This window comes from Centrocercus urophasianus, unplaced genomic scaffold, assembly GCF_019232065.1.
Source record: "Centrocercus urophasianus isolate 14NV4802_14NV808 unplaced genomic scaffold, USGS_Curo_1.0 seq_11, whole genome shotgun sequence".
NCBI classification, from domain to species: Eukaryota; Metazoa; Chordata; class Aves; order Galliformes; family Phasianidae; genus Centrocercus; species Centrocercus urophasianus.
The window spans coordinates 32,183,038-32,255,126 of record NW_024884253.1 but is presented as its reverse complement, the minus strand read 5'-3'; the positions used below and the strand labels follow the sequence as shown (position 1 = coordinate 32,255,126).

At 39.7% G+C, this 72,089-nt stretch overlaps 1 protein-coding gene across 1 annotated transcript; it reads right to left on the bottom strand.

The window, feature by feature from the left end:
* Nucleotides 1-12,033: 12,033 nt before the first annotated feature.
* CPA6 (carboxypeptidase A6) lies at nucleotides 12,034-61,852 on the bottom strand. Its single transcript, XM_042835436.1, is given in 11 exon segments — nucleotides 12,034-12,244; nucleotides 13,824-13,906; nucleotides 18,636-18,838; nucleotides 23,277-23,367; nucleotides 23,628-23,738; nucleotides 36,482-36,586; nucleotides 37,352-37,453; nucleotides 38,540-38,654; nucleotides 42,310-42,434; nucleotides 54,862-54,937; nucleotides 61,671-61,852. Coding segments are annotated over 11 exon segments (1,404 nt in total).
* Nucleotides 61,853-72,089: the final 10,237 nt, after the last annotated feature.

Below are 72,089 nucleotides of genomic sequence, written 5' to 3'. Positions count from 1 at the left end.
AGATCTTTAAAGTAGATGAGGATAGAATTCCTCATGACAGAGAGAGGCCTGGTGATGCTGCCATTTTAGTAAACTATGGAGAAAAGCCTCTCAGTTCTCCAGTTGGATCTTGTGAGGTCTCCTCAGAGAAGATAACATTGCCAACAGCCTGACTTAAACCTTCTTGCACCGTTCTAGAGATACCTGCACCTTTGGCTTTCCTCAAGTGCCTGTATGGGAAACAAACAGGAAGAACTAGAGATCTGTATGTGGTCAAAGGGCCACAATCTCATTGCAATCACAGACACATGTTGGGACAGCTCACGTGACTGGAATTCTGTCATGAATAGCTGTGTCCTCTTTAGGAAAGACAGGTTGGTGAGGCAAGGTGGTGGAGTTGCTCGTTATGCGAGAGAGCAACTAGAATGTATTACTGAGCTCCATTTGAGAGGGAATGATGAACAAGTGGAGAGCTTGAGGGTAAGAGTTAAGGGATGACCTGCTGGCAAAGGAGCTCTGTGGAGAAGGACCTGGGGGTCCTGGTGGACAACAGGTTGGCCATGAGCCAGCAACGTGCCCTTGTGGCCAAGAAGGCCAATGGTATTCTAGGGTGCCTTAAAAAGAGCATGGCAAGCAGGTCAGGGGAGGTGATGTGATCCTACCTCTCTACTCTGCACTGATGAGGCCACATTTAGACTACTGTGTCCAGTTCTGGACACAAAAAGACAGGTATCACCTAGAAGGAGTCCAGTGGAGGGCCACAAAGGTGATTAAGGGCCTGGAGCACCTCCCATATGGGGAAAGGCTGAATAAGCTGGGTCTGTTCCGCTTAGGGGAAAGAAGACTGAGAGGGGATCTGATAAATGTTTATAAATATCTAAAGGGAGGTGGGAGGCAAATGGATGAGACCAGGCTCTTCTCGGTGGTGTGTAGCAGTAGGACAAGGAGTAATGGCCTAAAACTTGAACATAGGAAGTTCTGTACTAACATCAAGGGTCTTTTGAGGTCGTTTCCAACCCCTGCAATTCAGTGAAAGATTTTGAATATGAATAATCAGAAAGATAAAATTGACTGGGAGTTAATGGCATTTCTTGCTTAGAAGAAAGATATTAAAGAAGACAGATATTAAAGAAGAGCCATTGTACTGATTCATTCTGGGATCGTAATTAGCTTGCTAAATATTTTCTAGGTGTGTATTCAATCAAATATCTATACAAAATGTTTTAATTTAAATATGGTATGTTTTTTCAGAACTGCTCTGGCAATACTCCCTCTGACATGGTTAAGGTCAAACTGAATGTAGATGCTCTGCTCTACTTAAAAGCCAAAACACTAAGCATAGGCAACCAGAATTTTTGCTTTTTTTGAGCAACTTACAAGAATGCTTCCTTAATCTTAAGGCATACTAGTCCACAGAGAAATAGGAAAAGCAAGGCAGACAATTGTGCATAATTTTAAAATGGTAATTCAAAACATTCTATCACAAAATGCATGATCCCATCAGAATTTTCCCCAAGTTTGTGGACATTTAATTTCATGGTTTCGTTTCTTTTCATCATAGTGCTGGATCAAAGGTAGAAGATTAAAATCCAAATTGACTTTAAGTTCACAGGTTCTATATAAGAATGAGGCTGTGCCATTTGAAATTGGTGTGAGCTCTGTATGGAAACTGACTGTGCACTGATGTAAAAATCAGACAGGTGACAACAGACTGGTCTTATAACCAGGCTTTGTGTATTTGTGCGCATTTGGAAAATGTGATCAGTGTGTGCAATATAATATTAAAACATTTGAGTATATTTGCAAATCTAAACATTACTGCAATAATGTGGCAAGCATTCATTTGTTTAAAAAATACCACAGAATGCAGGAATCTGTAGTCACTATTTCTGTATGTAATGCCTAATTTTGAGGTTATTTTTAGTGTGTCATTTATTAGAAAGTATTTTGTTCACTCAGACAACTCTAATAAATGTTTTACCATGAAACTATGACTGCCTTTTGTTTTTCTTGCTCACAGTAAGCTCCAAGAGCTTATGAAGGTATTGGCTTTTGTAAGAACAAGACTGGATTCTGCAGGGGAAGGCTGAACAGGCTATGGCTGACTTGGATCAGTTGTTTACTAGTCTTGATTACTGATCATTTTCATCTCTTATAAGGCATCTTTCTCACTGTAAGTTCAGTGATCACCTTAAACTCAGTAGCCTTTAAATATCGTGTAATGCCTGCTAGAGGCAGGGAAAAGATAAAATTAGCAGAGGAGAGTGCTTAAAGGCGCGTCTCTCATAGATTTGGCAGGCAGCTGGCGGCCAGCCACTGGGTAAAATCTGCATGGCCTCACCAGCCCTGGAATCTGCTGCTTTCAGTGACAGATTTGGAACTGCCTCGTGATGGATTTGAAATACTCTACTTTGCTTGATTATTTATATATTGGCATGTTGTATATCTTTGGTACTGTTTGTATGTTGCATAGTAGTGTTTGTCTAACTGGTAAAAAAAGTCTGTCCAGGAAAAAAGAAGAAAAAGTATGCATCAAGCATGCATCAAGCTAGATGTAGAGAACTGTTATTAATAGAGGGTGCCAAAGCTATTTGCTTTTACAATTCTGGCACCAGCAATCTGCTAGGAAGGAAATGTATAGAGTGACCAACATTACTGGCAGGAGTAAGAAAAACCTGAGAAAGAGGGACAGAAAGGAAGATGCTTTCATGGTCCACAGCACTAGCCTTCACTTGTGGCAGCTGAAGAAATTAGCTCTGCTTGAATTACAGTTGAAGTTAAAAGTCAGAAATATATGTAGACAGTTTGCCAAGTATGTGTGCATCAGTTCCTCTAAGACAGTTTCTTGCAGCTGAAATACATTTAGGAAAGCAGTTTGTTCCTTACGTGTCCCACAAGCCATGGGCAACCTTGAAAGGAAAAACATCAGGCATCTGAATTCAGCCAGAGCTGGATTTACTAGAAAATTAAGATTAAATCTCAATAAAGGTCGAATTTGTCTCAACTAATTTTAACATTTACAAAATTTCACCTAGCCCCCAGTCATCTGGGCTCTTGCTATGTGAAAGGAGTAACATCTAACAAGGAACTTAGATAGAAGCAATAGCACTGAGCTGAAGATACGTACGCCCTTTACTTTTCCCTGCCAGCTATAGAAGGTAACAAGTCAGTTTAGTTTAGATGAATAGCTTTCATATAACTGAAGTCAGATGATTTAAATCCTACCTTCAGAGCAAGAGAACTGTGAATTTCTCTTCCCAGCCAGGTGAAACTTGAGGCCTACCTCCTCAAGGGACAAATTCAGGAAAAACAGAACGTGCATAGCAACAGCAGTAAGCCTGTAACTGTAACACCTCCAGCATCCACAATACAATGCTTTATCATCCCCCAGGAACAGGCATAAGGACTGCCTGTTTCATCCAGCCACAAAAGAATGGGAGGCTTTGGTGGGATATCTCAGAAATCTCAAGTAGGCTTTTGGCAGAAGGATTATTGCCCGTTGTCAAAATGCTGAATAAAAGTGAATGGGCTGCTAAAGGTTTCAATCCTTTTCATGGCAGCCTATATAATTGTCAGGGAACACCTAAGGCAAAGCATGGATATATTTGCAACTGATGTGTGTGAGCCTTCGTAAGTGATACTCTTTTGTGTGACAAAGCGTTTTGCAGAATTTGAAGACATTTATTTATTGTTCCTTGGTTAAAGATGTGTACCAGGGAAGTAAACTGGCTCTTGCTGTGTTAAAATAATTTCCCACGCTGAATGTCAAATAAACTGATATGTAACCAATAGTTTTCCCTTTCATGGCTGCTTTGGCTTCTATACTCTAGTGAATTTGTGCATAAAGTGTGGTTTAAATAGATATACATTGTCAAGATTTAGTGAAGCCTAGGAGAGCCTTCCTTGGAAACATTCCCATGTAAGTCTCATCTTCTGGGTTCCAGTGATCCTTTTTGCTTGGAATTTATTGCTTGTATTTAAATTCATGCTGTGTATTGGTAGTGCTGCAACTTTATCCTTTTCAGCTGTGGTATCAATCTATTCTTGAAAAGCTGTGCACTTAACGAAAGTACACTGCAGTGTAAAGGAATAGAGAAAAATCATCATAATGGATTTCTTATAAGAAGTGTAGAAGATATGCAGTTCTACCATGCAGTTGGATCAATATTTTGATGAATTTTATGTTGAGTTATGTTTTCTATAAAGAAAGCTAATCCTAAATCTCTTACGTTTAGGTCTCCAGTATCTTGCAGTGGCTGTGTGGTGCTTTTTACACTTATTCGTTCCCTTGTTGAAATACATCCCAAATGTAATTCAGATGGCTTCTGCTGCCTCTGTTTCTTCACATGTGAGATATGCATCCATTTCTGCTGTGTTAGGTTTTATCCACATGTACAACTAGAAAGGTGAAGGTAAGGGATAGACCTGTTCAGAGTGAGAAATCCTCGGACTGACAGGGAAGGCATTACTGTATACCTTCAACTCTTTGCTAAATATCCATAACATTAAAAATTAATGATGTCAGAGGATTTCTGAATATTAATATTTTCCACATGAGAGTACTCCAATGGCAATTTTTGCACTTAAGAGAAGCTTGAGTGAGGGCTCTTACACCATCAGATGAATGCACAAGTGATTTTCTAGATTTGTGTCCTTTCAAATCCTCTGCTTGTTACTTTAGAAATACTCAGCAGTATCCATTTGCTTACATTTCTTTGGGATGAAGACATTTTTATGCTTCTCACAGAGAGTCATTCAAGCTAAAATGATTAGTCTTTGATTTTTTTCCAATTTTTGTTCAATTTTTCTTTCAACAGTTTGTTTAGTCACAGAGAGCCATTTGCTCTCACAGTAAGCCATCTGACCCAGCAGTCCTCTAATTACCCAATGTTGTTGGTTTCCTTTCATCTTTCTTAAGTATCAGTGCTTCAGTGTTTTTATTCCCGGTCTAAAATAAAAATGCATATTTATACTCATTTAGGCAACCTCTGTTGCTCTTGGGGCCTAGAGTCTTGCTGTTTGTTTTGTACTTTTCCCCCTACTCCATGTTAGACTTCTGTCTTTGCCTTTGTTATTAGTCTATCTGATCCTGAATGAAAATGGAAAAACATGCTCCAACCAGTCTTCCTTCAGTCTGCGCATTCAGAATTGGAGTAGGAAGATGATACATACTGTACTTAGTATGTTTTTTGATAACTTGCCTTTCAAGATTTATTTTTCTGTACCTACAGACTTAGTTTTCTACAAAATGGAAATCATAGAATCCAAAAAGGAATTTTTAAGAAACTAGCTTTTTCTGTGCCCTTCAACAGATGCCTAAACGGGATAGTTATTTTTGTGCATAGTCAGGCTTTGGCACTGATGGATTGTTAAGACTCTCACAGGGGCCAAAGAAAAACAAGGCAGTAATTCTGGCACTTTTCAATACTGCTGTTTCTGATGGGCTGGGTGTCAGTGGAAGTGCAGCCAGGCGCACCACCCAAGGAGCCCTTCGTTTCTGATGAAGTGCAGAGTAGTGTGAAATGAATGGGGACCTTCCTTGCTCTGTTAAAATTCTGAGATAGATTTTAACACTCTTTTGAAAACTACAGTCCTGACAGCTGTGGAAACATGATGCTCCTACTCTCTACTCAGGAGGGGAGATTTATAGAAGAGCTCCCTGCATTCGTCAGCATCACCTCTGAAGGGTAGCTCATTCCTCAGACAGTGTTTGCTGAGAGGTCCCTGCTGAGACATCTCCTCAGTGTTGCCATTCCTGTTCGTAGTGCTGGGAGGTGTACATTTGACAGGAAGTGGACTGGATCCACTGACTCCCTAACCAGCCTTCAGGATGACAGCAACTTTGTGTTAGTTCTATCTTGTTAAAATCAGTGCAGTAGCTTTAGTAGAAAATCTTTCAAATGTATAAGAAACTTTTTTTTTTTTTTTTTTTTGGTCTAAACTTATTGTTTTGAAAATTTATATCCTCAACTGATACAATGATACATGGCCTTCGTCATAACCAGTGGGATAGCAAAGACTTTCTGGGATGCAGCCAGCAATGAGGCTTGAAGACATAACACCTCATAGTAAAACCCACTGTGGAGCAGACATTCATGACAGCAAAACCTGACCCCTTGGCTCTGTGCTGTGCGGTGGACAAAGGGTACAGACAATACTTGGAGCTTCTGTGTGATACACAACAGAAATACACTGTAGGAATCCCAGAAGAAGAGCTTGGGGTCTGACACGGTTGTAATAGTGGTGGTGAATGAACTGGGGTGCCTGCAGAGGGGAGATGCTCACACCCACAGCCTGCTGCCTGCACCCCTGCAGCTCCCAAGGAGAGCAGCGCCACCATTATGTAAGGCCTCATGCACTAAGTACGTACTGTGCAGACAGGCACCTTGTTTGTGTGTGAATGGGGCTGCGTAGGTATGTGGGGAAGCTGGCACATTTTAACAGGTTCACCGCTTAAATTTAGCACCGAAAATTAGAATCTGTTAGAGCCCAAAGTTGTCGCTGACAGACAGAACTTGCTTTGGTTTGGGAATGAAAGGAGAAAAAAGGAGCCATGTGCAGCGTGGTGTAGCAAATTTACCCTGTGAGATAAGGCTCGGTACATTTTGCCTTTTTGACAGATTCTGTGCTAACAAGGCCAAACAGCAGCCCAGCTTCTCCTGCCACAGAGGCAAGCACTGCTTGCTTAACCCTTGGAAAGCTGACCGACTCCCAGGAAAATAACAGTGCTGCTTTCCAAATTGCATTCAGCTTTGTGAACGTGATAATTTAATTCAGAGCAAAGCAATTAATCTGTGCAAAGAGCTTAAAATATGCCATATTGCTTTTTTTTTTCTTTTTTTTTTTTTTTTCTCTGAAAAAACACAACCAAGAGCTATTTCTGGCTAATTACGTGCAGAAGAATGTTTCACACTGCCCAGTCAACCCAAATTTTTTGCAATCTGGAAACAAAGTAAAACAAAACAGTAAGTAGATCAGTCATTTTGGCTAAGATTTCAGACTGCTGTACTGTTTTTGTTCCTGCAACTCCAACATATTTATTATTTTCAAGAAAACGGAAAATTATGTGATAAAGTAAAACTTTCTCAGACCTAACTTGATATTCTGCTCAGAATAGGTTAATTAAAAAGATTCATTATTTGGTTAAAAAATGAGACACTCTCCCCACCAACAGCAAGCTGTACTGGTAGGCGGAGCAACAGCCTGGCAGTTAGTAGTCAACACAAAAGACTAAAACACCTGCTCACAGTTCTACCACAATATTTATTTCAGAACTGTTATCTATTATTTCAGTAAAAGTGTGCACTTCTACAGACCTGAGGATAGATTGAAATATTTCCCTGTTATGACTATTCAGCCCACTTGTATTCCAATAATGCCAAATAGTGGTAGGGTAGCAGGAACCTTGGAGCAGGCAGGACAGATAACAACATTATCCCATGTTTTGTTGCAAAGGATAGATTTTCTTGGTCACAGACAGTGCATTTTCTGCATGACTGGGGACAGTGGCAACATTTCTTAATTAACATTTGAATCTATTATTTATGAGTGTATTCCCTGATGAACAAGTTCAAGGGCAAGCCCTGCCATGCTTGACTCAGTCTCTCTGGAGACCATTTGAAAGGATCTGCACATGCAAAGAACTGTGACTTTCTGGTTGAGCATTTCTAATTGTCAGACAGAGACAAACATTTAGGGGCTTCTGGGTTTAATGGCACACCACAGTGTTCTTTAAATGCCCCAAACATCTCTTTCCTTGTTAAGTAGAACCATGTATGAGCTCATTGCTCTGAGGTGACCCTGGTTATCTCAAATTTGCAGATATGCACGAAAGACCTTGTTGTTAAGGTAGGCCCCTCTGACATGGTATGAATCTTAAGGATGTGAGTTTCTGAGCACCTGCTTCTCAAGTATGGAGATGGGCACATTCAGGAGTGTGAAAAGCTACCCTGGACTTTAGTTCACCTTCATCCAAGTCAGACCAGCCACCAGCACCAATGGATGTGACTTGAGGGTCTGTTGATACAATCTGCCCGAACACAAATGAGCCCCCACACAGATTTTTTTCTTACACTGATAGGAGGAAACAATTAGATCTGTTTGGATCTTAAACTTTTATCCTGAAGTTATATGATGAAATATAATTAATGCCACAGGGTTCATATTTAAAAACTCTTTCTGTAATTTTTTTGAATTTCTGTTCTCATTTCTGTTTCTGCAGTGGGTGGAAAGTTGATCTCTATATAGTTGAGGCATTATTCTGGTGTTTTACCATCACCTAAGAACTGAATGAAATTGATAACATTCTGGCTTTTAGTCTCAAAAGTCCAAACCATTAAATCGTTATGTGTGAGACTAGCATTTTTAGCAATGAATGTGAATTTCATAGCATTGGATTATGGAAATTATTGGATTTATTGAAATTATGGAAACAGTAGTTTCTCACAGCCAAAGGGAAGGTCAAAATGGTGGTGGTGATTTTGTGAAAAGGCTTTCAAAAGTGTTGCTCAGCTCATGGTTCTGAATATTTTACTCTTTGAGCAGTGCCATTAAATTGAATGCAAACATAAAAAGGGAGGGTGTTGTTTAACACAAATAAACTAGAATTGTTAAATATTAACCTTGTTTTGTTAGGAAGTGTGATACTTTCTTCTCAACTTTAGGAGTTAGGTGTAGAGTTTTCACTAAGCAGTAACTTTGTACAGTCCTCCAGCAGACAGTGCAATCAGCATGCTGCAGTTTGTTTTTGTAGACAAACTGACTGGTACTGGTTGTTTCCAAGAAATGAATGTTGGCATTCAAGGTCATTTGGAATCTTTCTGCTCAAATTTCAGACATTTCAAAAAAAGAATTGCATTTTTCTGTAGGCTTTATGTGTTGCATGGGTGACCAAGTATAGTGGTATTTTTGAAGCAACTTCTGGAAAAGATGGTGAAGCTTCAGCCTTCAGCTTTGTTCTTTCTTCAAGATTTGCAGCTAAACTCAGTACCTTATTCAACCTATAAAGGTCATTTTTGAAAATCAATTTATGAATGACAGTTCAAAGTCCTTTGAAATCTTTCTAAGTTCTCATTTGGGATAATTTTTGTGCTTGAGCGTGGTGACTTGCAGAGCTGTGGGCTTGTTTCTTTCACACAAATTAACCTCACAGTTCTTAAAACATAGAAGCTATCAAAGGAAAGATATTTACAAAACCTTGTCTGAACACTTTTTTCAATTTACAGAAGCAGTTGTATTTAATCTATCAATAATCAATGGAAGTGTAACTCCCGAATTCACACAATGATTATATATATCTGATTTTGTCTGCTAGATTGATTAACCACTGTTTTGCTGTTCGTTCTGTTCCTTTTGCTGTGCTTTCTATTGTGTTGAAAAACAAACTATACCTATCATCTTAAGATAAACTCACATTTCTCAAAAGCAGTTACCAATTCTGCTGAAGGGAAGTACACTGGGAAGAGATGTAAGTAATTATGGAGACAAGTAAGAAATGTTCAAAGTAACATCTTTAAGTCAAAAAGGCTGTTGTTCTGTATCCAAATAGCTGATATAGAGCTCTTTCCTTAGCTTCAATTGCTCTACTTAGAATCACTCTTGCTGATATTTGTCTTACTGATTCTTAATTCAGGAAATAGGGTTTATTCTTTGCCAGTTGCCAGAGTCTTTCAGATCAGCTTCAGTGACCCTGAACTTAAAGGAGTCAAAGACTGTTTACATTTGCATTCAGTTATGAATCACTGAATTATCCGGTATGGGAAGATCTTCAAAATTCAACTCAGCTCAGTTCTGAGGTTTCAGCTGCATACAAAATGTAGTATTCAGGCTTAGTCTGAAAGCCAGAAGCCAGGATGCAGATTTATTCATCCATTGTTTTTGAAATCAAATATATCTAAATGTCAGAGCTTCTTAAATGTGTGTGAATACTTGTCATTATTCCTGTACAGGGTTACCTGTATCTAAAATGTTAGGATCTTTTTAAACTAAAATGCTTGTTTTGTTTTTATTGTCTTTTCTTTTAATATCAAGTACTTTTCAGTACCAATGGAGATATGACGGTATGGAGATAAAGCTGAAATGTTTCTTGTGATGAACCATTAAACTATGAACAGGAATCAGTTCTTCACATCTGTTTTTTCCTGGCTCAAATGTGGAAAAGTTTGTAGTGTAGCACTGCAGTGGTAAACTGCCTTATGCTGGTTAGGCATCTTTCACACCTTCTGTCCTTCACTTCAGTCCCACATGTTCTGGTAACAGTTTGATCTTATTACCTAAATCCAGAATAACTCTTGACAATTAGTACTACCTACACTCAATCAAGACTGCTTGTCAAGAATTTGTACACAGCAAAAGGTTGCTCTTGCTGCCTTCAAAATATTTATAAATTATGGTCATAAGCAAAGAGGAGATGACCAGTGGGTAGATATTTTCAGTGTTTCTAAGTATTAATTAAACCAGATTAGAAACTCACATTACTCAGGCAAGTCTGAATTAGTTAAATCTGGACTAGCTTTCAGAAAACTTGTTTAAAATACATACACTTTAATAGGAAAATGTTACATTTACAGAGAATGAGATTCTGTCATCTTTGCTCAACTGGTTGCCTTTTGCAGTCCTGAAGACAGTGGTATTCTTATTAAAATATAGTGCTCCCCAGTCTCACACATGTTGTCCGTTGTCTGTCTACACTGAAGCATGTATCTACAGAGGATGTAGATTTTTTCAAGTGTTGCATCTTTATGTTAGAAGTGTTTTACAAATAAGGAAAATTGTTAAATCCGTGAACTAAGACCATAACAGTGAAATAAAATACGAAGAATACTTCAAAAGCCTCTGATGATTTTATTAACAAATACATCTTATTTAAATTGTTATGGCATAAGATTAAACTCAAAAATAATAAAGATTAAACTCAAAAATAATAAAGTAAAATATATGCTTTTGCAGATATAATATGATGAAAAAATACTATTTTAAAAGCACCCAAAAAAACCCAACAAGTTGTTACATTTTTTCACATAATTATTCTTTCCAACATGGTGCTTATTCTCTTTCAGCTGTAAAGCTTCTGATTTCACCTCTGTCCCACTTAAGAATCTATTAATTCCTTTAAAGCATGCAAAAAATATGACTTCCAAGAACAGCCACATAGTCACAGAACTCACTGCAAGGTTACCAATGAATAAAATATCACTTAGCACCATAACTGCAGTTTAAGTCTATATCCTCTGCTGATGGAAGTGGACACAGGTTGACTACAGCAAAATCCAAAAGAGCCTGTTGCCTGCCTGGTTCCAAGCTCCATGTTGTGGCAAGTTGCTTTGTCACCTACTGTCCTTCCATATAGCACTACTGTATAGTTCAATAATATTTCATTATAATTCGTACGTGTCTCTAGGGAAGTTACATTTTCAAAGGTAATGTGTCCATTCCAATGTATACGTTGGAAAGTAGATATTTCTTAACGGCTAAAGTGAACACTGGGTCAAATCTCACATTATATGAAAAGAAATCACAGAAGTGCAAATACATATGAATGTATACATGCAGAAGAAAGCTGCTTTGCTACCTGTAGCACAGCCAGCTGGAACTCTATACCACACTGCCATTTACTGCTGTAGACATATAGCAGTAAAGTAGACCCATGCTGGGGCACAGAGTGCGTATACATGAATGTAAACTTTATCCCCTGGTTTGAGAAACTCTGCTAAGGGAAGTCTTTATGTTCAGGAAAGCAGTAAGGCCAGGAACAGTCTGGAAACTGAGTTTTCTCTCAGGCATCTGTATGTGGCCCTGGGCCTGCCCCACTGAAGTCCCTGTCAGAGATCTATCACGAGAAAGAACTAAGCATGTTACATCAAATGGATAGCTAAGATAGTATATCAACTTCATGGACTTTTTTTTCCATTTCTAGCCATGTGAACCTAGTAGAAACAATACCATATTTCCCATTATCTTCCATGGCTTCTATAAGCCAAGCTTAGCATGATAAATTCACTGAAAGGCATTAATTCTGGAAATAAAATTCTCAGTTCCAGAGCCTAGAAATAGCTCTCAGTGACATTTCTTCAGCAGATGAAAAGTGATGTTTTTAACTGCAAGCATGGTCTCTGTGCAGGTTGGTCTGATCAGTGTCTCAGGGAGTAAAAATCCAAAGTGCCCGGTGTCGCGCAGCTCAAACGCAAACGCATATGGGATGCCGTTTTTGTAGGCCCAGTCCATAGAGCTGCCAGAACTCACATCTGAAATAGAGAATCAGCAACTACTGAAAAAAAAACAATTTCAATGCAGGTCATGTTGAAAGCGCGAGATAGATAAGTTTTTGTGGCATTTTATCTACAGCACACTGTGAGTACACCTGCAACTCAAGCTGCTGCTCCCTGACCCTGAACACTCTTCAGAGATGGCCAGAACCTTGTGAAAGGTGGTCAGCCCAATACAGGATTAGACCTTTGATTTTCACAGGAAAAAAAGTTAATAACTGACTTCTCTGAGTAAAGCGAAAATTCAATAAAGTGAACTTTTAGTGTAAAGCCCCAAACGGTTCTTGTCTCCAAGTGAGTGCAGTAAAGCTTTGCTTCCACAAAGATCTCCCAGCTGGACGCTTGATTGCATGCTCCTCAGTTTAGCTTTTTTTCAGTCAGTTCATTAGCAGAGAGAAGGAAGAAAGATGATAAAATAAACTATATTCTCCTTTTAAAAGTTCTTCTAAGATTTCTTTTCATTTCTGTCTCATTGTCTCATGACTTCCTTACAGCATGAGAGCATTTGCATAGGTGGTGTCTAATATTAACAAACCTTCCAGAGGAAGTGTGTTTCTTATGCTTTTCGTTATCTCCATATGCTGATTACCCAAGACACTTACATTTATATAAAGATCCATCTCCCATGCGGCCTGATTTCCTCTGTGCAGTTCTAGCATTAACTCACAGTGCTATTCCTTCAACACAGCAAACAACTGCACTGTAATGAGCACAAGATGATGACTGTGCTGTGAGATGGGGGCCCATGATAAAGTGTGACACGTAAAGCCTCAACCAAAACACAGCAACAGCAAGGGAGATGCAGGAGATCACTTGTGAAAGATCTTGCTATTTACTTAAGTTCCTCACTTTTTCAGTCTCTTATCTTTGCCAAGTGAATACAAGCCTCATAGTTTAAGTAAAGAGAATGATAGGTTTCTCTGAAACCTATTTAATATCATTTCCTCTTTCTTGTCTGTGTGGAGAGCTTGTCTGACAAATATCATTATACATTTCAAGGGCATATTTTAAAGACATTTTGTTTATAGGATAAAGTGCATTTGAAATCAATCTCTGAAAAATGAAAGATATTTACATACAGATACCATTGCTGTCAGTTATCATCATTTAAACACTGAGAAATTTGAAACCTGGGTTTTAAAGAGATCATCTTAGATTTTAGAATGAGCTCTCTGAATGGCTGTATCTGTCACAAGGGCACAGAGAGCAAGAGAAAGCATTGGTGAAAAATGAAAACTACTTTGAGTTATTTTCTCCCAAATGCTTCACAACTTTGCAGTGCATTTGCAATATCTGATAAAGATCTTTTATAAAAGAAAAATCTGTTTTTATATTTTCTGAACACACTACTTGGCGGATTTCTTCTCTCAAAAGCATTGCATTTTAATCTCTTTTATTGCATCAGTTGGCTTAATCATATCGCAGTCAACTGAATGAGTCAGTTACAAAACTTCTTCCGCCTTTCTCACCATGCACAACAGGAGCAAAGTTCATTTAAACAGTATTTGCTTCCTTTGTTATAACAGAGATGGTCTTCTTGTTATAGGCAGTCATACACCTGCATCAGAGGGAAACTCACACAAAGTGCTGGATGCAGGACCATATCTGTATCTTACACCATAGGCAGACTGAAGAGCATTAACAGCATTATAGGCCGCAGATTCCTGTGTGGAGGAGAAAAAACAAATGCATAAATTAGATTCTGAATTAAATACTGCACTGGGGCTGAAAACTGAGCTATGTGTCACTGACTACTGGTGCAGTGCCCTGTTCTGTAAGCCCATGGCAGCTAATCTAAAGTGATTTTAAGTGAGAAATACATTATTTATTTTTACTAACATGCTTAGGACTTGATTCAGTATTTTCAGGACATATATAAACTCACTGTACTGTAAGTGATCAGCCATTAAATATCTGTAGTTATAGGTGTATGTTTACCAATTCAGTGACACAATGAATGCTGGAAACATGTGAGATGTGGGATAAAAGAATCTCATTTTTAGGCAAAATAAAAGCTGTGCAAACATTTTTCTGCCAACAGCTGCACTTATATTTCCCTGTCTGCTAAACCTTATTTCTACTGTGTGAGTGAAGACTACACTGTAGAGTGGTTAAGTGAGCAGAGTGGGAAGAGGGAAAGAGGCAAACTTTTCTCCTGAATCTCTGATGGACTGGAGAATATTCACGACTGGTCTAACTTCCTTTAGGACCAGATGACATAGGCTTGGAGATTTATTTCCACTGTTGGAGAAATGCAAATTCAGAACTGTGCAAGGAAAATCAGTGTCTATATTTCAAGATCCATAAGGAGGCACTGTATTTGGGAGGTTTATGGCATTCTGTAAAACTGGATGCAGAAGGCCTGGTCCAAGGCAAATTCTGATGGTCATAATGAACACTGCTTGCAAGCATGAAGAAAAGGTGCAAATGTTGGAAAGGAAAATGAATATTGTATTCTCAGAAGAAAGATCGTGTAGAATGTAGAGTGAAGGCGGGACACCTAGAAAATGCACAGTGATCTCTCTATACAGAACATCATTGGAGCTAGAAACTGCTGGAATTTGAACCTCTGTGGGCTGCAGTATTTAAGTATTTTTATTTACTAAAGAGCTGTAGTCTTCAGTTTATGCAAGTCCTGATGAATTTGGTCCTTACACTGCTATTCAGCAAACATGGATGAGTGCATTGGAAAGGATTACTTTGTACCTGCCTTGAGTTTATTCACTTTCTCTGAACTTCAAGTCCTTTGCTATTGTCAGGAGTCAGAATTCTGGCTTAGTATCTGATTTGACCAGTACAGACATTCCTGTTTTGGATCTTTATCCACTCCAACAGACAAGCTAGAGAAAATTGCTTTAAAATGACATTCCGGAACATAAAACAACCCACATTTATTTTTACTCACTGGTGGCACTCGTGAGCAAGCAGGGCTTTAGGCAGTTAGTTTTACAATGAGAATTGCTCTTAACAAAGAAAAGAGCAATTTTTTAACCCCATTATGAAACTCCGCTAGGCAAAACTGGATTTGTTCAGTTCATTTCTTAGTGCAGGACTTCTGTTCTGGAGACTGTGGCCTGGTGTTTTCAGCTCACCCCTCATTTCCATCCTACCTCCATGAGTTGCCCTGCTGAGGTCAGTGCAGGGCTGGGATGTGGCAGCCAAATACTGCTGAAGGGTAACTTCTGATTCACCCATACATAGCAAGCATGAGAAGGTGATGGGAGGCCTGAGGCAGAGAGAAGTGCTGTCCTTGGGACTGCTCCCCATTTACACGTGCAGATGCCTTGACTTTCGTGAGTCATGGCACACACATAACCCTGATGAGCCAGGGGGTGTCAGATCCTGTTAGGCTGCAGCCATGGCAGATGTCCCGGTAAATATGCCTTGGAAAGGAGAACAGAGCCACAAAGGAGAGTGCTCCTTGCATGGCTTACAGAGCAATGAAAGAAAAGGGGTGAGCCATGTTGAAATCACTGTGAAGAAATACTTGGGTAGTTCCCACTCAAGTATGTAGGGCATGCAGGCGGGTGTTCCCCCATGGCTCTTAGTCCTGAGGGCTGCTGCTCACAGCCACTGCTGGGTAACGCAGCCGAAACTGGGGACTGTGCTGCTGATCTGCATTGTGCCAAGCAGATCATACCATGAATATACCTAACCAACTAGCCTTTGAGCGCTGTAAAGGAGAAAGTTCCGTTCAGAACTGTCAGGTATTTATGAAGAGATACACAAGCTCAGCTGTGTCATTTAATCTCACTGTAAACAGTACAGCAAATGACGGCACGGGAAAAAAGGGAACAAACAGTAGGTGAAATTCAAAACCCTCTAGGTGAATAAATGTTCCTGCTGGTTTTTTTGTTGTTGTTGTTGTTTTGTTTTCTTCAGTCCTGAAGTATGATTTACATTTTAAGCTTCTTAAAAGAACAGATTTCAGGAGAGTGTTAATAAGAGACTTATGCCTAAATTAGAACAGAATATGCATGTTGTGATCGGTACACAGCTCTCCTCTTTCAAAGCAACTCTAAATAATTGAACACTTTAATCTAAACAGTAACTGACAGCTCTCCAGAATGATATAACCCAGACAGAAACAACCTTTCTTTTGCTTGGGATTAATTGCACCCCTCTGTTAACACCAAATACTCTATCTGTTGTACATGTGGAGTCCTCTGTACAGAGTCCATGTTGACCAGCAAAGCTTGTTCCATCAGCAGCAGGAAACAGGGACTGCCACTTTCCAACACACTGTAATTCTGCAAGAGAACTGGAGAACCTGAAACCTCAGCCTAAGTCATCATTTGAGACACTTCAAATATTAAAGATTGTTCAAAGGAGCCACCAGCTGATGGAGCCTTTGGCTGTTGGCAAATATTAAAACTTAAAATTAGTAAGTAACAGTATTCCATTCATTTTCACTCTAACATCCTCACTGAATTTTCTAAATAACAGGAAATTACTTCAGTTCCTTATTCCAACCTCCATGTTCTTTTTGCCTCATTGTAGTAAAAATAACGATGGATTCAAAATACTGGCAGAATATTTAGAATTGGTATGGAAATGTACTTCCATTTGTCCAGAACTGTTTCTTTGTTGCTTTAGGTCTGCACACCACTCCTGCTGATGCAAAGCTTGAAAGATCCAAGGTCTCATAAACTTAGGGGACACTTGGCACTCATCAGAAATGAGCTCCCTCAGTCTAACAGCTGTGGATGTAAACTCAGAGTGTGTGCACTGAGGGACAGTCACCCTGCTCAGAATGGAAATAGCTACCAAGCAATAAGAACGTGCATTAAAGACTTGGCGATGTGTGTGAAAACCCTTACAGGTTCCTTTTCCTTGGGATGAATTTCATGGCACTGTCTGCTGCTTTCTTACTTTAGTCTGAGTGTTGTTGATAGCCAGCAATCATCTTGCAGAAGAAATGCTGATTGTTTCTAACACCACGTCTTTGTGCTTTTCTGTCTTGGCTGTTCTAAAAAAAAACAGAATGCCTGCACCTGCTGGTTTTCAAGTAAATGAGATCCTGGGGTTTAAAATTTCAAGTGTACATTTTTTTTTTTGGTAAGTAATAGTTAGCAGGCTCTTCTTTCCCTTTGCTACTCCCCAAAAAAGGGTGGAGAAGGAAGAATAAAAACAAGGTTCACGGATTTATTCACAGTCAGTCCCCAAGGATCTTGTATTTTTAGCTTCACTGACTGCATAGCTAACTTCTGATTTTCTCTGTTTCCCAAGAATGATATCACAAAGTAGAAATTTTGGTAACTCATGCAATTAAGTGTCGTTACAGAAATAAACCAACAAAAAACTCTGTGCAGTGCTTGCTGCTCAGTCTCCTCAGAGGGCAGCAGAGTGAAACTTCAGTGAGTCTCCAGGGACTAACACATCATTTATTCTGCACAGGATAAATCTAAGATGCAGTTAAGCTCTTTTTGAAGTAAACAAGCTTAAACTGGTAAGCTAAATGTCACCGTAACTTTCAAGACCAAAATGAGAGATGTATGGACAGTGTAATTTTACCAAGAATTGAAGGGCAAAAGAAGGGGGCTTGCTACTGATTGCTGCAATGGGTGCCTGTTAGCAGGAGCAAACAGCAAGTGAAGGATAAGCAATGCTTTCCTAGGAGAATGGGCTAAAGGGAGGGTTTTGTGCAGAGGAGGCTGGCTAACTGCAGTCAGGGTGAATAGCTTTCCTGCATTTGGATGAGCATGGAATACATGAATTGTATGTATTCATAGATCAATGGGCTTGCATCAAAATCCACACTATTAATTTATTCTCCTAATAGACAAAAGCTCCAAAGCACTTGATGTTAATTAACTGCTTGTTGTAAAGTGCTGAAAACACTATACCTGATACACAAAGCAACAGGAGCTTTATTTTTAGTGAAATCTACCAGATTTCTCTTCTAATGGATCAATGTAAACCACTTTAATTTTATTTTTTGGTCATAAAATTGAAGACAATCTTCTTTGTGCCTCAGATTTGTCGCTCTGTTCTGAGTGACAAATCACACTCAGATTTGCGTTTCTGTTCTAAGCATGGACAGAATTCCAGATAGATGCCCGAGTACTTAACTACATAATTCTTCTTACTGTTAATTAAATAAAATTAAATAAAATGATAATACCTATGATTAAAACCCAGGGATTTATGCTATCAGGTAATTTGCAGGAACTGATGGATGGAAGGCACTATACCATTTTAATCAAATTACTGCTGACTCATTCAAGTGAAGGTTATATAATCAGAAACGAGATTGCTAGCAGATCCAGAATTCATACTGCTATGTATTAAATAAGTGAAGAGCATGGATGGAACAACTCTGCTCCCAGAACAAAACTGTATCAAAAAATGCTATATGCTGAATTGTGTTCTCCCCAGTGCTAACGTACTTACCACACAGCTGAAGTTTGGAATAGTTGCATATTTGTAAGAATAAGGGTACAGCAACATCTGTGCGTATGCATGGAAGGACAAGTAGGCTTTTATTTGTTTACGATGTTTGCGAAGAAAATGAGCAACAGCCTTTACTTCAGGCTCAGACTCAGGGAAGGGACCACAGTAGGTGTCATCGCAAGGGTGAAGTGAGGCCCCTTCATCTAGAATGGAATGAGAAAGCTGATGGTGAACAATCACAGTGAATTTCTGAGGGTCAGCCCGAGTGACCTGTGTGCAAAAGCATGAAAAGCAATAAACAAATTGCTTTCATGTGACTGATGGGCATGAGCCAGTGGGACCTCAGTACAGCAATCTGCTCATCTAGTAGACACACCAAGTGGCCAAGTGGCCAGCTCCATACAATGCTTCCCAGAGGTCATGTTTTTAATCCATCAGAAAAAGGGGAGTCTGACCTCACCTTTCTTCAGTATTTTCTTCAGTAACTTTCCATACGAGGGGCACTCTACATAGCATTCCAGCATGAAGTTCGTGTTAAAACCATTTCAAGGTTTCAGTTGGTTTATTTGAAATCAGAGAACTGAGCCCCGGTCACTAGTCACTGCCAGGACAAATCCAGCCTCTAAGAGTAGTTTCGTTTACGAACTTATAAAGTGATAGCTACAGTGAGGTAGCTAACCTCAACATGCATTACCTTACAGACTGGTTTAAAACAGGAGAAAATCCCTGACTATTTTTACTCTTATAAACCCTATGAGAAAAAAAATGATGTGATGCATGGAAGATTGCTCGGTTAGCTAAATTAGAAATCATCTCAGCTTGCACAGGGCTTATTTTTCTTTCAAAAAGGGGCAGGGGTTCAATTGTGAGGATTTCTTTCACCACATCATCCTGCTCAGGTGGCAGTAAGACACAGAAGCAAAGCCTACATGTAATATCCCATGAGGTAGTGAAAGATGAAACTCAGAAAAGAAGACATAGCAGTGGCTCCTTTATCATCTAACAATTCTGGTTCTAAGCCACTGTCTCATTTACAGCTGAGGGCCTGGGCCTAAAAGAACAATTTTTATGCAAATCCATGCTACTCTTTTATCCACTGTGATTTCAAAATGCCACGTTTTACTTTGACCTGCAGAATAATAATAGTTTGTTTGTGACATTCTCTTGTGCCATCCGGGACTTACAAAAGCAGTGTTTTATTAGCTTTCCTTTGTATAGTAAGTACTTCCATCTTCAAATAATAAGAGCAGTGAGAGTGAGAATGCATAATAATATGAAATAGAATGAGGTTATGCAATCATCCTAATGCAAAAAAAAAAAAAAAATTAAAGTGAAAGTATCCTATACTGCACCTTCATTTGTAATATGAAAAATGAGGCTATCATTCAATGGCCACAGGTGAGGATATCAAAAGGTATTAGTGCTTACATAGCAGTGGATATGGGAGTGTTATATTGAGGGCAGATGGTGTCCTCCCTGCAGAACAGATGGCCAACATGTCATCCAAATCTCAAGAGCACCCTGCCTCGATGTCTTGTCGGATAATATAGCTAAAGGAAAGCTATTTCACAGAGCCTGCAGAGCCACTGCTTTTTTTTTTTTTTTTTTAAATGGATGCTTCATCTCCCATAGCAGTGTTGTATGCTGAACCATGAAAATGAGCCTCCTTCTTAATAAACAGCATAATCCTGCAAACTTACTGTTAAATGACCCAGTAGTAAAATATGACTCAGTTTACTAACTTCTAGTGAAGAAAAGGTTCTCTATACTGTTCAGCCTACTATCATGAGCCACTTGCAATCCAAGCTGTAGTTAATGCTTTTTCTTGAGTGAAGGTGGCTGATGGTAAAGAGGCCAAGTTTCAATGGTGCCCATGGACAGTGCAAGGATATCCTCAATTTTCATACTGAAAGTTCTTTTAAAGTAACAAGAAGGGAAAAAAAAGAAACAGTGCTATCAACTCCTGCAAAATTTCAGAGTTATAGTCACTAGAAGAAAATGGAAGTGCATAAAATGTCATCATACTGCCTTATTTTGGTACCTGGGGGAGGGCAGGTATCCTCTGATATACCTGAGATCAAAGATGCAAAAGAAAGGTGTGCAGAGACTGGTAAAACAAAATCTGATTGGCTACAGAAGCAAGACGGGGTGTACAGATGACTGGAGCATGATTCTTAAACTTCCTTGCAGCCACTTCTCCTGCCATAGGGGAGCTCTGTCATCAGTAATCAATGAGGTGCACTGGAAATTGGGATATACTGGAAACTTTTACTCCTACTATTTCTCTCTTGGGAACTTTGGATGCAAACTTCTTCATTGGATTTGCCATATGAACTGATTTAATTCTTTGTAACTAATTACTGATTTTAAATTTGTGATCTTGTGGACTGATTGCAAGGCACAGAATAGTCTTCTGCCATGCAAAACAATGACTTGTTGTCCTTTCCCCTTCCAGGTTGTCTCATAACCTGTTGCTTCAGGAGTTGGACTCGATGATCATTATGGATCTCTTCCAGCTCGGGATATTCTATGATTCTATGATTCTGTGATTTATCTCAAGAACGTTAAACCACTGTGCTAGTTACTGCACATATGTATATCAGAGAGCATCTGTACCCCAGAGATCTTGCAGTCAGTATTCACCTAGGCCTGGCTGCAATTTCTGTGTGCTATTTTAGGCACAGGGGGCTGCAGTGACATTTGTCACAATAAGTGATATAACCCTTTTTTCAGCCCCTAGGGAATACAGAAGCAATATCATAAAGCTTACATCAAATCCCTGCACTAGATGGGAAGAGGAGACCAAAGGAGATGCTATGCTATCTTTTCCAAGTGGATCTGCGTGGCTTTGCTGGGAGCCCAGTGGGAAGATCAAACCTGCCTGCGAACTCTAGGTACGAGTGAACTGCATTAAAGGATTTTTACAGGTGTGTGCAGGATTAAATTTTAAATGCATCACGATTATACAAGTCTCAAAGTGTGATATGATCCAGATTCTTCTCTGCTTCATTTAGTGTTACATTAATGAGAACACGGGCTCCGGGTGAGGATCTTCTGAGCACCAGTCAGCCCTGGCCATGAAAGAGCTCTTTATTCTCTGCTGAAATAGAGAGTAAGGTGGAATTTGGGGTCTGGTGCAGGAAGCAGGGCATGTGCTTAGTGGGATGGTGAGCAACCCTGGAAGAATTTTTATTTTTTAAAGAGCGAGGACCTGTCTTTCATGTGCAGTGCAGGGAAGAAATGCAACAAGCAGTGGATTGAAACACACAATGTGTGTGTATTGTTATAGTTTCACTCAGCCCGGAAAAACTCTTTTTCTTTTATCAAAAAATGAATAAGCATTACTGGGACTCAGCAAAGAATGTTTGAGTTTAAATACTTTTTTGGGAGTGGGAGTGTTTTAATACAGGAGAGAATTTTTAATACAGGAGATACGGGAGAGGGAGAAGAATGACTTGAACCAAAAAAAGATTAATTAGGACTAGAAAGAAAATACACAGTGTGAATATTAATATCCCACTGATAGGTTTCTATAATACGGCTCTGAAGACTATGTAAAAGAATGTTCATTCCAATTAAGCTGCTGGCTGTCTTCTGAATAGTAAACATATGTCCCCAAAATACCTCCAGCTGTGACTGATGTGCTTAGTTAAAAGATGGTAACAGTGATGTAGGAGTTTGGTTCATTTTTACATTATTTTTGCAGCATAAAGTTGCCTTGAAGATCATGGTAGCAGGGCTATATTCTGTAAGAGAATTTCTCATCTAACAACTGTAACTGCTTCCATGTCTGTTTTCTCTTTACTGCAAACAGATACAAGTTTAGTAGTTGATAGAAAAGGCTGACACCCATCTCACTACAACTACCTGAAAGGAGGTTGTGATAGGGGAGGTTCAGCTTGGATATTAGGAAAGATTTCTTCTCCAAAGAGTGGTGATGCATTGGAAAAGGTTGCTCAGGGAGGTGGTGGAATCACTGTCCCTGGAGGATTTCAAGAAATGTGTAGGTGTGTGGCATCTGGGAACATGGTTAGTGGGCATGGTGGTGATGGGTTGATGGTCATTTTTTATGAAAGTATTTGCAGAAATTCTGGGAGCTTTAAAATGGATCTCCATACATGTAAAAGCATCTTCTTTCTTCATCAAATCACTAACAATAATAGCCTTAAAATGTTTTCAGACATTTCTCTACGAGGCCAACAAAGCAAATTTGTTTCCAAAACTAAGTTCATCTCAGAGTTTAGATAAATTAAATAAAACAAATCTAAAATGTTCCCTGAAGTTGTAGTCAGGTAGATTCTGAAATGTGATGGACCAAACTCAATACTGCGCTTTGAATGAGTTATATTGCAGAACTACAGAATAGCTCTGTACGTGCAGTTTTTAAATCCTGCCACACATACCATAAACACTCTTTTTCTGATGAGATACTTTTTTCCAAAGTTTAGGACTTTTTTTTTTTTTTCCTTAAGATAGAAGGAACATTTAAGCCCTGCCTCATGGTGTTATGAGAAAGAAGCTTCAATTTTGACAATGGAAAAGAGAACGCTTCACAACAGACGTGACCTAACCTACTTACTGTGTTGGATAATTAAATACAGGGTAATCTGAACTGCTGGACCAAAGTATTTCCAGACTTACCGCACCATTTCACTTTCCAGTTGCGATTAGCATCAACCCCATGACACCAAAACCTGGAGTTCTTTGATCTTGTTTTTCTCCAGAACCGATCCTAAGGTAAGTTTTAAAATAGTTAATTAGTAGTATTGCTGTATTTTGACAGAAATCTCTCTGTTCATAAACAAACACACACAAAAGCTCAACCCAGTAATCTTTTCCAGTGTTATATTTTAACTGAATTAATTTACTTCGATTTTGCATGATACAGAGTGATGAGTGAGATTATACAGAAAGTCACCTTTGAATGGTTTAATAAGCTTTCAGTCTTCCTGTCTGAATAATTTTTTGAGTAATACTAGTGATAGTACTTACATTTGTCCAGCTATAATGGTATCCATCCACATTAAATACAGGCATGACATAGAAATACAGCTGAGTTAGCATCTTTTTCATGGCAGGATCAGTCTGGTATGTCTGAAGAGCCTAAAGAAGATAAGCCGAATAAAGTAGTTTCCACACCAAAAATAATTTCTAGGTTGAATGTGGTGACTGGCTAAATGGTCACTCAGCCTTTGGCCGTATAGTGGCCTGATCTTCCTCCCTTCTGTCATTCCTAGAGCTGTACACGAAAGGCTGACATATTCTTGGAAACGTGATTAAAGGGAGCATGTGTACACATAAAAAAGGTCTTCAAATGACCATATCCTCTCTGCTTCTCTGTTCCTTTCAATAGCTAAGAAAATACAACTCACATTCCATAGAAACAAAAAAGTACATAGTGTTTCTTTACATAGGTTGAGAGACTGTGGAACAGGTCCTTAACTGAGGAAGCTTGTTTAGCTTCCATAAGGTAATGATGGTGAGGTCAAAGCATCTCTAAAAAGAATTTAAGGCTCACTCTGTGTAAGATTTTGTTGCATTTAGAGTAATTTACTATGTTCAAAATCATCAACACAGGCATCTTATTCCTTTACAATTTAGAAAACCCCGTGATTTTGGAGAATCTCAGGTATGAAGGTTAGTGGAGAAAGTCTAGGTAGGAAAATGAGAAGCTCTTCAGTGGTTCTGTTTGCCATCAGTAGAGCCCTTTACCATTTTCAGAAAGCTTGCTGTGGCAAAAACTGTCTCTGCTTATAGCAAGGCATCAAACTTCACAGTTTAAGTCTTGATTCTGTAAGACAGGGAACGAAGTGCTTCACTGACAGCTGGAAAGCCCAGCACATTGCCACTGGGTTCTGAGAGAAAACAGGATTACTTCTCTCCTCCAGCTGCCGTGATTCTAGCTTGCAGTATTTCTAGCCCTCAGGATACCAGAGTGTTTGGGGCTCAATTGGGAAAGTTGTTCTGAGATAAAGTAAGCTAAATGCTTTTCAATTGACAAGTGCTAGGGAACGGTGCGAAGTGCAGGATTTCAATACTTCCGGGCTCCAATCCATGCAGCTGGTTGGATTATTGACACTGCCACTGGGACTGATGGATGCCTTCTATGGGATGTCTGCACAAAATGCCTATACCACTGGATTTTTCTGGGGCTGGAATTTATTCCTTGAGGAGTATGAATGTTGTTTTTTTCTTTACTGAGGGCCAAATGAGACTCTTCAATACTTGTTCATTACCCTCTGTCATGCAGTGGGATGAGATGTTGAATTAGGGCAAGGTTATCACAGCGGAGAAGTAGAGGACAGCAGGCTTTTGAAAGCAGTTTGCTGCAGCCATGGGGATACTGGAAAAAGTATCTCTGGCCAATGCAGATGTCACAAGTCTCAGGGCCCCTTTGCCATCAATTTCCCAGATTCTTAGCCGGAAAGGTATGGCATTTAAATTCAATTTCTGTGTATTAAGGAAGCGACAGAAAGGCTACAAATACATCTGGATAATAGTAATGGTGTTCAGGGAACTTCAGCTATAGTAAAAAAGAGTAATTTCATCAACACTGAAAGCAATGGTTACTCAGAAATAATGATTATGAAAACAAAGGCTCTGTTTCATTGATGTTCTGCATGCCAAAAACACATATTGAAGCAGGGCTGCTCTGTGTATTGCCACACACTTAAATCTTAGCAGGATTAAAAGCCTATATGGTAAGCAAGAATGTTAAACATGTCTGACTCTGTTACTGCAGTGAAAACTGAACGAAGGTGTACTTCAAAATGGGACTCTAGGGAAATGAAACTTCTTTATCAGGCCTATTTCAGGGAGAAGAAATTTGGTCAGGGAGGGAAAAAAAGTCACCACACATCACTTCCTTGACTTCTTAAGGTTTTTCTTTTTTTTTTAGCCAGTGTTAACGAACACAGCTCAGCTTGTGTTTTTGTGATGAGCATTTATGTGACAGAAGCAATGGAACTGGCATATTGCTTGTATCTCTCAATATGTATGCTATTATTTCACTGCAAATTACATCTGTAATTATGCATTTTGTTACATTGGAGTGTTATACATAATGTACTGTAAACTAGAACGCTGGAAGAATGAACTCTATAAGACACTTTATAAAATCATTCCTTAAAATAACTACAGATAATTCATTAATTTAAGGCAATACATTCCTTAAAAATCACATGAATTGTCTTTGAAAAATTGAAATTTTGAAAAATTTTGAAAAATTGAAAAAATTTCAGAACCTTTCCAAATCTGCAAAAAGTGACATAATGAAAACACCTTTTCATGTTTAATGTGTTTTAAATTCTGTGAAGGATATCTTTTTTCTTAGATAAAAGAATCACCACTTAAAAACAAAACAAAACAAAACACAGACTGCAAAATGTTGAGCATCTTTTCATTTTTTAAAGCTACTCTGTATCATTTTAGTAGCTGCCATCATTGATGAAATACCATGAGAAACTTTGGTTTTACAGTTCCCTGCAATACTTTTCAAACTTTTATATCTTAAAATTGATCTAGAGCCAAATATATCAATCATCCAATTCTGTTCTTTAAAGCATATATGGTTTATCTTAATAATTTGGTTGACCTTTTTGAGTACCATCTCATTTAAAATATAATGGACCTGGTACAGCTTTCTTTTTCACAGAAAGCAAGAGTACAGGTACTATAAACTGGTATGAGATCACATCCTTGTTCCTGAAATTATTTTGTCCTTCACAGTACATTTATATCTGGCAATTTTATTTGATACACATAATAAGGCAACACAGGCTGCACAACCTTACCTCCCTTAGCTCGGAGGTCTTTGGCAACATGCCTTATGAGCATCAAGGTGTGCTGCTCCTGGAGCACAGCACACAGCTCATCGTTTGGAACGTGACTCTCAAATCTTCCAAATAATGATCATGAGGCCCTCCTAACAGCGTTGAAACATTTTCTCCTCACCGTGGCACAAGCAAAAGGAATATAAGCCATTAGTGAATTAACTGCATTGTAGTTTGCAGTGAGCTCTCAGAATACAAAGTGATGTTACTTCATAGAACTTGATTCTGCTTTCCCATCATGCAATCAATAGCAGCTTTGCTGCTGAATGTGCAGAGAGCAGGGCTGGCCCAATAAATGCTGAATAGAGTTATTAGTGAATGAACAGATGATGCAGGAACCCTGCCAACAACATGCAAGCAATCTGCCTGGGGGATGGGGGAAACGACTGGTGATTAATAGGAGGGGGCTCAATCATCTGGATCAGCAGAGAGTGGTGGTTGCTGATAGACCTGTGCCAGTTTAGGTTGGCTGAGGATCTGGTCCATATGAAATTTAATTCGGGGGATGAAGTAAACAAAACAGCCAAGGCAATAAAATGCAGGAGTTTAAAATGGATTTAGGATACAGTTGTGCTTTTAATAAAGCAAGGGGATTTACTCAGAAGGACAAAGCAAGGAGACAGGATTGAGGAAAACTCTGAAACTGTGTGTGAGCTTAGAAACGATTTCCTGTTCCCCAATTAATTGTTATTAAATTGAAGGTAACAGTGAGCTTATGTTATTTCTGGTTTTGAATTTAACATTCATGCTGAATTAACCTGTTACTATTTTAGCACAGGGAATTGGCTCTATTGCTGTTCTAACAGAAATCATATCAAACCACTCCTGCTAAAGCAGGATGAGCTCTTCTACCCATTTAGGAAGTCATCAGTTAAAATATCCTTCTGGTGGTAATGTGCAATGTTTTACTATTCTCTGTACTCTTACATTTTAGCAAGGCAATACTGTAATCCGCCATTCAGGCACTCACGGCCATTTTATCAGTTTGGCAAGTCAGTTGTTTTCTCAGTCTTTGTAGTTGGAAACAGTAGATCTTTTAATTTCTATTTTCCTTTTTACTACTAGTGCCGTGCTTTGGCACTCAGATCACAGGCAGAATGAAGCCCGTTACTAAGGAGAAGACACAAATGGGTATCTAGAACCAAACATCTTATAGCAGAGTCCAACTTTAAAGGTCAAAGCTTGAATTGTGTCTGTAACCTGAAACAATTATTTGTTTGTTTCTTTGTTTATTTAAAAAAAATATATTTATTCCTCTTTGGCGATATACAGAAAATATAGCTAACAGGAGGAATCCAGAAACAACAAAGAAATTTAATGGTGTGCTGCAACTACTCTGCAAAACTCAGAAGAGAGCTCACTGAAAAGTTTACAAAACAGAAGGACCTGCAGGATACCAAGAGCTTGTTTATGCCTCTACTTAAGGATGGAAATGGAGATTACACTGAAACAGAAAAGAGGCAGAGGGACAAGAATATGACTGACACGTTAAAGAATGTCCCAGTGTGAACTGGACCACTCTAGCAAAAGCAGCATCTTGTGCGAAGAAGCCAGACACGATTATGCAGATCTTAGTGGAATTTAGAGATACAACTTCTTGGTTCAACATCATCACTCAGGAGTGGACTGCTAAAATATCATGCAGGATTTCTTCCCCAGGACAAGTAATATGTTAGAACAAAAATGTGAGTGATCTTCATGCACTGAAGAAGAACACACCCAGCAGCACAAAGGCCTTCACCAGCAGTGTCATTGGAAAGTCCCAACCGCAACATAAGGCAGCTTTAGTTACCTTTATTTTATCAAAATGCATTCACACTGTGAAAAATGAATAGCTGCAAGCACAAGAAAAGTAATTTTTACCTTCCTAGGATCATGAATAGTTAGGAAGTTGCAGCTGAATAACTGAAATTGCAGAAAGGAAATAATACAAGATATAAGGGTGGTTTTTTTTTTCCTTTTGGAAAAGGAAAACCAGAAATATCTTTTTTTTTTTTTTTTTTTTTTTTCCATCATGAAATTGTCACATCATAGGAAAGGACCTTCTCTTAACAACAGTAATGTTGAGTAGAACTTGGGGAAAATCCACTATGTGCCAAATGAAAAGGAAGCAACATTGCATAGCACAGAACTAGTTTCCTACAGCTGTTTTTAAAACAATGCATCACATGCCTCGTTGTGGTGATACAATGGTATTGCACTCCATCTTTTTTGGCACTGGCTTAGGTTTAATCCATTAAAAAAAACCAACACCAAAACATCACAACTGAAGGCCCAGTCTTGTTGGCAGTTTTCACTGCTGCTTTATTTTCCTACCCCTCAGAATTGGTGAACTGTTTTCAGTAGCACGGATGTGTTGGAGAGATGCAGAAACTCAGTGGGATGCAAGATGGCCGCTGAAATGAGGTTCAAAACTGAACCAGCTGTGGAGTGGAGGGGGGTTGCTGAGTAGCAGCAAAACCTAGACATAGATAGGTGTGATTATGGCATGGAAATTTCAAATGGCACGGGCAGTATTTGGAAGAAGAAAAAAAATAACCTATGGATAAAACAGATTCTGCATTTGCACTAGTGGCTCTTGCTGTTGAGAGGCTGATGAATGAAGTACTGAGGGAAGAGGCTGAAAGAGGAGAACTCTCTGATGGAGCAAAAACAAACAGCATTTCAGGCAGAAGTTCCTGACAGAAAAGAATGAGCTAAAGATAAGTAAGGTTGAGTGTTTCAAATATAGATGCTTCTGGATGAAACAGATGGATTTTTCCTCCAGATAATGGATATACAGGGAGTACTCAGAGAAGATGATATTTCTTTTCTTAGGTTAGACAGCTAAAAAGACAGCTGGGGAAACTGTAGTCTGGCAAATAATGAAAATTAAGCTCCAAAAATTGTATTACATTTATACTGAAAAAACCTGTCAGAGTATTTGCAGAGAGATCCATCACCAGGTGACTGGGCCTTCACAGGTGCAGAGCCCCATCCTCACCAAGTCACTACCACTCACACATAGACAGGGAGCTGTGAGGGGACGAGATAAAGCCTGTAGAGCCTTCTGGTCTTCAGGAGGGAACTGAAAACTGATGAACAGGAGGAAAACCCAGAGAATACTTCATAGACAAAGCAGGTATGGTGGTTTAATGAGCAACAAAAAAAAAAAAAATCAAGCCAACATCAGCTGAAGAGCTGCAGCTGAAGGGAAAAGACCTTGGAAGGAAGGAGCACATGTTGGTAAAGGGTGAAGGAAAAAAAGCTGCAGGTGCAGTATTTGTTTTGGCCTTGCATGCCTCTGATTCACTTTGGGATATTTCAGAAGTTCTTCAGATTTCTGAGAGCCGATACTCAAAGATACGCTAAGATCAGAGGTCCCCAGGTCAGGAGTGGCATAAATAAATGTATGCCACACAGGGAGGCAGTCAAGTCTATACTTGCATTCCTGCAAAAATTTCTGCCTAGAAAACTCGAAAAAAATTGAGATGGAAAGTATATCATGGGGAGGGTGAACTAAGTACATTATCTCAAAGAGTCCCTAAATAAAGGTGCAGTGAGCATTCTTTAAATGAAGTCTGAAATCTTGGACTGTGGGGAATGTGCCATTTCATCTGTACCTTCAAAGACTTTAGTCTGTTGAGAAATGATAGACCAAGTATTTAATCTTTAACAAACACTGATGTGTTGCTTCATATAACACACTTACAGAGCCCTGAGATCAGGATGTTTTTCACACACTTCAGAAACAGGTGTCTGAATCTCATCATCACCAGGGAGAAAGGCAGCATTTGAGACTCTGGTACTTATGGAAAGCAAAGGAAAATAAATCTCCTGAATCCTAAAACCTTACCCTATTTTACGTAAAACCTTATTTTGATGTAGTTCAGCAGTACCCGAAATGATTGAGAAGGTGAGGCTGATTCCTAACAGTGAACATCAACACTGGGCTGATGAACTGAGTGCTGCTCTGATTGTTGATGCAGTATCCCACAGGTGTTTTGTCCATCAGGACACAGACCGAGGAATTTTGCAGAATGAGTTTGAATGTTAAACTGGCTTTCAGCAGTTCTTAAAGCAGGAAAAGTTACAGTTTTATACTGGCCTTTTAACCACGCAGTCTGCCCAGCACTGAAAAATAACCAGAGCTCTTTAAAAGTCATGCTGTCATCATGGTCTCCTTCTTAGACCTGCATCTGGTCACACAGTTGTCTTTTTTTGGTTCTATATATGTATGCCCTATTATTTTAGGTATCCTGCCTTCACAGTCAAGCACTTCATAAACATTCCTGGGGAAGAATCTGATGCGTCAAACCATGCAAAATTCCTGGTAAAAATTGGTCTCTGGAGCCTGGTCCACAGGCCTAATGGCTGCCTAATTGGCAGTATCCATCCCACAAGATTTCTGATAAATCAGTCTCAAACTTAGCATTGTGCAGGCAGATGTTGTCATTTTGCATCTTGGACAGTCTCTGTGTCTCTCTTAGCTCATTACCATGAAGTGAAAAGATGGGATTCAGGCCTGGTTTTGGGAGCAATTAATATCAATGTCAGCACTTTAAAAAACTCTCCCCCCTCCGTTTAATTTTTCTTTCTGAGGCTGCCTGTTTTTCGTCCTGGCTGCACTACGAAGTATAGACACATCGTGGTGGATAATTTGGAAACTCATACAATTGGAATCATAGGAAACACACATTTCAGAATTTGGACTTTCAGCCATGCATCTCACAAACTGAAGTATATGGAACATACTGATTCTTTTTTTTCAGATTTGAGGTTCTTCTGAGATAAGACAACTATCACGGCCTATACTTAAGGGGCAAGATGAGCAGGGATTCAGAGACGTGCATTTGGACAGCTCCTTCTTAGAGAACATTTGGATGGAGGTGAGAGCTGTTGTGGATGTCTGAGCAAAGTCAGTGCCTGAACTAAACTTTATCAAGAAACACTGATATGATCCAGAAAAGGCAGAAGTAATTCTGAACGTTTTCTCAGCAAAGATCTAAGGTATTGGCTAAATTCTGTCCCAGAGGAGGGAGTCAGTAACATAGCTAAACCTGGAAAAAAAGGCACAATACTCTCACATTGAAGAAATGTGGGTATGTGCAATGCAATATAAGCTGGCACATATTCAAAGAGTAACAACATTACTCTGGGACACGCCCACAGATTTTAAACATTTCAAAAAAGTAAGAGCCTAGGCTTTTTCTTTTGAAAGAGAATGCCTTAATTTGCGTATGAAATGCAGACCTGTTGAATCAAGACAAGATGACGGACTTCCATTTTTTTCCTAAAAAGGATATATTCTTGAGAATTGGAGAAAATGATGACGGTAGAGAGTGGTGTACTTCCAAAATATGAGACCACTTGTGCTTTCATGGGAAGTCTTGATAAGGCCACTCCCTTAGGGGAACATACTTTATCTCAACAGACTTTATCTTTCTACTTGTCATTGGATTCTAAATAAAGGTACAATCTGTTTTTTTTCTTCTTGAACATTTTTCATTACATTCCTTGAATTTTCTAGTCTTTTAGCCTTTAAATACAAAATCTCCAACGGATACAAAGAATAGTGCACCTTAAAGTTGCATCTCTTGTATTTTGTTTTCTGAAAATGTTGTGTGAGTGGCATTTCAAGGTTATACGTCATTGGAAAGGATCAAATGGCAGCATTTGTTAGAGTGAAGAGAGTCAAACCAGATGTAATGTGAATCCTCATCTGCTTCCACTAAACTGAAATAGAATCTAGTTTTGATGTTAATTTGAAGAGCAGCCTGTGAAACATATTTCAAAATTTCAAAACAATGGTAAAATTCCGAATCTGAGATCTGGATAATTTGATATCTGAATTTTACTTCTCCTGAAATAGCTGCTCACTCAGTGAAGCAAATTTAAATGCTCTTTGTTAACACATACATATATTTAATGTACTTCATTAGAAAGTCAGCGGATATTGCTTCTTAAATTCCACAAAGGGCTCTTTTGGTCTAATACGTTATATATGATAATTACAGGCTCCATTAGACTCATGTATCCTTGCAGGCTGCCTTCAGAGTAGTCCACAGGTAACCAGTTCCATTTCCTTTCTCAGTTCCTTTTGCTTTCCTATACTCCACTCCCAGGGACTTTTTTTCTGGCCCTTTTCACAGAGTAAGGCTTAAAGTTGCTGGGATTCCACTGTAACCTGTATCTGTAGCAAATATCTATTGCCAAGTTTTCCACTACAGTAACAACACAGGCACTTCTCTGTGGCTCTTTATCTGATACCTAAAGTGTGCACAGGAGTCCCATTTCTTGACTTGAAATGCAGTGACCAGTGGTTAGGGTTTGTCAGAGGTCACCACTTTCGCTAATTCCTGTAGAATGTCTGATTATCTGTAGCTGAGAGACTAAAGGCATTTAAGAGATGCCTTCTACAGAAACAAACAGTGAAGTTCTTATTAATACCAGACCTCCAGGATACAGAGCCAAGGCTAGAGCTCATGCTGGAGTAGATTACAGTTTTTAAAAAAGTGAACAAAAAACCCACCCCAAACCCAAACAATGGTCTTTGCTCTCCTTTTGTTTGTTTCAAAAGACAGTGAGGTTTGGTTTTGTACTTCACAGTTGCATTAGCACATACTGCAAAACTCTTTCCTGTGTTCTTTCTCTTTTTAATCTTAAGCCTCTCATTCCAGATCTTTCTCTCTCTTTCCTTCATCTGTTCTTTTTCTCTAACTAGTGTATTTGCTTGAATCCAGAATAAACTCAAGTAGCAGGCAGCCTCTTGCCCTCCCAGTCTGTGGCCCCAAATACTCATTTCCCAAGTCTACTCTGCCTTGGTCTGCTTTGCATTTTCATATAGATAGGAGTCAGCATGTGCTTGGCTGAGCATCTCCAGATGCTTTATAGAAAGTGGGATGCTTCTGCCTGTAACCCAACAAGCCACTGCCCAATGGCACCTCCACCCTACAGAGGTAGGTGATGTATCCCACGCTCACAGAAAATGGGCTGGCACCCTGAACCTGCTGCTTTCAGGAGCACAAGGAACTAGCAACATACACTAGCCCCAATAGCAGGGGCTCCCAAGCTGGCTGGGCTAAGTCTTGAGCTTGAGTGTACATTCATATGCAGAGGCTGTTTTCTAAGCTAAATCTCTTGGAAAGTTTTATGGTAAACTGGAGTATGGATTCCCCAGGAGGTAAATTATGTCTTGAATCCCACAGACCTGCCAGTTAGGTCAAGAGGTTTCCTAGGTACAAAATGACTTTGAAATTAAAGTCAAGTGCTTCAGTATAAGCAATCATATGTTTTTCCTTAGCTTATGGTTGCCAGGGCCCTGAGGGCTGCCCCAGCTCATGCTGGTCCTGTCCACCCCAGGGCTCCCCAATCCTGCCCAGGGCCTCATTAATCCCCTGGGGCCATCACCACAACAAACTCACAGTAGGGGTGGTCCCCACTTCTCACAGCCCAGTCCTGCTGGCCATGGGCCCCACTAAGACAGGCCCACTTGCAGACCCATTTCCCAGCCTGGTCTTGGCTTCTGTCTGGGATGGTGGGAAGGGATGGGCTTTCAGGTCCCCAGTGCCCCCAGCTATGGCCCACAGGGTACCTACGGCCCCTCAGTGGTCCGACCGTAGCAATAGAAACAAGTGGCACAGGCTACACGTTGAAGTGAAAGCAAGGTAGTATTTCAGATTGCCTGCACAGAAAAGGGACACATATACGCTGCTCCTGCTAGAAAAAAATCTAACATCACATAAATCCAATTTCTCCTTTTGCTTGCCTTAAATCAATGAGCTCATATTGCTATTCCTTAGAGTCAACAGATATGCCTGGAAAAACTGGTTTCCAAGAGGACTGCCCTTTCTCAGAACTGCACATAGGCACAAGGGAAGATGGAAAGTGCTGCTGGGCTGCTGAGATGCTTATGGGAGGGAGTTTGCCAGAGAAACAGAATTACAGAGTCTGAAGCACAAAGAGTCCTTCAGTTTTCCCAGAGTTCATTCTCAAAATGCCTAATCCATTTGAGAAAAGCATTATCCTAACGTTAGCAATCTAATTTTCTTGTCCCTTCCACCCTCCCTGCCACTTTAATACAATGAATCTACAAGCACAGTTCTTATTCAGATGCTGGATTGCAATATTGTTCTAACAATTCTTAATCCAGATGCTGGATCGAAATATTGCTCTAACAAAAGAAGAAAATGTCTGTCATTGGTGAAAAAAGGCAATGCATGACCAAGATGTGCAAAACTGTACATTCTTGTAGTCTCAAGTAACTCTTCAGTTCTGTAAAATCTTTCTTTAATCTAGGAAAATGCCTTTATACAGTTAGTGAAATATTCCTACTAGCAAGCTACTCTCTGAAAATCTCAAATAACAGCCAGAAGGTTTGCCATATACACATGCACAGGCCATATTCTTCCATAAGCTCTACAGAGAAATCTCACAATTTTTACCTGACTGTCACATTGTAGTACTTTATGTTAAAATCCCCATAAGGAAGATGTACTCGAGCAGAAGGCTTTCCCACAAATGTCTGTCTGTTCCAAACCTCTCCTTGCTTTCCTGCAACCTGTTCTCCTGGGAAGGAGAGCTGCTCAGAAATACTTGCAAGTTTGTTCACCCTCACAATAACAACAGTCCTAATAAGAAGACACATTATCATTGCATACAACTTTGGAAAGCAGCTTCTGGATTTGGTTTAGCCCGTCCATGCACCAGCAGCCTAAATTATAGTGGCCTTGTTATTTCAATACTTGCTATGCATGCTGCTGCTGTGATTTCTGGTAGTAAGATCATCTTAGCTATCTTTGTAGTAAAGACCCAGTCTCAATTCATTAGGATGTGAGGTTGGACCAGATGATCTCCGAGGTCCCTTCAACCAAGGCTTTTTATGATTCTTTTCTATGATCCTAGAGTATTCATGATAAAGAAGTTTAATCTCAAGAAGTAACTTACAGGGTCAGGATTTTTTGCTGAACGAAGACATCCCAGAAAATAAAGGCAGATACTTTAAGTCAGAATTGTGGAACAGCGGAAAGGTGAAAGAGAAGTGAGGTGAGTGAGAGAGAAAGTGAAAGAAGTGAGAATTGTGTTTGTAGAAAGGACCTTGCAAATAAAGACTCTGCATCACATATTTTGTATAAAAAAAACTGTATGCAAAAATACTCAAATTACATCTGCTGGTTTTTTTTTGTTTGTTTGTTTTGTTTGTTTGTTTTTGAAGCCCTATTTGACTTCTGTAAATTTCATTACAGAATAGTCTACACTATGCAGCTTATATTATCTTCAGCAAAATTTTTTTGGCTAAGGCAAAATGTCAAAATCCTGCAAACATATCATGCAGCTGAAATGAATCCCAAATCAGAAGAGATTAAGAGTCAATGTTAAATAAATACATAAAGAACATCGCATGAGTGGAATGCAAAATTGCAAGTGCTTTGATTTCCCTGAGCATTTGAAAAATGGCATGGGGATGGATATGAAGGTTAGATTTTAGATATGAAAGAGAAAAGGAGTATAAATCTGATAACACAGAATCAAAGAAACACTGGAGGAATGACATGATAGTCAGAGAAAATTTAGGTGACATTTGTATACAATTTTAGCTCCCTATTCCTATAGAATTACGCAAAAGAGAATTTATTTATTTATTTATTTATTTCAGTCCTTAAAGCAATAGGATTGCTGAACTCATTTGAGTCAGTATGCTGGCACTGATTTACCTGGACAATTACCAGAATTACATTTTTAGGTCTTGCAATAAAATCCTGCTTCACATCTCTGCCAATGTACGTCTGGCATATTTTTGTCCTGTGCCCAACTGTGCCTGGCTGTCACTATCAGCTTAATTTACCAACCACCTCGTGTTCCACAAATACTAATTAAAAACAACAACAAAAAAAAATAGCAGTAAAGTAATAGCTATGGTTCATACTGGTACTTTGCTGCATTGGCTATAGCAAATAAGCTGCATTGGCTATAGCAAATAAGCAGTGTTCATTGAACTGAAGGACTGCATGGCTCTAAATCATTTAAAACACTTACTTCTTTCACGAACCACTGGCAAAAGGCAGGGCCAATCCACTCTCTTGCATGAATCCCGCAGTCTATCCAGACAGCTTTCTTGTAAGGTCGTGATCTTTTACCTAGCTTGAAGTTTGAATATTCACAGACATATCAATAGATCTTATGACATTAGTGAGACACAGTAATATGAAGATAACAGACTATTGATGATATGCAGGTATGGCCAAGATAGTGAACCTGATCTATGGAAAAACAAACAAACAAGCAAAACATTACAGGAAAAGTGAGATCTATTCTTTATCAAGGAAGGAAATTCTTAACTATCACATGGAACAGGCTGAGGAGAAACAATGCTGCAGGAACACCTTAATGGAGAAACAAATTTTAGGAACTCTTCAACAGTGGATAAAAATTATATTGAAAGTAACTTGTTTAGTACTGTGTTAACACCTTGTCATTCTGTCATCCTAATATTTTGAGTTGAAAGCACACAGTCCTGGACTTTTGTCAATAGCCAAACCAGGTGTGTGTGTGGCATGTGCTGAGAAGGGATCCAGAACCCTCTGGGGTCCCTCTCTGGCATAACTGCTTTACAGAATGGCCACAAAACTTTCCAGCTTCCTTAAATCCAAACCCTGCTAATGGTACCTGCTGTGTGCTAGGTGCATGCATATCAATCCAAGTGAATAGGACAGGGCTTTTGATTTTCCAGCCTAAAACAATTTTTTTTTTTGGTTCATTTAAGGCCAAGTTCAGAGATACACTTAGGACTTGGCAACTCATCCTTTAGGAAACCCTGGTAAATTGCATCTCTGGTACACCTGATATAAGTAACCATCTGCCACTGATCACGGAAAGTAGCCTGATTAACAAGCACTTAATCTTTACCTTAAGTACAAACAGCGGTCTTCCTTCATAGGATTTTCCAACAGAGAACATATGAACAAGATCTGAATGAGTTTTATTCAGATAATACATCCATTCCTCGATCTGCAAATACAGAAGTAAAATTGTTGCTTCAATCTTTGCACATCATGGGAAGTAGCTGTAACTCATTAACCAACCTCAGCTCCCAGTCCTCAGTCCTCAGAATCTTTTTGGATTTTCTTGTAGTTTTTATTTTTGCCTTAGTTGTTTTATTTTTGTTTTCATACTTGAATTACAATTGGGCTCCCATATTTATATTGCCAGAGGCTAAAAGCAGCCTGTACGCTTTTTTTTTTCCTTTTCTTTTTCTCCCCATTTTAGTATTGGAATGCATTAGCTGTTCACCAAGAATCTGGGGATGAAGCTGATCAGGTGCTCCCATTAAATATAAAGAATAGATGGAAGGAGGCCCACGTCCGCTCGCCAAGACACGGGATGGTAAACAGATTCAGTAAGCAAGGAGCACCTGTGGGAGTCAGCATTATTAGTGTTTCACAAGCACCAGATTTCACTGAGGCACAGCAGCTGTGTGCTCAGTTCAGCATCTTAATTTTGGTGCATGCTGAAACTGCGTGAATACACCAAAATCAATAGATTACTTACCAGCTATCTTTCAGGCTGGCATCTTATACATGAGTTTGTATTGAAATGTTTTTAAGGCTTTGGATGCCTCATGCAAATACTTCAACATTTGCTCATATTGCTTACTTAACTCAGTGAGAGCAGTTGCTTACTGAACTCTCTTAATCCATCAGAATCATAGAGTCATAGAATCCTTAACGTTGAAAGGGACCTTTAAAGGTCATCTAGTCCTACTCCCCTGAATGAACAGGGACGTGCACAGCTACCAGGTTGCCCAGGGCCTGATCCAACCTTGCCTTGAATATCTCCGGGGACAGGGCATTAAAAAGTCTATTTTAAAATCAAAACTCAGAAGCTGTCAGAGACAGTTACATGTAAATATATGCCTTGAGTACAAATACATAACAATATACACATGTATTTTAAGAAGGCACCTATTTCTGAAGAGGCATTTAGCACACTTTTGAAGATAGCCAAGCAACTATTGCTTCTACAGAGAGTGAAACTTCAGCCTCATTGAAGACAGAGGTGTAGCAGATACGAGGTGCAATATGAATTTCCACGTACTTCTTCCAGGGAATGATATACTTCATAGTTATATGCAGGTAGAGACCTTCGATGCCTAGATGCCCTCTGTTCTGTTTGGTTTTCTATTGCTTTCTGTAGATCTGATATGAGAATCCTAGGTGAAATAAAAGATAGAGCTTATTCTGAGCAGCCAGTAGAACACACACTCTAAAGCAGAAAAACAGTAACATTTAGAAGAAATACACAGGAGCTAAAACACCCTGATGCTACCTCATCTGTTATATCATGACACTACAGTGCTTCAGGCTTATTTGAATATATGCTGTCACATAAATAGCCTTCTTGCTTTGAATTGTAACAGTGCCTTCAAAAAACACAATGAACTTCTTAAGAGAAAAAAGCAGAATGATGTAAATAATGCAGCCACTGTGAAGAAGAAGCCACTTTCATTTGTTCATGGATCAGCATTTGTTGTCATCTTTTATAATCTAGTTATATGTAACTATGTGTCTTCAAACTTAGATTTGAAAACCATAAAATCATATTTTCAGGCTTAGAATAAAACATGCATACATTTTCTCATGAGCGTTGCACCAGGATGAAACACTACATATACCTGTAAGTTGCAGAGGCAAAAATGGAGACTTTGACAGCATTATTCTGCGAATTGCAACAAATGACAGCAAAGAAAGGGTCTTAAATATGGTTTGTTGTTTGCATTTATCTACTTTGCAATAGTGGTCTGCCAGTTATTTCAAAATAACTTGTGAAAAACATGGAACAGCATTAAGTTAGTGTAACAAATATGCAAATACACCTGCATAATTAGTGGGAGGGTCTTTGCTTTAAGAGTGAAGGCTGAACATTTTCCTGTTTTATTGCAAAACTAAATAATGATGCACATCTAAAAGTATAGTATAGAAAATATCTAAAAATAGAGGGTGGATTGTCTGTCACACAGCAGCAGAAGCTGGGAATACTGTCATTAACAGCAACAGTGGTATCTGTAAAATTGAGGGCACTGCTGGCATTACCACGACCTTTGGAATGAACTCCTAGAGCATGGCAGTGTGTGATTGCTATACCACTTATTCATCGTTCCTGTAAAATGATGCTCACACCTGGCCTTTTAAAATCTTATAGGCGTTAGTTCTATGATCAGAAAGAGATGGAAAGAACCTGCACTCAATTAGCTCCAAAATAAACAGCATAGCAGATCCTCAAAGACAATCAAATCATAGAATCATAGAATGGTTTGGGTTGGAAGGGTCCTTTAAAATCTCCTTTAATCCCCTGCTACAGTCAGGGAAACCTCCCTCTAGACCAGCTTGCTCAAAGTCCCATCCAGCCTGGCCTTGAATGCTTCCAGGGATGGGCCATGCACAACCTCACTGGGCAACCTGCTCCAGTGTCTCACTGCTCTCACAATAAAGAATTTCTTCCTAATATCTAGTGTAGGTTTCTATCTGCATACAAAGCAAAGGTTATTGACATTCTTAAAATGTCACAGGGAAATAACTACATAATCAGGAATTACACTGTTCTACATCATTTTTATTAAGCAAACTAAGGACTTACAGTTTTGACTTACTAACTGCCATACACTTACAAGACCAGTCTGGTAAAACACTAGAACTTGTAATTAGATTAAAGCAGTGGTTTTATTCAAATCATTAGAACATCTAATATGTTAAAGCAATGCTCGCCTGCTGTGCTGACTTCCAATTAATGTCAGCACTTGCCAGGATCGAGCTCTATTTGCTTTTACAATGCTAGATTCAATTTCACAGCTCCCAAATGTCTGTGTGTCTGTACTCCAAATAGTCTTTATTTACTTTAAAACAATTGTGTACTGTGTACTTACAACATCCAGAGGTTCTTAATTTCCTGAGAATTGAACACAACCTAAATGTCAGAGAACTAAAAATTTAGACAACTCGGTGCTGCAAATGTTCACCTGATACCTGCCTTATTTATAGCCATCTTGTTCATAGAATTGTAGAATATTAAGGTTGGAAAAGACCACTAAGATCGTCTAGAGCAACCATCAACTTATCACCACCATACCACTAACCATGACCCTCAGTGCCACATCTACATGGTTCTTGAACACCAAGACCACCACCGTGGGCAGCCTGTTCCAATGCCTCATTTTTTCTTAATATCCAACCTGAATCTACCCTGGAGCAACTTGAGGCCATTATCTCTCATCCTATTTCACCCTGTTGTCATAGAGTCAAGCACTGGGACAGACGGCCTGTCTTTCAGGCCAAGGCTGTTCATCCTCTTCATTATTAGATCTGCTTAATGCTTCCTGTCTTTAGGCACTGGCTGTCCACCCCAGCAGCCTGCCTCCAGCCTCAGCCTACACCTGCTGCTCCTCTCCTGACAAATCCTCCCAGGTCTCACTGAGGCACAGATATCAGGGGTCATGTCAGGACGAGCACATGCACAGCATCCAGGACTTTGCAGGGATTGAAGCTGCGCATCCAATGTCTGGAAACAAGCAAATGTCTTCAAATGGGCAGCAGGGAGATGAAGGGGAAGAGCAAAGATACAGTCTGACCCTAGCAAAATGCTGCCCAGCTTCCTCAAGGGCACATACCTCATGTGCACCAAGTGTCACAGAGGCCCTTTAGAAAGTGAAAGTAGTGTAATTCCTGTGTTTGTAACATAATACAATTTCAGCTAAACTGCCAAGACCCCTAGCTCTAGTAGTTCTTACCTTTTCATGCTCCCTTTTGCAACCTACATAAAGTTCTCCAAGTACGATGGGTATTTTTGACACATAGTAGTTGTCCTTCTGTCATATCATTTATGGGGGTTTACTGTGAGCAGGAACAGATGTGAATGCAGCTGCTGGAGCACCATAATTAAGGGGCTTCTTGTTATAAGCACAGGAAAACAATTACAGAAACCATTATCTCCTTTTTTAAATGTAAACAACCCTGAAGCAGTGTAAAACCCACATGAAAGTAACTCTGACCTTCAGCTACTGGGCCTGTGTAAATAATTACCTTATGTCTGTGTTCGTATTTTTAAAATGACGAATTATTAAGAGACTGGGGGTGTAATAAAAATGTAATTCTGATACCAGCGCATATAACATACAATAAGCTTTGTGCCATTCTCAATGAGAAATAAGTATAAATAGCCTCATGTAGGGCTATATTCAGCAAATGCTGGTGTGAATACAAATAACTCATCAGTTGAGTACCCGTGTACTTCCGCACTGCACTTGAAAAGGCTTTAATGACAAGATCATCACTCGTGTCTAGTGTATCAAATTGATAAATACGTTTGACAAGTACACTTTAAAAACAGTCTCGAATGCTTTTAAGAAACACTGTAAATGATGTGTGATCCTGAACACGTATTTATTCCATATGACTTGAAATGGGTCACTAGGAATGGAGTGTTATATGACAGAACTGGTATGTTCCTCTATAATTCATGAATGCTTACCTCCTCATTTACAGCACACTGTAAACAAGCCTGGCTCCTGCTGAACACAGGGAAAGGCAAAGCAGACTGCAAAATTAGTAATTACCCGTTCTCAATCACAGATGTGATTTCCTATACTTTGAAAACACATAAGCTTGACTCCAAAGGAGGACATTTAATTAAAACTGCCTTCCCGTGGGAGATTTTCTGTTCTTCCATTAAAATGGTTGTTTTCTTGGCAATGTCTATCTGCCTGCCAGTCTAGTTGCTATGTAGAACATATTTTCAAGCGTACTTGGTGTGGTAGATCTGCCTGGGAGGCCAAATCTCTGCAGAGATGCACAGAAAGTGAAGCACAGGCTTACGTGTAGTGGATGTTGGCTTGCTGGAGGTAAGGTAGCAGACTTCGGGACGTGTTCTGTGGCACATGCACATCGATGACCGTACCTTCAGAGATGTGGAAGGTGCTGCTGGGCTGCCACAAGTCCACCTGTAGTGCAGGAACCAACCTGTAATTCATATGTATTCAGTGTAGGTGGGGAAATCCAGGAGATGGGACACTTGAAGCTATGCAGGCAAACACTCTTGGCATAATATAGACAATAAAATCATATTAACTGGTTCTGCTGAACATCTGTGGGGAATGGAGCAAGTTTTGAGGAAAGATTGCCTCCAGCTTGCCAGAATTCTCATGGTAGATTCTCCAATGGGAAAAAAAAATGACTTCAGGGACTCAATGCCTCCTCAAATGGCTCAAAACAAAATCCACCTCCAAATTCTTGCACCTCAACAGACTACTGTATGTTCCCTTTGTATTTCTTCTTGTGGAGTCCAGGATCGTTTTTTAAATTTGTTTTACAAAGTGTTTTATGTGTTCACTAGAGCACTAAAAGATGTGAACACTCAGGAGAGGTAGAAAGTATCACATATACCAGTGTTGTTTGCAAAGTGTGCCCATTTTATTCTTGATAATAAATAGATCAGAGCTCAGTAACATAAAGCCGTCAGTGTTCTGAAGGAAACTGTGATCTACTCAGTAATTTTAAAGAAAGTGACAAAATGACAGGATTGATACAGTGAAATGTTCACAATCTTTTAAAAAACATGCTAGTTACTAACTGACAGCACAGTTACTGTGGAATCTACACTTGAACATACCTAAGGTTTTACTTTCTTCTGTTGAAAAATATGAAATGCACTTGGAAATTTTAGCCCAGAACATGAAATATTTAGCACATCTTGCCTGGTCTTGCTACAAAACTTGGAGAAGAGAGTAAACTCCTGCAAGAGAGAGTTAGTTCCAGCCATGTCTCAGGTGGTAGTAAGAATATTCTGTCAAGAAGGCATCTGACCTGATACTGCCTCTCAAGCAGGAGCATCTTCAGCCCTGTTTAATGCAATTAAATGTCCACTACATTGTAAGGAAAAGATTGAAACACAGCAGCAGCCTCTTCTATTCCTTCCAAAACCTCACTCTTCTTCATGCTGGTGCAATATGGTCTATAGATCTATGCGATCTTGCCAGGTGGGCGCAGCATCTTTTGCAGTCCAAAACCAGGACTGGCAAAATTCTTGAGGCTGGTGAAGCTGACAGCAGCTATGGCAGATGGTCAGTAGAAACTGAACTCATGAATTAAATGGTGCTAAATGTAACTTATAAATAAAGATCCTCTCACTGTGCTAACAGCTTATGTTTGTTAGTCTATCCATCATTTCTATTTTGATTAATTATAGTCATTCAGTGAATTTCCCTCTTAATTCAATAAAGTTTATCTTAAACATGGTAATTAGGACTGTATATTTGAGATTTTCTAAGATTCTAAGATTTTTTCTTAAAAGCACATAGCACAGAGGGTAAAAACCCCATTGCTCTTGGAGTAATAGTCTATCAATCAGCTATGTGTGAACCATCTTTATAAAAATAGCAACACATTTTCATATGCAAACTAAATGCAACTGAAGTGTTTCCTGATATCTACACATACAAATCTGGAAATAAAAATTACAAATATTAAGAAAAAAAAGACAATTGAGATACACCTGAAACTTGTCTGTGTTCTTGATAGTTACTCAGGACTCATTTTGTTGGATTTCTTCACTATCATGGAGGGGATAAGCCAACAACTATTCACACCATTGCTCATAGCATCATGGAGCTTTTTCATTTCTGAGGTATTCTAGCTGTCCTTCAGATTACTGGCTACAAGGGAATATAAAAACCAGAACCAGTTACTTAATTGATGAAATCAGCAGTGCACTGCATGCCTGAATCTGGTGGTGAAAACAATATTTCATTACTAACATTGTCCTGGAAGTGAGACAAAAACATCCCATTTTTAGAATGCAAGCCACTCCTCTTTGACCCAGTTCCCTATTAGGACAGTTTGCTTTCATCTGACTCTCCCTTCGTATGCTTTGCAATGTAAACAAAGTATTGAGCACTCATCTGGGAGATGTTACCTGTGCTATTCAGAGCACCACTTCAATTGCTTTTGTTCTGTAAAGCATATATCAAGAAACACATTTCTCCAACAGACATTTTATTTATGTTACAACTTCCAACTTGTCCTTGACATGGCATGGAGACCATGCATGAAAACAAGACACACAGAAGATGGATTGAAAAGCAGGTATGTCAGAACTGAGCATATCCAATCATCTTTTACTTACTGTCAGTTTTAGGAGACCTCGTCATTGCATCCCCAGTGGGTACTAAGGCCTCTATTGCAGTCATCACTCTTCTTTCAGCATCATTCCTCCATCAAGAGTGCCTCGTATTTCAATTCTGTGTTAGCATATGGCTAGCAAATGGTGTTCTTCTGTTCTTGAACTATCTATGACAGTACGTTGTTGTCTCCACACATTATGCATTACCTATTACGTAGTATTTTGGATGTGTACCAGCTAGTGCTTACAGACATGTATTTTCTCATGGGTGGTGGGATTTGCTGGGTCCTGAGAAGATTCTTCAACTACCAGAACAAGCAGATGCAGAAAGCCTACTGAACTGTCTGAACATGCAGCCAAATATTTGAACATCAAAATTTACCTGGCATCTTGAGACTAGAGAAGAAGAGATGCAAGTTAGAGTATGTCTTCAACCCTAAATATTCTCATTTCATTTGACTGGGACCTTCCAACAGTCTTGTTTCCAAGTCCTCTCCTATCTGTCATGAGTTGCACTTAGAGAGTTGGAGGTTTCAATCCTGCGCAGGTGGGGATTTTCAGCAGGATCAGACTTGGAACCTGCTGCTTCACTCAGTGTGACTCTGAGTGCTCGTTCTCAGGCTCAGTGGTGACTCTGCAGATGCCCACTGAACGCTCTTTCCCAGAATCTCATTGGAGGCGTGAGTGTCACCTTCTATGAACATTTGTGAAAGCATATAGAGAGAAACCTATTCCCAGAGGTTTTTAAATAGTTACTGATTTATTTAACAAAGAAAATACGACACATTATTAACTGTGACTACATAGTAGGTACTCTTTATTAACTTCATATCCTTTTTCCAATGTTACTCATCCCATAGAAGTCCCAAGGATTCATTTTATGCTAAGGAAAGACAATGCTCCTTGGGTTTCATATAGGTAGTTTCTTTTTAACCTGAGGTGTTAAGGATAGCTCAACAGTGTAAATGTATTAGCTTTTATCTGGACAACTTCCAAACTGCAGCAGCCCTGAACCCATTAGCCACATCTTTAGCTCAGCATAACAAAGAAAAGTCAACACCAGCAAAGGGGACAAATATTTGTAGAAGATTTGGGTGCTGAGCTAAGAGAATTCAGAATTTCTTACAGAACTAAAAATTATGCAAATAATTTTCCAATAAGACAAATATTTTCTCACTGTAATCCTATCTGTCATAAATAGTGTACAAATCTTCACTGCTCTGCTGAGACAGAAACCAGAGCAGGGAGCTTTTTCATTACTAATTCCATGTTTCCCTCCAACTACTTCTGTGTCTGTGGAAGGGGAACCAGAGAAGAAAGCAGTCCCCTTATTCTTCCCCACAAACATGACTGCATTAATCCCACATTCCTTTTTTCCCTTTAAGTCACTGAAAGAACTCCCCGACTTCTTCAGATCACAGAACTTAGTATAATAGAAAGTAGTGGATAGTAAAATAAAAAAAACCTAATGCTTTGTATTTAAAGCCATTTTCCTGGGCAGTTGCCTCCAGTTTTCTTCACTACTTGTTCATAATTCTTAAAAATTTTCTTAGTTCCTTCTTTCATTTAGTATGTAAGGACAATGCCTGGTGCTCTCAACTGATTTGTTATCATGTGTAGATCAGAAAAGCTGACTGATGCATGTCATTGAAACTAACTACGGTAATTGCCGTAATTCACATCTACTATTTGGATAAAAGTGTTTACATGATTTATCTCTGTTGTACCTCATAAAGATAGCAATTTTGTTACACTTTTATTACATAGCAACTACAGTTATTGTACTTATTAAGTTGTACAGAGCAAAACAGGTGCCAAAGCAGACCTTAACATCACTATGGAATCTACTTCTAGATTCTTTCGACAACTGTTGTCAAATGTAAGGTTCAGAATACAATTCCTGTTATGATGCCACCAGCTCACATGGCTTTCAACTTCTGATCCTCCTGTGAAAGGGAATTTACAGTCAGTAATGCAAGTATTAATGCTGTCAGGGTGTATAAGTTTTGCATTCGCATCCGTATGTATAGACGTAAACACCCTAAACAGTGCTGAAACTCATTAGATACATTTTCAGTTAAAATACCATAGTAGAAAATAGAGAATAGAAGTGGAAACTGCTCTAGCTTCACAAATGTTGTCAGAAGTCTTACTATCAAAGCTTGATCACATAACACATAAGAAATGGAGTCACGCACATGTGAATACACATGGACATATACGGTGTGCGACAGAATGACATTTTAAACTTCTTCTGGTATACTTGCAAAGAATGAATGAAAGGAGAATGAGTCCTGTTGAATCTGATGTAGGCAGATAATTATAATTGTGCTCTAGTTCACCTGAAAAGACTGCAACTACTCCTCTGTAAATGTAGTCACCCTTACGGATATTTTCAGGATCAAGAATTATTTCATGCCCACATGCCCCTGCCAATTAAGGAACTTTACTGACAGTCCTGACTGCAAATCTCCTTCGGCTTCCCTTTATATGCAACAAACAAGCAAGAGATTCTTTATGCTTTCTAGAAGGACTTACAGGGTAGTCCTGGATGCTGGTGCAAAGTAATTTAAGTTTCTGTTTTAGCACACTAGACATTTAATTGGCTCTAACTTTTCAGTATTTATTTGCTTTTGAGTGAGGCTGCTAAGAATAATAAATCGAGATTGATTCACTGAATTGCAGCAGTCATAATACAGGCAGTAAAAGACTGGGAACAGTCTTTTACTGAGAGGTCTTTTACTGAGTCTTGAGGTCTTGCGTTTTAAGGTATTTCTGAAAGTATAACACAGTAAAGATCTTGCTATTCCATTCACACTGATATAATTTTACCCAGGACACCACACTGCATAAAAGAACTTGTTGGTTGTTCCTCAAGAGAGTCACTGAGTAAAACACATGGCACAACTATTTGCTAATTGAATGCCTGTTCCCACAAGTACAGATGCCAATGGGCTAAGATTTGAAAGATGTGAAGCATCCTTTAGCAGACTCATAAAAAAAGCAACAACAAACAAAGCAACCCAAACTCTCTTTTGTTTCTTATTAAACTATTTATGGCTTGGTTCATTCTGTAGTTGCTGCTGCACTGAGTGAGAACTGGAGTAATGAGCCCTGGGCTGGTCCTGCTCCTACTGAAGCAATGGGAGCTGGGCGATGACTTTGTTGATCTTGGACTCAAGGTTCCTCATCAGTTAAAAGGAAAGCAGATTTCTCCCACCTCAGAAAGTCCAGGCTTCCTGTATCATATGTGAACTCATGTGCGTACTTGTTATACCTGGGCTCTCTGCTTTTGTCTTCAATCTCTTACTAAAGTTTTCTTGGAACAGTACTTTCCTTCTGAGCCTGGAAAGTAGTTTTATAGACCCTTGTTCTGATATATTGATGTATAACCCCATGATGGTCCATCTGTATCTGAAACTTTGTGTGCGTATCTGACTACTGTGTGAGTTAGATTAAAATTGACTAAAGCATCTGATTGTGTAAGTACAAGATGTTTGTAATATATCCAAAGTAAAATGAGCAAAGCCCTGGCTACTGAGCTTATTCTGCCCTTCTGCAGGGCAGAAATGGCTTCATTTAAGCTGCAATGCGTTCTTACTGCATTTTCAGATGGACTTTTGTTCTCTGAAGTCTTTTTCAGCATTTGCATTTGGAGCTGCAAATGATCAGATTTACAGCCAACTGATCTTTTTGCCCCATATTTCTGATTCCCTGAACTGCAATGACAGGATCAATTCAGGAATTACAATGGATAAGCAGCTGCTAGAGAGGCTAGAAAACAATTGGAAGGAGCTGTGGCTTCAAGACCTGCTTGGCTGGTTCCTCCCAGTGTTGAAGAAGTGCTTGGCTGCACCCAGGAATTTCTTTTGTAAAACCTACTGAAGAATGAGTGGTCTGACTCTATTATGCCAGGAATGTTCACAGAGCAGTAGCTTCTTTGCTGCTTATACAAACAACACCAATTCCAGTCAGGCATATGTGATTAAATGTGCTTATAGACCACTGGTAGAGTAGAAGTTATCAGTCAAGGCTTGAATAAAGAGGCAATTCAAAAATAATGCTTATGAAAGAAAATTCCGGAGCAGATAAACCAAATCTGTGGGTTCTGAGAACCTGAGCAAATCTGTTTCTTTGCAAAGCAGTTTGGAATGTGACATTTGTTTCTGTCAGTCAAGTCCAACAGATTTAAAACCATGAAAAAGTTCATAAATCAGCATTAGTCTTCTCAGATGGTGTCCTAAACAAGAAAGAGCTAGAGACAAGGGGCAGTCACTGGAGATGATATGAGGCAGAGGGGCAGGGGATGGATGAGAAGAGCCCTGCAGGACAGAGATTGGGCAGTTCTGTGATACTCTGGTCATTCCATCTCATCATAAACATTTATCTTTCTTTGTTAACGACTGTAACAACTTGCAAATGGTTAGGATGAAAAGAATGAATCTGAAAAATAGCACTTCTGAGTCAGAAGTAAAGTTTTGTGTCGTATCAATAAAATGAGATAGCAGCAGGATAGGATTTTAGATCAGTGCCTATGATTGTATCAGAGCAGCCATCAGTCCAGGAACCATGACAGTGATCAATAATTAGAAAGAAAGAACTCCGTGTGTATGAACTTGAGTTGTTAAAAATTTTGTTGCATTTTAGTCCATTTCAACCGAATGCAAACCTGCCTTAAAACTGCTATGCAATGTTCTTACGTGAAAGCTGGAGGAGGAGCTCCACCACCATTCATCCCTACCATACTCACCATTGTATCCACCCCAGTGGTCTCAGACACAGGCACTGCTCAAGAGGTGTTTAAGGATGTGCAGTGGTGCTGGTAGTGGGAAGCCTGGTTACTCAGCTCTTACTTCCCCAGATAAACTGAAAGAAACTTGATGCAGGAAGGTACTGGAGACAAGGGATGCTGCTGACTCATGGCATCTCCCCCTTCTGCAGAGCAGTGGCTTCCAGCTGCCGCTGCCTTCATCACTGGGTGAAAACCAGAAACTGAGACCTTCTGCCTTAAACGATGGCAGGCTTCTTACCTGCTTTGTGTCTTAGGAGCTCAGGCACATATTGCATTAAGAAGCAGAAGTACTTGCAGATGTGGCAATGATTGGGGTGTCTAAGAACTTCCTGACAAACTGCTCTGAGATGATGGCACTGTGTCCACAGAGCGGGGGCTGCAGGGGGAGTGCAGGGCCCCACTGCGCCTGGATGGGTCAGAGCCACCTCCTGCTGCTTTGCGGGCTGGATGGCAGCCAGCACGACCCAGTGCATTTATGCTTTCTTTTTGCTTTGATACTGTGGATGAGTTTGTTTGAGTTAATTTGTTGAATTCAAAGAAATTTAAACAACTTTACAGAACTCACAGCAGGCAAATTTTCTACTGTAAGGCAGGCTATTTTTAATGGCAGTTCAGGTCTGCAAGCTATGATCGCCCATTGGGGAAAAACAGCAACATTTTGTCACGTACAAGTTAATTGAAGTACGCTATGAAATCATCAATTTATAATAATGATTAATAACAAAGCACTGTGGGCAATGGAGCTACAGAGCAAAACTAATTTGTGGAAATTACTCAGCAAGTGATTATGACTAATGTGATTTGCCTTTGGGCAACTCATGAACCAAAAGTTAAACGTGTGGAATGACATTAACCATTATTCATTCAGTATAGACAATGGCATTTGTACTGTAGCAGAGCCTATTTACTCCAGGCAAGTTTAAGGGATTTATTATAATAAGCGTTACATGGATTTTATTTGTTTATTTATTCATTTGGAGAAGGGGGGGAGGGGGCAAATATCTATCCTAAGGAGCTCCAAATACCAAGGTTAAAAAGTCTGAAAGGATTACACCAGTCTGAGTTAGCCTTTTAGTTCACATACTGGGAGCACAACAATGCTGTTTGTGATCAAACATTTTCATGTGGACTGAAGTCTTTGAGTATCCACGCAGCCTCTGCTGCAGGTTTTGTCGCTCGCACAATGGCTAGTCTGTCATTACTGCCCAAGTTAATTAGTGAGGGCACATTTTAAGATATTTCAAGCACACTAAGACATGGCCAATTCCAAGATCATCCTTCAAGGAACACTCAGTGTAGGTTTCTATAAATGCACATTTAAGAAAAGACTCCTTTTGTGCTTGACACTCTCCTCAAAAGCGGTGGAGGTTGCAGCCTGCTGGCTTCTATGCCATTGGGTGCAGCATGGCATCCCCGCCTCTTCCCTTACTTCCCTGGTGTTTCTTTCTTTTCCCCAGATCAGGTGAGGCAAATGACAGATAGTTCATTCCAGAAGGATAAAAAAGATCGGCACTTTCTCCATGCTTTCATACATTTTTAAAATGTTCGATGCCATGGGGTTTTCTTAGGAAAAACTATCAGCGGCGGGTTCATTTTATATTATTACCAAGAAATGTAATACCCCTAGAAGTAAAGGAGACTGAACAGTTTGCAGAAATAAAGAAGCCAGAGCAGACTTAAAATGACAAAATATGCTCAGGAACGATTAGTGGCAAGGACAGTTATTAAGAAATGAGTAGATAAAATAAATGTGTGAAAAGATACATAAACCACCCTTGTTAGTGCCCATTTATTTTCTACCTGATTGTTTTCCCCTTGTCCAAATCAGTGCACTCTAAGAAGGAGTAGCTTTGCATTTCTTTTGTTGTCAGCTTGATGCTAAAATATACTGCTTTGTTATAGGACAATCAGAATACTTTTCCGTGACTTCATGATTAAGCCCTTCAGAAGGATACGACCATTTGAACTTGACAAAGATGACATTTTCTTTTAATTTGTTTGGGTTATGAAAGAATGTCCAGAGGAAAAGGCTAAGTGACTGTCTTATAAGTGTAGATTTTAAAGGCAGAAGGAAATGGCTGAAATAAATTCAGAACACCACAAGTCTATTACAAAGCTCTTTCCATGAGACACAGTTAGAAGGAAGACTGGGACAAAAGCAATTATCTTCTCTTTCCCTTGCTAGCCTAGAGAAAAGAGAAACGAGCAACCCACCAGTAGCCACAGCAGAGGGATCATAGAATCATGGAATCACAGAACCATTGAAAAGACCACTAAGACTCCTGTCCAATCATCAGTCCATCCCCACATCATGCCCACTAACCATGTCCCTCAATGCCACATCTACCCTTTTCTTGAACATCTCCAGGGATGGTGATGCTATCACTTCCCTGGGCAGCTTGTTCCAATGCATTACCAGTGGTTATGGAGCACACTGCACTCAGAGGATGCTGTTTCTGCTTTTTCATGTGACCAATAACACCTCTCTGTGAAGATCAGAAGTAAGCGATGAAATTCTGGGAAGTGTGGTCTTCTGGTGAAACGCTATTCTGGGATTTTGGAGGGATCGACTTCCAGGTCCTAGCTCTACCAGTATAGTTTGGAATGATCTTTATTTTGCTGCATGTCAGGTCACAGTGCTGCATTATGCAGCATCTTGTCAGCAGGTCAAGAGAGGTTATCCTCCCTCTCTCTTTAGCCCTGGTGAGGCTTCAACTGGAATACTGCATCCAGTTCTAGGTTCCACTATACAAGAAATACATGGAGCTTCTGGAGCAAATCCAGCAAAGGGCTACTAAAATGATTAAGAAACTGTAATGAGACCTCTCGTAGAAGGAAAGGCTGGGGCAGCTGGGCCTGTTTATCCGAGAGAACAGAACACTCAATGGGTGTCTGATCAATGTATTGAAAGGAAGGGTGCCAAAAAGATTGGGTCAGACTCTTCTCACTGGTGCTCAGTGATAGGTCAAGAGGCAACAGGAGCCAACTGGAACACAGGAAGTTCCATCTGAAGACAACAAAAAAATTTATTTGCTATGAGAGTGACAGAGCACTGGCACAAGTTTCCTGGATAGGTTGTGGAGTCTCCTTCCCCAGAGATATTAAAAAACCACCCAGACACAGGTGGACATTAGTTAGCAGGGGTTTGGATTAGCTGATCTCCAGAGGTCATTTCCAACCTCAACCTTTCTATGTTTCTCTGGTCCCATGAATTTGTGATTCTGACCACATGTAGACAGGCAGTCAAGTAGTTGCAGATGGGACAGCCCCAAGACCTAAAAAGCAGCCAAATCCATACTGTTTTCATGAAACTGGGTGTCAGTACTGTCTTACATTTTAAAAAATCTTCCCATTAACCTCCTTAGCTCCCTACCTCATAAAAATCAATCATTTTCTAATTAACTAGTCAGATTCCAATGCACTTTGCCAAAATTTTATTATCCTGTTCTCAGAGTTGTAGCATGCAACTATTTATTCAAGTTTCTACTGCTCCCATTTTGATGAAATTGGGTGAACGAATCTCCATCTGGGAGCCTAAGGGAGCTCTGTAATGAGAAACAGTTGCAGGAAGGTGAGTAACCCTTTTGCTTTGCAGGGTTTGCAATATGAGGAGAAAGGAAAAAACATATGTGCTCCCTCTTTATGTTCCAGTATCCAAAGGGAAGAAATTAATGCAAAAAACAGCTTCCACATGTATTTCTTGGTCTGATGGTTAGACTTTTTTCCTAATTTGAGTGAAATGATTATCCTCTTTGGGGTTTTACTGTAACATTCAAAGCTGAGGGTCAGGCCCAAAGTCTCCCTGAGACATTAGTAAACTCTGCAGAAACAACTATAAGATGATATTCTTTAACTGACGTGGGCATTACAGTGCAAAGCACTATATTACATAGCATTGAACACTGAGGTTCCTCATGCAATGTGTATGGAAGCCAAATGCCTTAAGAGCAACATTTAGTATCCTAAGTGGAGAAATAACCAAACATGTCAATAAGAAATGTAGAGGTGATGGAGAGAGCCTCAGCCAACCAACTTAAAGCTAGTGAGGCATCAAGCCTCACCTGATGGATATTCTCTGCAGTGAGTCTTCCCCTGGGGTCTGGAGTCTAAGGTTCTGTCCACTTTCTTATGAACCAGTAGCAAGAAAGCTTCATCAGAACCAAAAGGTGGAACACTTAATGTGAGAGCTCTAGCAGCTTCATTTTTTTTCCAATTTGATAAGCAGACTAAGATTTGGTTAGCTTGTATCCTTGGTGTTAACTACTGGACTATAAAATTACATGCACTTTCACTCTTTGTCCCAGTGAGAACATAATCGTTTATATCAGGCCTCAGTAACACAGAATGAGATTCACTGCAGTTTGCCAAATAGTTTGCTTGAAGTTGAAAGCAGTGAACAGCAAAGGTGTTTGCTCATGCTCTCAACACTTTGATACTACTGATGTGACACAAAACGATACTACCCAGGACTGACAGTTACCACAGTGATCCACTGGCAGTGTCCATACAGCTCTTGTCAGCCAGACACAAATGTAGGCTTGAGTTCACTCTGCCAAATTACTTAACTTGTGTATGTGCTACTTCTAAGGCTGCCCATCAAACTGCTCTACCTTCACAGTTATAGGGAAAAGTCAGCTGTTGCCCTCCTGCAGAGCATAAGCCAACACAGGTAAACAGCAGAACCTGGGACTCACGGTCAACACCTGGAACAAATTCAACATCATGATCAAATTGCTACTTCTTTGTTTCTGCTTTGGTTATTCTGTTTTGGAGACTATTGATGAGGTTCATCCATCCCTGGGTGCCTAAGCTAAGTCCATGTGCACGGCAAAATGCTTTGCTGTTGCAAGGATTTGGGGTCGTGCTTGTGGGTAATCTCCTTTGTTGTCTGTGATACTGAGCCAGATTGCTATAGAATGAGCGCCTGTGCCTTTGGTAGTTTTGCTAGCAATGCAGAGCACATTTATGTTGTGTTGCACCAGGTAGGATCTCACTCCAAAGCTTTTCATTTATATCTTCAAGAAAAGGCTAAGGAAGATGGTTTCTGGCTTGCCAGTGAGTCCTGCCTGTGGACATTCTGCTAGAGATATTCCCAGACTAAAGCCACTTTTTTTTTCTTACTTCTGTATGTGTTCATATCTTGAAGTCAGTATTTTAAATTAAATCAAGCTAGATAATGAAGTATGCAATTGTGTATGCTGGCAAGAAGTGGGAGGGGAAAAAACCAGCAAACTTGCAAGTGTGTCATGTATATTGTTTTAGGCAGTAAGTGTTTTCTGTTAAAATTATCAGGCATGATGAATCCAGTTCCTTTGCCATTTTATTGAAAAATTAAGAATTTAATGGGAAAAGGCTGTTTTCCAGAGAATTAAATAGCTTGAAGTAAAATGACAAATTAAAGGCATTTAACCAGTGCAGTTTTCCACAAAAATGGGAAAAAGAAGATAATCAAACTCACCTTAAGCCTGTTAAATGCAGCCTTCAGGATCTGTGTCTCCCTCTCGCTCTCAGGAACAACACGAATGACTTTATCACTGCCAATAAGAGAACATTGAATTGACACTTTCAGGATTCTTGCAGCAGCACAGTGCAAAAGTAAATAGGTTACAGTGGCTGTAATTGCGCTCGGCAGCAGCAAAATGCCAGACGAACTGGAGCTGTGCTTCTAAACTTTCTGCTTGGGTCATGCACTTCCATGCAAGTGTTTTGCTCTTTGCAGACAAGAGTGTTATGTTGTTCTTCCATTTCTGTGTAAATGCTTCTGTTCCTTGCTTCTAACAACCGTTCAAACAGATATCTTCCATACTGAAAGTGTACCTCAGATAAAAAATCATCCTTTATATTGCAAAAACATAAAATGTCTTTCTGAAGGCAAGATCAGCAAGATGCACTGCTTTTATAGGTTTGAAAATGTAATGGGCTTTGGAGGATCCAGTGGTCTCATACTTTAAAGAGGGGACTGTAGAAGATAGGTGGCCTTCATATGAAGGACATACCTTTTGCCTTACCCTTGCACAAATCTGTCATGTAAACATGTAAACAGTTATTCTTACATGCTCAGAAGGCTCTAGATAATAGCAGCTCATTCTATGCACTTTTTTTAGCAGATTATAACAAACGTAAATTTTGAAACATAGAACACGAAACTGAATAGCTGTCCATCCATCTGATGGAACTGTGGGAGGCTGGAGAGCACAAGGTGACTGCAGAAAAACGCAAGCTGTGATTGTGCAACTAAAACATTAAATTCCACTCACAAAAGGGGCTGAAATAATTGTGCATGGCCAATGTTAGTTCTGGTGTTTTCCTACCTTTTAAGACTTTGGCTTCACATCATAACATTCAGTACTTCTCTCCCCAAAAGCCCAAAGAAATCATACACATCTTTATTTGGACAGTTCCATCCTCCAGCCAGAATCCTCTTCAATTTTTTTAAAGTCCAATTTCTTCCTTGCTTGGGAATTTTATGCTGTAGCATTTCCCTTGACATTGAGAGGAAGCGTATTACAAAAACATATTGTGAAGCCCCTTATCTTCCTGATGCTTCTGAATCTGCTCAGAAGATACTTGGCTAACTAGAAACAACACTGGTGAGTGTGCCTTCACCTTCTCCCTGTCTTAGGAAGGTTCCTTGGCTGCTGCCATTTCTCAAAGCAATTACTAGATCCTTCCTTTGCGGCTGCAGCTCTTGTAAGACTCCCCAGTGTTGTAAGAATTATTAAGATATTTACGAGTAAACATTAAATATTATCAGAGTGTCATATGAAATCTGGGAAGAAAACTCTCTAACTCCAGTGTGGTGCTTGAAAGCGGCACTCCTTTATTCCCCATGGCTCACACAGGGCAACTTGACAAGCAAGCACACCCTCTCGGAGTTCAAGTTCTACAGTTGAACAGTTGGGACATACATATGCAGTACATTGGCATACATATTCATTGTTTTTCAAGGTCTCATAGATATGTGCTAATGTCTCTTTGGGGGCAAGCTCAGTGGTATCTAGGGTGGTCGAGTGTCCACCTTCTTCTTCCCATTTTTTCACTATCAGCTCCATCAGCAAAGCCTTTGACCTACTTCCATCCACTTTTTCCCGGTTTGGAAGATTTCATTGCTTGTATAGTGAGTCACTTTTTACAAACAATGTATGGGGAACCTGTGGAAAATGTCCTTGCACATTTTGAGGCAAAAGATAAAAGTGTTCTATTGTGACTCCAGTACTTCTTGCGAATCAAAATCATTGAGACAGAAGATAAAAGTATTCTATTATGTCTCCAGTGCCAAATTACTGAGGAAAAACAAGACTGTTCACCCACTAAAGCTGAAATGGAAAGCTTTAGAACTATCCCTAGAATGTGTGTGCAATAATACTGATGTAGCCAGAGAAGTGGACTACATCAGTTCACTGTTCTCGGCTGCTGTTGGCCTTACCTGACAAATGGTCTGTGCCTCAGGAGGAAGATTTCTGGAAGGACCCTTTTTATAATTTGGCAGCTCTAAAAATTCTAAGGGAAAGATTTTTTACTAAGCTTTGGAGACAAGTTGAACCTCCCTTATAGGAACTTACACAAAAAGAGAATGCTCCTTAGAGCATAAAACTGTTGTGTATTTTCAAGGGAAGTAAATGCTCTTAATTTATAATGCACACAGCAGTAATAGTCTTTCCCATTACTCACTTCTCTAAGAGTATTAAATTTCTGTTAAGAAGGAAATTATTAAAAAGCAGCAACGATTGCCCAGGACATGTGAAGGTGAAGTAATTAATAAACATTCATTGGAAGTTTCTGGAAGAATTGGGGCAACCAACATATGCGGAACAGATTTTAATGAAATAAGTATCTAAGCATGTGTTATACATCTATGATGGAATGTTGAATGGACTGATATCACTTAGGTATGGTCCTGAGTTAATACACGTCACTCTAAACTGTCTTGGATTAGCTCAGCAGCTCTGTCATTTCTCATTTGATGAAACACATGCCTTAAAGGGGAAAACATTGGTGCTGTGACTGATTGATCACTTGACACATCATTGGGAAATGCCTCAAGCTGTGGCTGGCCCTGCTCCTGGAGAGCTCAAAGAAAGCAGTTTGTCATACCTGGTGCTGTTAGTATTTCATAAAAGGATGGTTAAGCCAATGCCACAAGGCAGTTTCATTTTTTGTTGTGCAAGCTCCAGGAAGACAATGAACTCCTGAAGGCTATCGACAAACTCCCACTTATGTAGGCTAGCCAGCTGGTGGGTAATCATTCTAGGTTCTTCCAAAAAGCACAAATACCAGATCCTGCTTTATTCTTGATATCCACCAACCAAATAACATAGCCCTAACCTTTCCTAGGAATATTTCACATTAAAAAATCAAATTATTACATTAAGCACTATGCAGTACCCAATGCATTTAAAGTAGAGATCCAACAGCCTATACAATTTTTAACATTCAGCAACAAATTCTACCCGTTCATGGACTGCTGTGGCTGACAAATGGCAGCTGTATCCAAAACATTCAGAACTATCCGTAGTGATATTCCCTATCCTTGCTCCTTGAGCTCTCGAGGAGAAAGGATCAAGTTGATCACATATACATTTAGGAAAAGTTGTTTCATATTGTCTTGCCTGATGATGCATGTCAGCAAAATGCTGCTTTATGCATTATTTTTCTAACTATGCTGTCTCTAAAACATTTCTTAAAAGCCTACTTTTAAAATTTTAAACAAATAGCAAGATGGAATATATTTTACAGAAATTAATATAGAACATTCAGTCAAAGAGGACAAACTTTCAATTTATCACCAGCAACTAAACTAATGGCATTAAGAGCTAGGATTTAGAGGGATGGTTTGAATTTTGTACCAACACGACTGAAAGCATTCACAAACAGAAGTACACAAGCTTTAAGAATTAAACTGACCAGTGAGATTGGTGAGCAAAGAGTAGCAGCCAGAGAGTGATGTCCCCATGGACAGTCTGGTATCTGAGCAAAATGGGTGACAAACCATTGGCTAGCACTGACATGCAGTGGGTTTTATGTTCTTCGTGATCCTCTTATATTTTTAAGAACTGCATGAAAAATGGTGCAGCTGCTTTTGAAACACAGAATATGCTACATGAGTCTGTGATAAACTCTGCCACTGCTGGGGAATAAAAATTCTTTGTTGATTTCTTTGGATCTTTTTATTTACTTCATTGTTTTACTTATCTATGAACAGACCAGATGGATTCAATGAAGCCATTCTGGAGCACATGCAAAACTTCTTTACCAATGTTGTGTATGGAATTTCTCTCATGAAGTCACATGGCGTGAACTGTGTTCTTGTAAATTTCTCATTTCCTTCCGGAAAATCCTTATTGTTATTATCTTGACTAATGTGAACCTTAATCAGCTCTCTCATTTCCCAAGCAATTCAATTAAAATATGTTTACAAAGATTTTACAAGTATTTTAAACACAGTTTGAGGAATTATGCTATAAATCAAATACCTACAGGGAAAAAAAAACACCCAAAACGAACCCGAAAGAAAACAAATCCCCACAATCCTCACTTATAGTCATCTACTCCTAATGGCAGAGGAAATCTTACAGTTCTTGAGAACAAGTCGCCATAGCTTTTGCACTTAAGTGGTTCATTAAGGTGACGGGAGTACACACACACTGAAAGATACATCTGAAAAAAATACACCATGAAAGCCTCTAGACAACTCCCAGTATGCCATCAGCTTTCATGTGCAATGAAAGATTCATTGCTTCACTCCTTCATCTCCGCTAAACTCTTCTGCTAGTCGAAATGTTTCAAAATATTCAAACTTTCTTTATCTGTCTGTTACTGGGATAGTGTGGACTCTTAAAAAAAATTGCTTAAATAAGGTTGGGCTCTTTCTGGAAATTTAATAGGAATGTGTGGGAAGGGAACTTAACAAAACTTCCTGAACACAACTGTAAGGTTTTCTGTATTGGAACAGATGCCGATCCAAACAGAAAAGAGAACCATTTGTGTTTTCTATATAGCATTCTGTATAATTTCTGCTTTTTAGTTAATAAGGCAGGAAAACTGATGTTATTCCTGGTACAAAGAAGAGCTAGCTTATCTATAATTTTGAAAGAAAATGATTTTGCTTGGGTAATGTAGGAAGAAATGCTGAGGAGGTAAAATATTTTATTGCATGATATTTATCAGTATCGAACAGATGACTTCTTTGAAAACAGAACTCATATGCATGTTGCCTGCTAATTCCCAGACATGGTCTATCTGAGTTTGAAAGATTTTTTTAGGTGCAATATTGATGTCCTACTTTACCCAAGCAAGAAACTTGCAGGCCTAAACTATGCAGTACTACCAGCACTATTCCTTTAAACAGCTTCATTCTATGAACAGGTGGTATGCAAAGGTGGATGTTTGCAGTTCAAGATCCAACAAAGGAATGATGTTTTTTCAAGCAAAGCTGGCCTCCAGTGATTTGCAAACACTGCACATAGCTCAAACACAGAAAGGGGGAACCAGTTGCTTCCGTCTCATAAAAAAACTCTGTATGCTAATGGATGCCATCTTGCATCAACAAATGTCGTTGGGTCTTATGTAAATACAAGAGAGAAAGAAAGCACTTTCTCAGAGCAGAAAATAAACAAAATCATAGAATCATAGAATGGTTTGGGTTGGAAGGGACCTTTAAGATCATCTAGTTCCAGCCCGCTGCTGTAGACAGGGACACCTCCCTCTAGACCAGGTTACTCACAGCCCCATTCAAGCCTTGAATGCTTCCAGGGAGGAGGCATCCACAACCTTACTGGGCAACCTGTTGCAGTGTCTTACCACTCTCACAGTAAAGAATTTCTTCCTGATATCTAGTCTAAATCTACCCTCATTCAGTTTAAAGCTATTTCTTCTCATCTTGTCGCTGCTACATGTCTTTATCAAAAGTACCTCCTCAGCTTTCCTGTACGCCCTTTCAGGTACTGGAAGGCTACTCTGATGTTACCTTGGAGTCTTCTCTTCTCCGGGATGAAGACCCACAGCTCTCTCAGCCTGTCCTCATATGGGAGGTGCTCCAGCCCTCTGATCATCTTCGTGGCCCTCCTCTGGACCCGTGTCAGCAGATTGATGTCTTTTTTTTGAGGTCTCCAGGACTGGATGCAGTACTCCAGATGGGTCTTCCAACCCCAGAGTAGAGGGGCCTCCTTTAACCTGCTCCACCTCCTTCAACCTGCTCATCATGCTTCACTTGATGCAACTCAGGATATGATTGGCCTTCTAGGCTCAAGCACACATTGCCAACTCATGTTGAGTCTTTCATCAATCAGCGCCCCCCAAATCCTTCTCTTCTGATCTCAAGCCATTCATAACCCAACCTGTATCTATGCTTGAGACTGCCACAACCCAGGTGCAGGACCTTGCACTTGGCCTTGTTGAACTTCATTAGCTTGGCATGGACCCACCTCTCAAGCCTGTCCAGGTCCCTCTGGATGGCATCCTTTCCCTCTAGCATGTCAGCTGCACCACTCAGCTTGGCATCATCTGCAAACTTGCTGTGGATGCATTCAATCACACTGTTCTTGTCTCCTACAAAGATGTTAAATAACACCAGTCCCATCCCAGCACCCATTCCCGAGGAATGCTACTTGTCACCAGTCTCCACGTACACACTGAGCCACTGACTGTAATTCTCTGAGTGTGACCATTCCGCCAATTCCCACTTCCTAAGTGGACCATCCATCAATTCCACATTTCTCCATTTTGGCAACCAAGATGTCATGCAGGACACTGTCAAATGTTTTGCACGAGTCCAGGCAGATGATGCCAGTTGCTTTTCCTTTATCCACTGACACCGTAATTTTATCATAAAATGCCACCAAGTCAGGCATCACTTGGTCTTTCTGCAGCCATGTTGGTTTTCACCAATCACCTCATCTTCACTTTCCATGTGCCTCAGTAGGGCCCTCAGGTGGATCCGCTCCATGATCTTGCCAGGCACAGGGGTGAGACTGATATGCTTGTAGTTCCCTGGATCTTCTTTTTTTCTCTTCTTGAAAATGAAGGTTATGTTTCCCCTTTTCCAGTCAATGGGAAATTCACAATACTGCTGCTACGTTTCAAAGATGACAGATAATGGCTTGGCAACTTAATCTGCCAGTTCTGAAGAAATCATAGAATCATACCATTCTATGATTCTATTATATTATTCTATAATTCCCTCAGAACCTGTGGATGGATCTCATCAGGTCCGATGCACTTGTACATCTTCAAGTTCTTTAGATGGTCTCAAACCTGATCTTCACTTACAGGGGGCACATTCTTACTTTTGCTTTCTGCAGCTTAGGCAGTGTGGCTAAGCCCTTGCTGGTGAAAACAGCGGCAAAGAAGGCACTGAGCACCTCAGCTTTCTCCATATCCCTCATCTCCAGGTCTTCAGTTTCCTTCCAGAGAGGTCCCACCTTTTCTCTGGCCTTCCTTTCATCACTCATGTATCTGTAGAACTTCTTCTTGTTCCCCTTATGCCCCTGGCTAGATTTAATTCTATCTGTGTTTTAGCTTTTCTAACCTGATCCGTGGCTGCTCAGACAACTTTTTGTACTCCTCCCAGTAACTCATTCCTGCTTCCACTCTGTATAGACTTTCTTTTTGCACTTAAGTAAGTCCAAGAGCTTCCTGTTGATCCATGGAGGCCTCCTGGCATTCTTTCCTGCCTTCCTTTTTCTTGCGATCTGCTGCTTCTGGGCTTGGAGGAGATGGTTCTTGAATACTGACCAGCTCTCTTGGGCCCCTCTTCCCTCCAGGGCTTTATCCCATCTCACTTTGCCAAGCAGTTCCCTGAGGAGTTTGAAGTCTGCTCTCCTGAAGTCCAGAGCTGCAAGTTTGCTGTGCACCCGCTCTACACCCCTGCTTTTAAACTCTACCATTTCGTGGTCACTGCTGTCAAGGCTGCCCTTGAACTTCACATTATTCACCAGCCCCTCCTCACTGATGAGGACATGGTCCAGCATAGCACCTATTCTCCTGGGTTCCTGTACCACTTGGAAGAGGAAGTTATCAGCATATTCCAGGAACCTCTGATTTCTAGTGCCCTGCTATGTTGTCCCTCCAAAAGATATCTGGGTGGTTGAAGTCCTCCATTGAGGACCATGATTTCTGAATGTGAAGTTGCTCCTATCTGTTTGCAGAGGGCCTAAAAAAAAAATAAGAAGTAGCAAAACAAGTACGTGTCTTAAGAAAAACAAACAGTCCAAAGCAAGAAAGCAGGCTACAAGGAGATATGGTACTAACTGTGCTGGATTAATTAAGATATGCAAAAACTTAGAAGCTATGAACAGAAGAGTCTGCAGTAGTAAGCATAAATTAAACACTCTGTATACTCATTTGAATTCACTGCCTAAGATATGTATTATAATGACATATTTGCATGAAATAACTGATGTTGTTAGCTTAAATGTAATCTTTTCAATGACATATTAAGCCCACTTACTTTTTTTAAAAAGACCCATCTTTTGTCTGGTCTCAGAGATTACTGAAAGGAACTTACGCTGTAACTCCAATCTCTTTCTCCTCCAATATGTTTCTCCTGTGCTCTGCTTTTTGTTTTGTATGGAGATTTGAATACACGGTGACTTTGTTAGGCACGACATGGCCCCAGTATGGCAGTACCAGGATGCTCAGTCCATCTCAGTGCTCCCGTGCAAAACAGGAAAGCTTATCCTATGCTCTCCATCTTGACTGAAGAGGCATATTTGGCTTGTGTGGCATGGCTAGACAAATATGGCTTACTGTCATAATTATGTTATGGCAAACAAGCATAGGGCTGCCCAGCTGGTGTCCCTGGACAAACTTGATTGTATCCGTTGCAAACATTTTTATCCCTTTTTCCATCTTTTCACCCTCACTTCCATCATGCTCGTGCTTTGCTTTCTCTGTCTGTCTCCTCTCAAATAAAAACTCAGCCCTAACAACTTTTTTCTCCCCAATGGTCCCAGGTTTGCTGCTTCTTTATCCAATTTTGGGATTTCTAGGTAATCTCATCTTTGCTTGATATTACTGACATGGTTATCTTGTTGGTCCTCATGTCCCCAGTACTGCCTGTAAATTACATGTAAAATTGAACCACTTCTCATGTAACTTCACCTTTATCTCTGCAAGGTCCAGCCATCCTTCACAGTCCTATCTGAAATTTTGTTCACATTTCCACATTGTCATATCCAGCAATTTCTCATGTCAAATCCCATATTGTATCCATGTCCCGATCTGTTTGTTTAACATCAGGTCACTGCCAGCATTTGCCTTCAGTCCTCACCCTCTGCCTCGCTAAAAATCCGCACAAATGCTTGTGTGCCTTTCTAAACTTAACAATTGCTTCAGCTCACCTTATAGTCCATGTATGTCTTCAGACTCTGCAGCAACAATTTCAACAACTTTCAAATTAAATATCATGAGATTCTGCCCAGCTCTTGACCTCAGAGAAATCCAAGAAAGAAAACCAAGACTGAAAGGTGTACAGAATTTACGTGTCAACAGGCTGAAGGGATGAACAGTTTGGTGTTACGGATCTACATTTGACTTCTTGTGTTCCAGCTTCCTTTAAGACCTTGAGCAAACCACCACAGGTCATCTTCAAATAAGGTTTGACAGGTTTTTGAGCTCTATATGTTTTATATCCACATTGCTGTCTGAATTTCAGTCATAAGAACCAAACACCATATATTTGCCCAGAGATATTTGCTGGTGGACTGAATTATGGCCTTCTCTTATGCCCCATCATTTCCAATGGCCTGCACAAAAAAATAAGTCTGGGCTCTATTCCTGTGGATGTGCTTGAAATACAAGTATTAGCAAATGTATGAGATTCAGTCTGTCTCTGTAGCTGAGTGCACACTTGCCTGCAAAGCACGTGGATGATGGACAAACTTGGACTAAGAGCTGTGCTTAGCTGACTGTAAATATGGTTCAGCTCCTCACCTTTGTAAATGGGGATGATAATAACTTTTAAATGTGCGGGGGTATTAAGACAATAAATATATTCATGACTTCCAAGCTTCCAGATGGCTATGGTAATGAGAGCAATGAAAGACGTAGCAAGCAGTAAACAGGCATTTCACAAAAGCTAAAGAAAAAAATTCTGCAACTATTATTCATGTCTTGAAACATCGTCCATTTATCCCATAGACTTCAGTGGTGTCACAACCACCATGCAGAGATCATCTGTAAGCCTACAAAGATACCAAACAACAACAATACCTGGGTCTTTTTTGCCATGGGGCTCTAACTTTTTGTCTGTGTGCCTTTGTTCTTAAAAGAGGGAAACAGATGCATTCATACAAATACAGTGCCAAGAAATGGACTGGGCTTCTTCAAGCCCTATTTTCTATCACACACACACAATGGAGGCAGAAGAGCTCTTTTGTTCTAATGGTTATATTTTCCCCAAGAGTTATCGAAGACCGTACGACATGAAATTAGACAAAGGCTGATGCCATTGTCGCCCAGCTGGTCTTACAATGCTACATAAAGACAGTGAATGTCACTGCTCATGTTTCACACACAGTAGGGAAATAAAAACTGGCATTTTCTAGCCGGTCACCTGAAAAGGGCATTCTCAGCATTCCATGACAACTTTGCTTTTACTGAAGCTGAAGTAACATCACATCAAATGGATGCAGCTTTAGTTTTTCTAATAAATTTGTTTGAGATCAGAAAAAGAAAGACTGGTCTGCACAAAAAAGATTAGCAATGCTAAGCTACAATTATGTCTTCTTAAAGATTTAATAATGATGCTTTATTATTTGTGTGGCTCCTTTGCCTACAAGAACAGCATGCTTTTTTTTCCCTGTATCCTATGCATGCCTTTTTAATTAAATCTAATATTTTCCACATCTTGAGCTTTCTCCATACACACCTACAACTGGTAACATAGATTGCCAAGGTCTTGCCTACATGCAAACAAATAATGGGGTGTGCAGAGGACTTTTTAAAGTTCAGTGGAAGGTTTTTATGCCCTTTGACAGACAATAAATTAGTATTTCTAAAACAAAAAAAAATAGAAGAGCCGAAACATGCTCTCTTGCTTTGGAGACAGTTATGAAATTGTGAAATATGTTCAGAGGTTGGAAATAGCTTTAATTCTTTTTTTCAGGCAAACTATAAAGCTGGAAAATATAAAATATTATGCTTTCAATGAAAGGAGTCTTTTACAGTCTTTAAAGAGAATTTTAAATGCTAGCAGTTTTCTGATAAAACTGCATGAGTTGTCACCACTATATAGTAAAACTAGTACTTTACCACAAAAAGCTCAGTAAAATTGATTTACTGTAGAATATTTTGAAAAGTCTTGAGATTAAAATTCTCATGTACCAACAAATAACAAAGTAACTATTTTTTCTGATACTGATAAATGGGTTGACATACATAAATGTAAGGTCTACAACTTTCTTTTAGACCTTTCTAAATTCAGAGGAAAAAATTAATTAAAAAAAACATGAACTGTGTGGACTTAACTGCTTATGACTGATGGTTTTACCTGAACTGGCAGCAACTGAAGAAGAGAACCTTTGGGTAGAACGTCTGCCCACCTCTAACTATGCTACAGCCACTGAATGGGGTAAGTGATTTATCTGTCCCCGTTCACTGTTTCTCAAAGACATGACAATACTTCAGTCTTTGAAAAACAAAGGGAAGAAATTGTTATTTTTATTTTCATGAGCCACGCATTTAATTTAAATCAGCAATTTATTTATTTTTTTTAACACGATCTCCATGGGATGCTCATAAATGTTGCTAGATTCACTATGTAGTTTCCTACAAAGAAAGGAAAGGAATAAGATCTTATGACCACAAGGTCTTTTCAAGCACACTGTTCCTCTCCCCATCTGTAATGAATTCAATGCAAAATAGATCCCAGCCATTAACAATTATTGTCATAGGCTGATAAAGTCTATGACATTAAAGTCCTTCCAGTAATAGAAGGGGGTCTACAGGAAAGCTGGGGAGGGACTTTTTATAACAGCAGGTAGTGACAGAATGAGAGGAAAAGGTTTCAAGTGGAAAAGGGTAGATTTATACTAGATGTTAGGAAGAAATTCTTTACTGTGAGGATGGTAGGACACTGGAACAGGTTGCCCAGTGAGGTTGTGAATGCCCTCTCCCCTGACCTGGGCAACACTCTTGCTGATGAGTCCAGGCCATTGCTGGCCTTCATCACTGCACAGCTGTACTGCTGATTTGTCTATGTCCAAATTGCTCCCTAGAGAGCTGCTTTTTAGCCAGCCGCCTCCCTGAACTATTTTGTGCAGTTTGATGCTATTTAACACAGTTTGATGTAATTTCCTGCAACGCGTTGCTTACTGTTACTTTGGGAAGGATAGGATGACTGCCTAAAAAAAGAAAAAAAAAAGATTATGTTTGTGCTTTTGAATTAAACACAACTGTCCTACATTTGTACTTTGGCATCACATATATCACAATCTCTTTGAATGACAGACTGGCAAACTACAAATTTCCAAGGAACTTGGATGTGTCAATCTGCAACTTTCCCACAGCAATAGCAAGCTATTATTGCAATATTTTATCACAACTAGGTTCAAATACACAGAAAAATGGAAGCAGAATACTGCTGAGATTCCCTAAGTGCCTGTAAGTAAACGGTATTGTCCCTTGTGGAAAATGAGCCTAGCAACAATACTTTTAACATTAGCCACAGATTAGATATAAATTACTACTGTTTTCATTCCAATTACTCCAGAGCAATGGCCTCCTGCACTTACTCCCTCCAAAACTAACCATAATTGGAACTAATTTTCTTTTCTTACATTAATAGATTTCAGTTAGCTTAAGAGCTGAAAGCTGGATAAACATTGGAAAGGAAGATTAATATAGAAAGAGTTTTCATTTGCTTCACTGTTCTCTTTCAGATAACATTTCCCTCAGCAGGTGTAAAAAAGGTGTGCAACATAGATTCTTCTAAATTTTTTTTCTCTCTTGCCCAGCAAAGAAGGTTTTCTGCATGGAAAAAACCCCTGAGCAGCAAAATAGGAGACCATATGAAATTCACTGAAATTGGATTTCCTGATTAATGTTCTTTTGGAAACAATTTTAAGATCAGATGATATGTTTGGAGTTCATAAAACTGCCTCATGGCATTACGGTTACAGGTAGTAAAGCTACTAGACCCTGATCCTTCAAGCTCTCGCAAAAAAGAGCTTGAAGCTTCTCTTATAAAGCATATGGGTGCCCAACCTTTTGGCAGGCCTGGGACACACTTAGTGAAAAGGAATTATCTTGGGCTTCGTATACGTAGACTGCTCCAAAAGTAATGCCTCCAATTTATTTAAATGGAAACTGCAACAGATAGAAAAACACAGTAACAGTATTTGATAGGGTAGCAAAATCTCAGCTACAAAACAGTATTTTTCAACATAGTCATCATCATTGGCTCTGCATTTTCACCACCAATGAACAAGAGCCTGCATGCTGAATTTAAAAATCTGCACCAATGAAGGTTCAGATGGGTTCAGTGGCAGAGACTGCAATTCTTAGTGAAGACTCAAGGTGTCTGATAGAAATTTTTGATGACTTTACTCTTCCTGTATGTCATTAGTTAGATATGTTTTTCTTTATTGTCTGAAACTTCTGTATAACATACTTTTCATTACTTCTTTTCCCTCATATGTTGTATTTTAGGGTGAGAGGCAATGGCTTCAAATGGTGCCAGGAGAGGTTCAGGTTGGATATTAGAAAGACGACTTCTTTAAAAGAGTAGTGAGGCATTGGAACAGGGAGGTGGTGGACTCATCATCCCTGGAGTTGTTCAAGAACCATGTGGATATGGCACTGAGGGACACGGTTAGTGGGCATGTGGGGATGGGCTCACAGTTGGATTTGGTGATCTCAGATGTTTCTATGATTCTATGATTCATTCTTGACCATTGTTCACAAATGTACATACTGACAAAAAATGATGACATGAATAAGATGTGGCTGTGTAAGAGATTATTCTTTTACATCATTGTCTCAAAGCTTGCTGGGACACAACAAGTCCAAGCAAGTCCTGGGCAAGCGCAGAGAAATCCTTTGTCAGGAGAACACTGATGGATAAGTCCTGGGCAAGGGTTGTGAAATCCTTTGTTTGAGGGACACAGATGGACAAATAAGAGATAAGCTGCAGCTTAATGGCTGTGAAGCGGCCTTTTGTGTGGGCTTGTCTCAAGGAAGATGGCCATCTCAGGAGGCACTCACATGACTTGCTCAAGCACCCAGGGATGTCACATAGGCACAAAAAGAAGAAGGATAAAATGGGGACCTACAGTCATGAGGTTTAGGTTTTCTGGCAACAGATTCCTCATGAAGAAGAAGAGGTTTCTGCCATGAAAAACTTCATGACTTGCCTCTCTCCCTCCTGGACTTGCTCTGCGCTCTACCACGATGCTGAAAAAGAACAAAGGTGTCTGCCATCAGATTCCTCACTACTGAATTCCTGCATGCTGACGGACTCTCCTGGTCCTGCTACCTCAGTCCTATTGCTTCCTCCCGGATTGGCTCTGTGACTTCTTCCTGCTACCTGCTTGCTGCCCAAGGCCGACCACGCTGCTGCTCTCCCCCCCTGCTGCTTTTGCCTCAGATCTTCAAAACGTCGAGCAACGGGACACGCTGCTGGTGGTGACTGTCCCCACTTTATGTGATTCTTGCTTCTTTCCTATCTTTTCTATCACCCTCCTTCCCTTCCCCGTCTCCCTGATTAGGATTTATAATAAACTGGTTGGACCAACATTTGAACCGTTGTTTCTTAATCTCACACCAGGTATACAGATATTAAAAGAACCTCATCTCCCTCCTATAAACTGGAGTGAGACAGGCTGGGAAGAGAAGAGTTTTTCTCTCTGGTAAGAGAAGGGTTATGAAATTCTGGGAAAGAGACATGATCTGGTTTTTGAGTTGAACATCTGATTGCAACTCTATACATTCCATTTGAAAATGTGCAGGTCATGTATTTATGTTGACAAAAAAATGGTGCCGCAAACATGAATTGATGATTTTTTTGGCAATCTTGAAATCTATTCTCAAACTCCTCTATCAAAAGTGAAAGCACAGCTGCATATTTTTCACTGTTCAAAGTACTGCATTCATCCAATGTATCAAAATGCCTACAATTATTTGCCATCACTTGAGTCAGCTCTCACAGCCCTGCCCTCCCCATGCCCTGGTTTGAGTCAACACAGCATGAATAACACACCAATGGTTTGGTTGCTGCTGAGTGATGGGTGTGTGCTTGGGGCCACTTAGTGAAGCAAAGCCACTGCCATGCTGGCATGGGGTGAGGGGAGGGTGCATTGCCAGCCGTATCAGGCTGTGAATTGGACATGCCTGGTGTAGGGCATTCAGAGTTTGGAAAAGGAGGTCTGCATTCACTGCTTTACATGGCACAGAAACAGAAGTAGCTGGTAAGAGTGTGAATTTCTAAGTATATAGTAAAGAGATCAGAGGATCTGTCTCATACATATTTTAAAAAGTAAATGTCAAGATGGTGAGCTTAGTTTTAATTTAAGACTTATCATTAGTGTTTTCTATGCATTTATTCATTTATTCAAGTTGCAGCAAGATGGATGAAAATATTTATGGAGTGAAAGAAAAATGTTATGGCATGAAATACTGTTGCATCAAGATGTCTGTACCATGTTAAGTTTTCCCAAACTATTCTGTCATGTCTTACTGCCTAATTTGCTTCCACTGAGTTACTTTGTGTTTTAATTCATGCAAAGCACAAATTTAACATCACTATACAAACAGTGCAAACAGGACATGAATCTTTTCAGATCTGCAGGAGAACAGGATCTGTATGTTTCAAAACTGCTGAATATACCAAATTTAGTAATGAAAAGCCTAAGTCTACTTCTCTTTTTGGTGGTGTTATTGCAGTAGGATGTTGTAATTCCATTAATTTCAAGGTAGTTATCTCTTCATTGTGTCTAGGTGTTGACACTAGGCTAACCAAGAAACAAGGAGCAAACTTTTGCCATGACAGGACAATCAGTTATTTGGATGTTGAATTGTTCATTAACTCAGTATGCTATTATGAAGAATTTATAAATCTGCAAGCACTGAGCCCAGGAGCAATTACATATGATGTTAATTGCTAAATTCTTGTCTCACAGGGAAGGCTCTCATCCCCAGAGAGACACGGCTCCTGTTATTGGAGGAAGGTGTTGACCTGAGATGGAAAAGCTCTGTGCTCAAGTGAAGTACCTCTGAAAGGGGAACTGGGAGAGATCCTTAGGAAGGGCAGTTTGCACACACAGGTTGGGGTGGAACAGGGTTTATGAAGGGGTGCCTACAGGTGCACTGAAGTGACCTCGATTGCGGGGGAACCGAAATCCTACCAAATCTGCTTTTTATTTTGCATTGCCATGTCTTGTGGTATAAAATATTTTGAAAATACCTGGAAACCCGTTTTGAATTTTAATTATGTAATAGGGTTTATTTAAATAAAAATAAAAATATTATTTAAAAATCAATGTTAAAAAAAAAAATTAAATTACACTTTCAATGATCATGGAAACTAAATGTGTGAGACAAGAGGCGAAAGAAGTAATTTCCATGAAAACCTTTGGCTGTAATCATCCATATCAAAGCTGGTGAGTGGTCTGGAGCTCAAGTCTTATGAAGAGAAGCTGAGGGATCTGGGATTGTTCAGTCTGGAGAAGGGGGTCTCAGGGGTGACCTTACAGCTCTCTACAATTGCCTGAAAGGAGGTTGTGGCGAGATGGGGATAGGCCTCCTGGCCTCTTCTCCCACATAACAAGTGATAAGACAAGAAAGACATACACTTAAGTTGTGCCAGGGGAGGCTCCAGTTGGGTATAAGGAGAAATTTCTTTTCCAAAAGTGTAGTCAGGCACTGGAATGGGCTGACCAGTCTCCATCCCCAGAGGTGTTAAAGAAAAGCTTCAGTGTTTTACGAAGGGACAATATTTAGAAGGGAAATATTGGTGGTGGGTGGATGGTAGGTCTGGATGACTTTGGAGGTCTTTTCCAACGTTGGTAGTTCTATGATTCTACATGACAGAAATCTAGAATTCTAAGGAATTATACTCTGAAAAGTGTGGCTCCAATTCTGTAACCATATATACTTCAAGTTGCAGTGTGTTTACTGAACCACCTTTCCACTGACCGAAACCAATTCAATTACATATGTAATCTGTAATGGCAAATTAAGTATGCAAGTGTGTCCAGAAGGAAGTGTTATTTAATTATAATAGATTTTTAATGTTTGTATAATTTACAGATAAATATCAGATTTATTTATCTTTTTACTGTGAGAGTTCAAAACCACATTTCGGAGTTAGATGCAGCACTACAAAGATAAACTTCATGACTCATGGCATTTCCTCTCTCGAGGACTGCTATGGTGGGGTATTTATAGGCAAGGTTCAGAAACCCTCAATAGTGGATCATTTTTAGCATGCAAATCAGAAAACACTTATCCAGCTGCTGCACATGGCTCTATGGATGTGTATTGTCTTTTTCATTATCAATACATTTGAGCTAGATTAAGGCCTTTTAACTTATTGCCTGAGCCGTTTTGTTTTAACATCCATTTACATTTTATCCCATTTGCTTCTCATACGGTGGGAGTGACATGAAACTTGCACAAAGGGAGGCTGTGGCTCTCTGCAGAGCTGATGCTGTCACCCTTTCCTCACCCAATGCTCACAAGCCTGCGACT